The sequence below is a fragment of the Pholcus phalangioides genome, unplaced genomic scaffold (assembly GCF_987345545.1).
Source record: "Pholcus phalangioides strain wild (caught in Gottingen) unplaced genomic scaffold, Ppha-v1.0 ptg000015l_1, whole genome shotgun sequence".
In the NCBI taxonomy this organism is placed as follows: domain Eukaryota; kingdom Metazoa; phylum Arthropoda; class Arachnida; order Araneae; family Pholcidae; genus Pholcus; species Pholcus phalangioides.
This window is the reverse complement of record NW_028301608.1, coordinates 6,476,216-6,535,813: the sequence shown is the minus strand read 5'-3', so window position 1 is coordinate 6,535,813 and position 59,598 is coordinate 6,476,216. Positions and strand designations below refer to the sequence as shown.

The following is a 59,598-nucleotide window of genomic DNA, read 5'->3' as shown; positions in this document are numbered from 1 at the left end:
CGGCGTAGTCCATAAAAACTGTGAGGGATACATCAACACGTAGCATTTACACGCGGACAATTCTTAAGCCTTATAAGCCGAGACCGAGTTAACAACGGCTCATTAAGTAAATCTCTGTTTACGTAGTACGCGTAATAAGGCATTCTCAATTTTTACTCGTTTCACAATTAGTTACGTCTGGGGAATAAAACCGGTGATCATCTGAGCAGGTGTTGAATCAATGTAAAATTCGTGAACATAGTAGGGGTATGCAGGGACACGAATACAAATACATCCTCGGCGTAGTCCATGAAAACTGTGAGGGATACATCAACACGTAGCATTTACACGCGGACAATTCTTAAGCCTTATAAGCCGAGACCAAGTTAACAACGGCTCATTAAATAAATCTCTGGTTAGGTAGTTCGCGTAATAAGGCATTCTTAATTTTAACTCGTTTCAAAATAAGATAATCCGCGGAAATATAACCGGCGACCATCTGTACAGGTGTTAAATCAATGTAAAATTCTTGAATATAGTATTGGTATGCGGGGCAAAGAATACAATTACATCCTCGGCGTAGTCCATAAAAACTGTGAGGGATACATCAACACGTAGCATCTACACGCGGACATGTCTTAAGCCTTATAAGCCGAGACCGAGGTAAAATCGGCTCATTAAATAAATCTCTGGTTAGGCAGTTCGCGTAATGAGGCATTCTTAATTTTAACTGGTTTCAAAATAAGATAATCAGCGAAAATATAACCGGTGACCATCTGTGCAGCTGTTGAATCAATGTAAAATTCTAGAACATAGTAGGGGTATGCGGGGCAACCAATACAATTACATCCTCGGCGTAGTCCATAAAAACTGTGAGGGATACATCAGCACGTAGCATTCATTTACACGCGGACATGTCTTAAGCCTTATAAGCCGAGACCGAGGTAAAAACGGCTCATTAAATAAATCTCTGGTTAGGCAGTTCGCGTAATAAGACTATCAATTTTAACTGGTTTCAAAATAAGATAATCCGCGGAAAAATAACCGGCGACCATCTGTACATGTTTTAAATCAATGTAAAATTCTTGAATGTAGTATTGGTATGCGGGGCAACGAATAGAATTACATCGTCGGCGTAGTCCATAAAAACTGTGAGGGATACATCAACACGTAGCATTTACACGCGGACAATTCTTAAGCCTTATAAGCCGAGACCGAGTTAACAACGGCTCATTAAGTAAATCTCTGTTTACGTAGTACGCGTAATAAGGCATTCTCAATTTTTACTCGTTTCACAATTAGTTACGTCTGGGGAATAAAACCGGTGATCATCTGTACAGGTGTTGAATCAATGTAAAATTCTTGAATATAGTATTGGTATGCGGGGCAAAGAATACAATTACATCCTCGGCGTAGTCCATTAAAACTGTGAGGGATACATCAACACGTAGCATTTACACGCGGACAATTCTTAAGCCTTATAAGCCGAGACCGAATTAACAACGGCTCATTAAGTAAATCTCTGTTTACGTAGTACGCGTAATAAGGCATTCTCAATTTTTACTCGTTTCACAATTAGTTACGTCTGGGGAATAAATCCGGTGATCATCTGTACAGGTGTTAAATCAATGTAAAATTCGTGAACATAGTAGGGGTATGCAGGGACACGAATACAAATAAATCCTCGGCGTAGTCCATGAAAACTGTGAGGGATACATCAACACGTAGCATTTACACGCGGACAATTCTTAAGCCTTATAAGCCGAGACCGAGTTAACAACGGCTCATTAAATAAATCTTTGGTTAGGTAGTTCGCGTAATAAGGCATTCTTAATTTTAACTCGTTTCAAAATAAGATAATCCGCGGAAATATAACCGGCGACCATCTGTAGAGGTGTTAAATCAATGTAAAATTCTTGAATATAGTATTGGTATGCGGGGCAAAGAATACAATTACATCCTCGGCGTAGTCCATAAAAACTGTGAGGGATACATCAACACGTAGCATCTACACGCGGACATGTCTTAAGCCTTATAAGCCGAGACCGAGGTAAAAACGGCTCATTAAATAAATCTCTGGTTAGGTAGTTCGCGTAATGAGGCATTCTTAATTTTAACTGGTTTCAAAATAAGATAATCAGCGAAAATATAACCGGCGACCATCTGTACAGGTGTTAAATCAATGTAAAATTCTTGAATATAGTATTTTTATGCGGGGCAAAGAATACAATTACATCCTCTGCGTAGTCCATAAAAACTGTGAGGGATACATCAACACGTAGCATTTACACGCGGACAATTCCTAAGCCTTATAAGCCGAGACCGAGTTAACAACGGCTCATTAAATAAATCTCTGGTTAGGTAGTTCGCGTAATAAGGCATTCTTAATTTTAACTGGTTTCAAAATAAGATAATCCGCGGAAATATAACCGGCGACCATCTGTACAGGTGTTAAATCAATGTAAAATTCTTGAATATAGTATTTTTATGCGGGGCAAAGAATACAATTACAACCTCGGCGTAGTCCATAAAAACTGTGAGGGATACATCAACACGTAGCATCTACACGCGGACATGTCTTAAGCCTTATAAGCCAAGACCGAGGTAAAAACGGCTCATTAAATAAACTCTGGTTAGGTAGATCGCGTAATAAGACTTTCTCAATTTTAACTGGTTTCAAAATAAGATAATCCGCGGAAATATAACCGGCGACCATCTGTACATGTTTTAAATCAATGTAAAATTCTTGAATATAGTATTGGTATGCGGGGCAAAGAATACAATTACATCCTCGGCGTAGTCCATGAAAATTGTGAGGGATACATCAACACGTAGCATTTACACGCGGACAATTCTTAAGCCTTATAAGCCGAGACCGAATTAACAACGGCTCATTAAGTAAATCTCTGTTTACGTAGTACGCGTAATAAGGCATTCTCAATTTTTACTCGTTTCACAATTAGTTACGTCTGGGGAATAAATCCGGTGATCATCTGTACAGGTGTTAAATCAATGTAAAATTCGTGAACATAGTAGGGGTATGCAGGGACACGAATACAAATAAATCCTCGGCGTAGTCCATGAAAACTGTGAGGGATACATCAACACGTAGCATTTACACGCGGACAATTCTTAAGCCTTATAAGCCGAGACCGAGTTAACAACGGCTCATTAAATAAATCTTTGGTTAGGTAGTTCGCGTAATAAGGCATTCTTAATTTTAACTCGTTTCAAAATAAGATAATCCGCGGAAATATAACCGGCGACCATCTGTACAGGTGTTAAATCAATGTAAAATTCTTGAATATAGTATTGGTATGCGGGGCAAAGAATACAATTACATCCTCGGCGTAGTCCATAAAAACTGTGAGGGATACATCAACACGTAGCATTTACACGCGGACAATTCTTAAGCCTTATAAGCTGAGACCGAGTTAACAACGGCTCATTAAATAAATCTCTGGTTAGGTAGTTCACGTAATGAGGCATTCTTAATTTTAACTGGTTTCAAAATAAGATAATCAGTGGAAATATAACCGGCGACCATCTGTACAGGTGTTAAATCAATGTAAAATTCTTGAATATAGTATTTTTATTCGGGGCAAAGAATACAATTACATCCTCGGCGTAGTCCATAAAAACTGTGAGGGATACATCAACACGTAGCATCTACACGCGGACATGTCTTAAGCCTTATAAGCCGAGACCGAGGTAAAAACGGCTCATTAAATAAATCTCTGGTTAGGTAGTTCGCGTAATAAGACTTTCTCAATTTTAACTGGTTTCAAAATAAGATAATCAGTGGAAATATAACCGGCGACCATCTGTACATGTTTTAAATCAATTTAAAATTCTTGAATGTAGTATTGGTATGCGGGGCAAAGAATACAATTACATCCTCGGCGTAGTCCATAAAAACTGTGAGGGATACATCAACACGTAGCATTTACACGCGGACAATTCTTAAGCCTTATAAGCCGAGACCGAGTTAACAACGGCTCATTAAGTAAATCTCTGTTTACGTAGTACGCGTAATAAGGCATTCTCAATTTTTACTCGTTTCACAATTAGTTACGTCTGGGGAATAAAACCGGTGATCATCTGTGCAGGTGTTGAATCAATGTAAAATTCGTGAACATAGTAGGGGTATGCAGGGACACGAATACAAATACATCCTCGGCGTAGTCCATGAAAACTGTGAGGGATACATCAACACGTAGCATTTACACGCGGACAATTCTTAAGCCTTACAAGCCGGGACCGAGTTTACAACGGCTCATTAAGTAAATCTCTGGTTGGGTAGTTCGCGTAATAAGACTTTCTCAATTTTAACTCGTTTCACAATTAGTTACGTCTGAGGAATAAAACCGGTGATCATCTGTGCAGGTGTTGAATCAATGTAAATTTCTTGAATATAGTATTGGTATGCGGGGCAACGAATACAATTACATCCTCGACGTAGTCCATAAAAACTGTGAGGGATACATCAACACGTAGCTTTTACACGCGGACAATTCTTAAGCCTTATAAGCTGAGACCGAGTTAACAACGGCTCATTAAGTAAATCTCTGTTTACGTAGTACGCGTAATAAGGCATTCTCAATTTTTACTCGTTTCACAATTAGTTACGTCTGGGGAATAAAACCGGTGATCATCTGTGCAGGTGTTGAATCAATGTAAAATTCTTGAATATAGTATTGGTATGCGGGGCAAAGAATACAATTACATCCTCGGCGTAGTCCATAAAAACTGTGAGGGATACATCAACACGTAGCATCTACACGCCGACATGTCTTAAGCCTTATAAGCAGAGACCGAGGTAAAAACGGCTCATTAAATAAATCTCTGGTTAGGTAGTTCGCTTAAAAAGGCATTCACAATTTTAACTCGTTTCACAATTAGTTATGTCTGGGCAATAAAACCTGTCATCATCTGTGCAGGCGTTGAATCAATGTAAAATTCTGGAACATAGTAGGGGTATGCAGGGACACGAATACAAAGACATCCTCGGCGTAGTCCATGAAAATTGTGAGGCATACATACACGTAGCATTTACACGCGGACAATTCTTAAGCCTTATAAGCCGAGACCGAGTTAACAACGGCTCATTAAGTATATCTCTGGTTACGTAGTTCGCGTAATAAAGCATTGACAATTTTAACTCGTTTCACAATTAGTTATGTCTGGGGAATAAAACCGGTCATCATCTGTGCAGGTGTTGAATCAATGTAAAATTCTAGACATAGTAGGCGTATGCAGGGACACGAATACAAATACATCCTCGGCGTAGTCCATGAAAATTGTGAGGGATACATCAATACGTAGCATTTACACGTGGACAATTCTTAAGCCTTATAAGCCGAGACCAGTTAACAACGGCTCATTAAATAAATCTCTGGTTAGGTAGTTCGCGTAATGAGGCATTCTTAATTTTAACTGGTTTCAAAATAAGATAATAAGCGGAAATATAACCGGTGACCATCTGTGCAGCTGTTGAATCAATGTAAAATTCTAGAATATAGTAGGGGTATGCAGTGCAACGAATACAAATACATCCTCGGCGTAGTCCATGAAAACTGTGAGGGATACATCAACACGTAGCATTTACACGCGGACAATTCTTAAGCCTTATAAGCCGAGACCAAGTTAACAACGGCTCATTAAGTAAATCTCTGGTTAGGTAGTTCGCGCAATAAGGCATTCTTAATTTTAACTAGTTCCAAATAAGATAATCCGCGGAAATATAACCGGCGACCATCTGTACAGGTATTAAATCAATGTAAAATTCTTGAATATAATATTGGTATGCGGGGCAACGAATACAATTACATCCTCGGCGTAGTAGATAAAAACTGTGAGGGATACATCAACACGTAGCATTTACACGCGGACAATTCTTAAGCCTTACAAGCCGGGACCGAGTTTACAACGGCTCATTAAGTAAATCTCTGGTTGGGTAGTTCGCGTAATAAGACTTTCTCAATTTTAACTCGTTTCACAATTAGTTACGTCTGAGGAATAAAACCGGTGATCATCTGTGCAGGTGTTGAATCAATGTAAAATTCTTGAATATAGTATTGGTATGCGGGGCAACGAATACAATTACATCCTCGACGTAGTCCATAAAAACTGTGAGGGATACATCAACACGTAGCATTTACAAGCGGACAATTCTTAAGCCTTATAAGCCGAGACCGAGTTTACAACGGCTGATTGAGTAAATCTCTGGTTAGGTAGTTCGCGTAATAAGATTTTCTCAATTTTAACTCGTTCAACAAGTAGTTATTTCGTAGGAATGTAACCGATGACTAACTGTACAGGTGTTAAATCAATGTAAAATTCTTGAATATAGTATTGGTATGCGGGGCAACGAATACAATTACATCCTCGGCGTAGTCCATAAAAACTGTGAGGGATACATCAACACGTAGCATTTACACGCGGACAATTCTTAAGCCTTATAAGCCGAGACCAAGTTAACAACGGCTCATTAAGTAAATCTCTGGTTAGGTAGTTCGCGCAATAAGGCATTCTTAATTTTAACTAGTTCCAAATAAGATAATCCGCGGAAATATAACCGGCGACCATCTGTACAGGTATTAAATCAATGTAAAATTCTTGAATATAATATTTGTATGCGGGGCAACGAATACAATTACATCCTCGGCGTAGTAGATAAAAACTGTGAGGGATACATCAACACGTAGCATTTACACGCGGACAATTCTTAAGCCTTACAAGCCGAGACCGAGTTTACAACGGCTCGTTAAGTCAATCTCTGGTTAGGTAGTTCGCGTAATAAGTCTTTCTCAATTTTTACTCGTTTCACAATTAGTTACGTCTGGGGAATAAAATCGGTGATCATCTGTGCAGGTGTTGAATCAATGTAAAATTCGTGAACATAGTAGGGGTATGCAGGGACACGAATACAATTACATGCTCGGCGTACTCCATAAAGAACTAAGGGATACATCAACACGTGGCATCTACACGCGGACATGTCTTAAGCCTTGTAAGCCGAGACCGAGGTAAAAACGGCTCATTAAATAAATCTCTGTTTACGTAGTACGCGTAATAAGGCATTTTCAATTTTAACTCGTTTCACAATTAGTTATGTCTGGGGAATAAAACCGGTCATCATCTGTGCAAGTGTTGAATCAATGTAAAATTCTAGAACATAGTAGGGGTATGCAGGGACACGAATACAAATACATCCTCGGCGTAGTCCATGAAAATTGTGAGGGATACATCAACACGTAGCATTTACACGCGGACAATTCTTAAGGCTTATAAGCCGAGATCAAGTTAACAACGGCTCATTAAGTAAATCTCTGGTTAGGTAGTTCGCGCAATAAGGCATTCTTAATTTTAACTAGTTTCAAAATAAGATAATCCGCGGAAATATACTCGGCGACCATCTGTACAGGTGTTAAATCAATATAAAATTCTTGAATATAGTATTGGTATGCGGGGCAACGAATACAATTACATCCTCGGCGTAGTCCATAAAAACTGTGAGGGATACGTCAACACGTAGCATTTACACGCGAACAATTCTTAAGCCTTACAAGCCGAGACCGAGTTTACAACGGCTCATTAAGTAAATCTCTGGTTACGTAGTACGCGTAATAAGGCATTCTCAATTTTAACTGGTTTCACAATTAGTTATGTCTGGGGAATAATACCGGTCATCATCTGTGCAGGTGTTGAATCAATGTAAGATTCTGGAACATAGTAGGGGTATGCATGGACACGAATACAAATACATCCTCGCCGTAGTCCATGAAAATTGTGAGGGATACATCAACACGTAGCATTTACACGCAGACAATTCTTAAGCCTTATAAGCCGAGACCGAGTTAACAACGGCTCATTAAGTAAATCTCTGGTTACGTAGTTCGCGTAATGAGGCATTCTTAATTTTAACTGGTTTCAAAATAAGATAATCAGCGGAAATATAACCGGCGACCATCTGTACAGGTATTAAATCAATGTAAAATTCTTGAATATAGTATTGATATGCGGGGCAACAAATACAATTACATCCTCGGCGTAGTCCATAAAAACTGTGAGGGATACATCAACACGTAGCATTCACACGCGGACAATTCTTAAGCCATATAAGTCGAGACCGAGTTTACAACGGTTGATTAAGGAAATCTCTGGTTATGTAGTTCGTGTAATAAGAATTTCTCAACTTTAACTCGTTTAACAATTAGTTATTTCGGGGGAATGTAACCGATGACTAACTGTAAAGGTGTTAAATCGATGTTAACTCGTGAATAGAGTAGGGGTATACGGTGCAACGAATACAAATACATCCTCGGCGTAGTCCCTGAAAACTGTGAGAGATACATCAACACGTAGCATTTACACGCGGACAATTCTTAAGCCTCATAAGCCGAGACCGAGTTAAAAACGGCTCATTAAGAAATCTCTGGTTAGGTAGTTCGCGCAATAAGGCATTCTTAATTTTAACTGATTTCACAATTGGTTACTTTTGGGCAACATAACCGGTGATCATCTGTACAGGTGTTGAATCAATGTAAAATTCGTGAACAGAGTAGGGGTATACGGGGCAATGAATACAATTACATGCTCGGCGTGGTCCATAAAAACTGTGAGGGATAGATACATCAACACATAGCATTTACACGCGGACAGTTCTTAAGCCTGAGAAGCCGAGACCGAGTTAACAACGGCTGCTTAAGTAAATCTCTGGTTAGGTAATTCGCGTAATAAGACTTTCTCAAATTTAAGTGGTTTCAGAATTAGATACTTCGGGGGAATATAACTTGTGGTTATCTGTACAGGTGTTAAATCAATGTAAAATCCGCGAACACAGCAGGGGTATACGGGGCAATGAATACAAATACATCCTTGGTGTAATCCATGAAAATTGTGAGGGGTACATCAACACGTAGCATTTACACGCGGACAATTCTTAAACCTTATAAGCCGAGACGAGGTAACAACGGCTGATTAAGTAAATCTCTGGTTAGGTAGTTAGCATTATTTCACTTACTCAAATTTAATAGGTTTCTTAATTAATTGATTAATTCGGGGAAATGTACCCGTTGACCTTCTGTACAGGTCTTAATACGAACACGATATTGTGGATCGGATTTAGGTTAAACGGGGCAGCATATAAAAATACATCCTCGGCGTAGGTATTAGAAAGCGTGAGGTAACCATTCAACACGTAGTGCTCTCACGCAGACAGTTCTTAAGCCTTGTGTCCGAGTGGCATGGTGGTAAGATGCTCGTCTATCATCGTGAAGGTTGTTGTCAGGGTCCCGGGTTCGAACCCAAGGGAGGAACCTAACGAACTCAAGGCGACCACCGATAGACAGCGCCTTCGTTTCCAGCCCATCTGACTAATGGCAGTAAATTGCAATAGAGCGATATGGGCAGAGTTGGTGTTTGGTAAAGTAGTAGTTCTTAAGCCTTATATAAATAGGGACCGAGTTGACAGCGTGTGATTTAATAAATCTGTGGGTAGGTAGTTCGCGTAATACCACTTATTACTCAACTGTGACAGGTTTCAGAATTAATTAATTCTAAAGATTTTTCCTGGTCAGGGGTCATTCAAGTATGACGTGAGCATCGAGGGGGGAGGGGGTTTCGGATTTGCTGCCTTTTGGTGACAAGGGAGGAGGAGGGAGGGGGGTTTGAATGTTTCTTACTTCATCAACTTCGCTTTTTGAAGATAAGAAATATTCTAAGCTGCTGTCGAAATTTTGCTGGCAAGAGGGGGAGGGGGGTCAGTGTCTTGCTGACTTTTGCTGACGAGGGGTGGGGGGAGGATGTCAAAAATGGCTAAAAATCTGCTTACGTAATACTGGAATGGCCCCTTATCTTCTTTGCTGGTGTTAATCGAAATGTAGTAATTAATTACTTCTAAATTCGCTAGTTTTACTTTTATACGCGGTTATTTCTGAAGTCTATTCTGAGTTAACGGGATGTTAGAGTGAATCTTCTCTGGTTAGGTAGTTCGAGAAACTCGACATAATAAGCCTGTGCAGATTTCAGTCGTGCGGTTTTACACAAATTGTCCGAGACTTTTTTTTTAATTCCGAAACTCCTGTGAGGTGGTGGAAAGCGCGAGAGTAATGCAGGTCCTTTAATACTGCCCTTTTCAAAGAAGCTCGGCGTTACCGCTCGTATGATCTCAGATGTCAAACGAATAAATATTTAATGTGGCGTCACTGGAGAGATTAATTACTTGGTATCTCTTGCTCTCATCGAGTTCTCATCTTCGCGTCAACCGTTCTAAACAGGACTCTAGCGTTGAGCGGAGAAGGGCCCATCCGTATGTCCAAATTCAACGCAATTCTTCCATTCACTTTCTTGAGTCACTTTTTCAGGGTAATATACTGTATATGGGTGCAGTCTCGATGGAGCATATCTCTTTTGTCTAAATAATCTTTTTCTTACTTAGGAGATTAATTCAATCGTAAACCAAAATGTTAATTCGCGTATTGAAAATCGTTTTTATAATTTTTTGCTTTTTTACTGGTTCTGTAAAAGTCTCGGTATTAATTTCTGTTTTACTTTTTCTAACGTGTTTCTTCGTTGTTTTCATACTATCTTGACTCCGTCTGTCGCTGCACTCGATGGGTTTCTGGAGTGGTTGATTTCTGAATTTCAATCGATGTCGTTTCAAGTCCGGACCAAACCTGTATCTCTGAAGCAAGAAAAGATACTGCCCTCTCCCCCATCCTTCATCACTGGCACATTGTACGGAATCTGGAGGAAGGAAATTGTGATGCCGTATTATTTTTTACGTCACATGAATTTGTCATGAAGTTCATGTACATGCAATAAAGACATTTTTTTTAAATAGTTATAAGACTGACTCGTTTCCAGTTATTGAACAGCATATTAGAGGCATTTAATCGTAGTTAGGAAATGCTTTCACATTTAATTTCTTTTGCGTTTTAGAACTCTAGTAATTCATAAAACATATTTGTTTAAATCAAACATGACATTTGTGTAATTCGTATAATATAATACAAATACAAATACAAATACAACGCCACAACAGGCAAATTGCCCAACGAGTGGCTGACTTAAGAACATCATGGATCCCCGAGCCATTTTTTTGGAGGCCCTACCTACTACTGCTACACCACACATGTACCCCCCCCCAGCGGAACCCCCCAACGAACCGGTACATGCGGGAATGTGCGTTTACGTGTAGTGCAACCTGACGTAAAGTTTGTTTCAGTGTAATGCTTGTTATGTGTAGTGCTGTCATCTGCCCCCAGTTTTTCTAACTATGAGTGAAGTGTTATGGTTGAATGATTTACCGTTGTAGGACTGTTGCTCTCTGTGGCGAGACTTTTTAACGGGGAGATCGGCTCGCATTTGCGCCTTGAAGTTGGGAACCACAGAAAACCAACTTCAGCCGACCACAACCATAATGCTTGAATGTTTCTTATGACCCAGCATTGAACTAATTTCAAACAAAAATACCACAAAATCCTTATTTTTTTGGGGGAAATAGGGATAAAAACCAAATGTAGTGGTACTACCATAAGATTTCGCTTCACAAGAAACGCTTCCTCTGTAAAGAGGGTCTTCTTCGATGCGGTGGAAAAAAAAAAGAATTCTTTCCGGTTGGTAGTATACGCTATAGGCCTGTAATATTTTACGTAGATAAAACAATTCGAAATTACAGCAAATATATTTGCAATTAAGACATTAAAAAAACAAGTCTTTTAGATGAGTCGTCTTTGGTGGTGTCGAGTATGACTCCATACTGAAAGTACGAACTTGAAGGGTTAACAGCTATTCATTAAACTATTAACAATTAAACATTCTGCAATTAAATCTGGGCGGGGTGCATGTGTGGTGTAGCAGTAGTAGGTAGGGCCTCCAAAAAATGGCTCGGGGATCCATGATGTTCTTAAGTCAGCCACCTCGTTGGGCAATTTGCCTGTTGTGGCGTTGTATTTGTTGTATTTGTATTTGTATATATATATAATAAAATTATAAATAAAAAATTATTTTATCGGATATATATATATATATATATTAGGAGCATCCGGAAAAATCATGCACATTCTTATTTTTTGATAAAATAACTTTCCGATAAAATAATTTTTCTTAAAATAACAGTTTTACGTGGAAACAAATAATACCTTTAAAAAGATTATCGAATTTTAAAGATGTGGGGGTGGAAAAGTAATATTTGCCCCCTGGCGGCTAAAATTCTATTTACGGCCTTGGTCCATGCCAACACCTTCTAGAGCAAGCTTCTCTGCTTGGCCATGCCCACTGGAAGTACTCGTCGCTTCATTCGGTCCTCAGCGTCGAACTGTACCGGCTATGTACTTATGGCCGGGATTACACTATAAAACTTTAATGAAGAACCTTTTACAAAATTTGGGAAAACAACCAATAAGTCTATTGGTTCCGATACGCTTATTGGGTGCATTTTTCAAGTTTTATCAAAGAGCTTTTACAAATCGTTTATAGTGTAATCCGAGTCTATGAAAACGACATTCATTGGGTAGCCGTAATATGCCATAGGCCGGAATTACACTACAAAATTTTTAGAAATGTTCTTTTATAAAACTTTTAAAAACAACCAATAAGCCTATTCGGTTACATTTTCTCAAATATAAATAAAATTATAAAGATAAATTTATAATTTCAATTGTTTATAAAGGTGCTAATAGTTTTCCTGTTATCTGCAAAGTATGTTACAGAGAGCTTTCAATCAACTAATATTCTTACAACAATACTTATACTAAAATCGACTAGCCGATCAAAGAAATTTACAGAAGAAACTTGGCAAATTTAAAAAAATTTAAAATTGCCAATGACAATCTCAAATTTCCATACCTTATTACTACAGTTAAATTTCATAAAAATCTAATTAAATTCAGATTTGTCACATGTAATACTAATAGCTACAATCATAAAATTGGTCTGAAGTTTTTTAATTTGCTTAGTAGAATTCTTAAGAAAACTGATAAAAGCAAGGTTTGGTTTCATCATCGATAACAATTCTGAAGTTTTAGAACTTCTAAGTAATGAAGTTCTTGGGCCTTCCTGAAGTCAAGTGGTTAGAGAGAAAAAAAAATTTAAGAAATTTCTTTCAGGGTAATATTTTCAGCATCCAAGGAACCATCTCATTTTGAAAAATATGCTAATCCTTTGCAAAATTGTTTCACAAATATTCCTTTCCATCAACTTCATAACAATTGAAAAGGCATACCATAATCAGGTCAATTATAGATTCTACTAGAAGATTATCAATTGTGAATAAGGTAGGCAATGGTTTTTTGAATTTTGTGAGATAGTTTTAATTAAAAATCATTTGAAACTTTTTAATCATTTAAATATAATTTATTTTTTAATTGAATAATATTGTAAGCAACTAGCTGATACCTGGCGACGTTGCCCGCCCCGTAAAAATTTATATATGTATACTTATTAATTATTTCTTAATCAAAAAAATTTCTGCATCAAGTAAGAAGAAAAAATTACTTTTATTTTTAAATATTTTAATTAAAAACTTCAGGCAGTCGCTTGTGGATACACAATATTTTTTGTTTTTCCATCTGTACAAGTTTTTTGGGATTACCAACACGTGAACAGGCGACGAAAAGCTGTCCGTGTGGAAAACAGGGCTCAAGTATGTTGATACCCGGCACTGCTAACGACTGGCCTTGCGCTTTGTTGATTGTCATGGCAAAAGCTAAACGAATCGGGAACTGAAATCGCTTGAAAGTGAATGGCATTTCTTCAGTGATAATTGGGATACGTGCGATGAAGACGTCTCCTTCGGCACATCCAGTTAGAATCGTTGCTTCAATGTTGTTATTGTGCAATTTCTTCACGCAGAGTCTGGTGCCATTGCAGAGCCACGGTGTCTCCAAATTTCTTAAAAGCATTATATGTGCTCCGACTTTGAGGGTCAAGTTGTATGGTGACACACCCGGAATATCCAAAGAGTTCAGAAAATCTTCAGAATACAGAACTGTCTGCGCTGTATCTGTGACAGTCTCAACCGATTTGTAAGATGTTCAATCTCCTGGAATAATTTTTAGGATTTTTTCCTTGATCTTGCTTACACTGTCGTTTTTCGGTGCCAAAATCGCTCTCTCACAAAGCCACTCATGGTTTCGGTGATTTTGTTGAATGTTTGGGAAGACTTTGTCAGCAAGTTCTTGAACTGAGTTTAACAACTGGCAAAATTCATTTGGGAACGTAATCAGTCCCGTGCTTGAGTCTGGACCCGAGTGGCATGGTGGTAAGATGCTCGTCTACCATCATGAAGGTTGTTGTCAGGGTCCCGGGTTCGAACCCAAGGGAAGATATAGATACGATATTTTCCCTAACGAACTCGAGGCAACCACTGATAGACAGCGCCTTCCCTTCCAACCCATCTCACTAATGGCAATAAATTGCAATATAGCGATATGGCCAGAGTTGGTGTTTGGTGAAGTAGTGCTTGAGTCTACGGGAATTCTTCCATTGCAAAGTTTGACCAACTGACGTGAAAATGATCGCAGTGCTGAGTCATTTTTCAGTTGAACTCGCATGGTGGTAGATAATGATAATTTTTTAACTTCGTGCCAGAGTGTTGATGATTTGAGGCAAGCATTGAGTTCATCAGCTGGCGTTGAACATTTTCATTCTCAGTTTTGTCGTCGCAGTTGTTGTTCTCTGTTGTTAGTGACGTCATATGTTCAGCTTGTGCAGCGAATATTATTCAAACGCCTTTTAAGCATTTTTTAAATTGAAACTATACCTCTACGATGGGTGGTTGATGAGATAAAGGCCGCATTAGTACTTACAGGACACCCTGTATACAGGCTAGCAAAAATACCCGGTGCTTCCCGGGTTTTCTTCAATTTCTGGGAGGATTGGAAAAGGGACAAACCATTATAAAGGAATAAACTGTTATAATGGCAGCATTAAAGATATGATTGTAATGTGAAACCATTGTAAAGACATATACACGTTTAAAACGCATTGTTGGGAACCACGGTAACCAAAGTAAACGTTCCGGAAGTGATTATTGAGGCCCCAAAAACCATTGTTGCCCGACAGTCTTTCGCCCATTTCGGGCATTTTCCCAGCTCTGGCGAACTTTTAAAGTAGCCTATGGTTCATTCCCGGCAGACCCATCATTTAGGGGGGGGGAGGCGGTTGCCCCCCTTCCGGCTTTCGAAAATACACTAAAAATGGTATATATATATATATATATATATATCATGTGCTTTGCCCCCCCCCCGGGAAAAGTTGAAATGACGGCCCTGATTCCCGGTCCTATTTGGTATATATGCAAAATCTGGCAACGATCGGCCTAAAACTAGATTTCTATAAAGAACAGACATACATACATACATACATACTTTCACATTTATGTATAAGATAACTGAAAAAAAGCGATGCAATAATGAGGGAATTTGTAAGATCATATTTTCATATTTTAAGGTCATATTTCTCTTTTTTTTTGGGTCGTAAATACTTGCATACTTTTTGATTTTTATATTATAAAAACTCGAGCTGTGGTGATAATATTGATATTCATGACCGTTACAAATCAGAATTGATGCGTGACTTGAAACGGGATTCTAAAAATTAGAATAATAAGCTCTTAAAATGTAATTTGTTTTCAGAAAAGGGAATTTAAAAAAATAAACAAAAAATTATGTGTGAATCACTTCAATATATAGTACGATACTTACGTATAACATTTGTATTCTTCAGTTTCGGTGGGATTAAAGTATTTTACATGATACAAAACACCTTTTTTTCCCTGGTACTATTCATTTCCTTTCAAGGGGATTTGTGCTATTTATTTGACTACATACGTATCTCATCTTAAGCCAGAAGAATCGGCAGCTAATTGCATACATTTGGCGCATTTTTGTTATTCTCTTGAGAGCTTGTAGATGCGTCACATTTGCGAAGAGGGATAGCAAAATTGTATACATATAGAGTCGCGAATACCTCGAAATCGAATCAGAATCATCAAGTGGAACAAAAGTGAATTACGAATCATTCTAAGATACTCCGAAAGTGCCACGTTCTAATGAATATTCTCATTATCCCAAGTGACGACAAGCATCAAACATCATTAGATGGAAATTTGAAGAAAAAAAAATTAGATCGTGTCGCGATCCAATTAAAATATGTTTTTCGTCAATCCTTCCGAAAATTCCCTTCACGGGGGAATAAAATTTCCATTTCTGGCTCGAATATTTCATTTTTACCAAATTCACATTAATAGATGATGCATAACCAAATTTCACGAGTGCTCTTAGAAATTTCAGTACTGAAAAAGTGTCCCTTTTTTTAAGTACAGTTTATATATAAAGTCAAAAACAGATAAATTTCGATTTTTTTTTTTCTGTCAATTATGTAGAATAGTGAATTATAAAAAAAAAATAACTTAAATAAATGAGAGAAAGAGTAGTAGAAAAAATATACAGGGTTGATACTGTCGACCCCCAATAATTACACATGTGATTCCTCGTAAAAAACTAATACCGAAGAGTGTTTTCCGTTTTAAGATCGGGTTAATATTGAGGAAGTTATAACTTTTTTTTTAAATTTTGTGACGTGTCAGTTTTCTAACGGTCAGTTGCGCGCCAAACATCCAACTAAAAATTTAATTTCCCCATGCAGTGGAATTGCCGCTAATTGGAAATTAACTGAAATAGTCAATCCCGTTATTTTCTTTCAGTTATTTTCTTTCACGATTGGCACCCTTTCCTCTTCGCATAGAGTGATTTTTACTTTGTTATTACGTGTTACCTTCACCCCAATATATAAGTATAATGTTTTGTGCAAATTTTTCTGCCGCATACTCACCTAACATTTACCAAAGGGGCGAAATGTTGGGTTTGAAATGAGATATCCGGTCCAACTCACGTAATCACTCCCTTTATCACTCATACGGTCACTCACTTGATGATTCATGCGATCACTTACTTTGTCACTCACTTTGTTACTCCTGCGGTCATTTCTACGGTCACTCATACGGTCAGGGCAGGTGGAATGTCAGGAAGTATAAGTTCAACTCACTTGATCAATCATAGTGTCACTCACTTGGTCACTCAGGGCAGGCAAAGTGTCACAAGTAGATGTCAAACTCACTTTATCACTCATACAGTCACTTACGTGGTCATTCTCATCATCAATCATCTGTTCACACGCACGGTCATTCATACCATCGCTCATCCGGTCAGGGCAGGTGAAATGTGAAGGGAGCAAATTTCCAGTTCACTTGGTCACTCACACGGTCAGGGCACAAAATACCATCGGGGGCTAAATGTTCAACTTACTTTATCATTCATACGGTCACTCACACCATCATTTACATGTTTACTGTTACGGTCATTCCTAAGATTAGGGCAGTTTAATTGTCACGAATAAATTTCCAGCTCACTTGGTCACTTGTACATCATTCATATGTTCTTTCATACAGTCAGGTCAGGCGAAATATCAGGGGAAAAATGTCCAACTCACTAGATCACTAATAGGGTCACTCAATTGGTCACTCACCGGGTCGCTCATATGGTCAGGACAGGCGAAATGTCCTGGGTGAAATATCCGGGGCGAAATGTCAGGGGTGAAATATCCGGGGCGAAATGTCAGGGGTGAAATTTCCGGGGACCAAATATACCGGGGCTAAATGTCAGGGGTGAAATTTCCGGGGGCCAAATGTAACGGGGACGAAACGTGCTAGGGGCGAGATGTCGGAAGCGAAATGTCGGGGGCAAAGATTCCGTGAACCTTGCCCGAGACGTCTTCGCAACAAAGCTTCGCAGCAGAGTCTAGTAGCAATGAGCTACGTAATTGCTGCTAGCCCGAGTGGCGCCGTGGTAAGATGCTCTTCTTCTACCATGAAGGCTACCATCAAGGTCCATGGGTTCGAATCAGGTGTAAAAAGTTAGAAGCAAGTACTTTACCTACCAAGCCTGGGGAATAGGCTTGGTAGATGGATAGAGCCTTCATTTCCAACCCAACTCCTCTGGTTGGAAATTGCCGTATGATGATATATGACCGGTGTTGTTGCGCGGTAAAGTAGTAGCAATTAGCTACACATTCAGATTAATATAAGAATACGTACATTCTACATATATACAGTTAAAAAAGTGTAAATCCGTGAACAGTGTAGTTCAGAGACTATCACTGATTTATAGAAAAATGCTTAGTGAATTGTTTGGAATTTTTGTCACGTAAACTTTATACTTATATTCACAATTTATAGGGCAAAATTTAGTCACGCGTACACTTTTTTTTCTTGATTTTTTTTACCGTTCTCCTAAATGCACTCGTGACTAGATTCACTGGAAATTTTAGGTACATGCATAGGGTTTTTACGCGACCAAACTTTCAGAACAATTCATCAAGTACTTTTCTAGAAATTCCAATGTGTGATTTGTAACTTTCACAAAACATTTTACCTGCTGTTATCAATCTTTGTATGTATTTTCGTGAACACTACACGTCATCAACAATGATGACAACTGTAGGGTTCTGTATGCGCGTCTCTCAGTTAAAAACCTTCACGTACCAATACGGTATAAGTCTCCAGAGCACAAGAAGAAGAAAAGCCTCAGGAGACGGGAGATTGCAAAAACAAAAATTGGGCATTCGAAAATAAAAAGTGAAGGAGAAGGGTGTGTGAAAAAAGGATCGAGTAGGATCGTCGTCGTCTCAACTTTACATTCTTGTTCTATTTTTTTTTTATTAATAAATTCCTGTTTATGTTTGTCGCGATGAGTCCTCACTATTCGAAGAACATAAGGTCACTACTACAACAATTGAGTGTTTCTTGAAAATTCGTCTGTTGAAAGTCTTCGCTTATAGAACGGATTCCCACAACAATGGAGAAGATGCAGATTCTCGTGTATATAAGACTGGGAATCATTGGTCGGCCACATCGTCAGAAATCCGTTGGTGGGTTTCTGATGGCATAGAAATATGCCCCAAGTTGGTCCGATTCAATTTTGGTCGGCCAACTGCTAGGGTCTAAGGGCAAACATGTAGGCTCTGGTCACAACGAAATGTTGGATTTTCTAGCAGTGCTCAGTGGGAGAATGGTGAATGCTAAGTAACGACTAGAATGCCAACCTTTTCCAGGAGCAAGTAGTCTCGACCAAATTCTTTGGAATTTTGTTATTACACCCGCGAGTTCTAAGGAATCGGAAGATAGATCGAATCGACCTGTAGGAGGACAGTCGATTCGCTTTCCCGTGGACAATCTCGTTCTGGAAACCCATGGGAGATGGAAGTCGAAAGCTCAACGCTGGACGACTGTTATGGCAGACTGATCGTGGAAAATTCCAGAACAGTATAAGTGACAGAGTAACTACAGACTGGCATCGGTTTTGTTGCGTATGCTTTCTAAAGCATGGGTGATATGGCTGGTGGCCGTTAGTGGTCACTACCATCGACACTTAATGGCGTCCCTTGGCCCGAATATCACGGTTTGTTGTTTATTTAACGAGATATTTAACAAATTATTTTAACGAGAAAAGATGGGATGGACCATGAGTTATTAATGCACCTTCAATCGAGTGCTTTTACTAGGGGACACAATTTTTTAACATGGTTGTGAATAAATTTAATAGTTTACCTCACCTACCCGAGGTGTCGTGAATTTTACCATAATTGAAACGCTTCGAAAGAAATACGGAGTTTATAATGGGATGAATCTCCCGAGAAGCTATCCATTTGAAGACAATCATAATTTCTTTTGAGAGAGAGAGCAATGTTTTTGTATTTTTCTAATAGTTTTTAGTTTTTTCTCATGAAATATGCTTTTCTTTCTATTTCCTGAAGTTTTACATTTTATTTGACATCCACATTTTCAAGGCCATTTTTTTTCAGTCACCTCATTGGGCAGTGTGTCGGCTTTCGTATTTGTAGCATAAAGTGGTGAATGCATTTTCTTGTACAGATTTTATGTTAAATACAGAAATGATTACCGTTTTCCTCTGGCTATCCATCCACAATCATCAAAACCATCGAAGGTACAGCTAATAGCGTAGGGATGACATTTATCATACGATTCATCACTTTTATCACCACAATCATCAGTCAGATCACAGATAAAATCTTTGGGAATGCAGCGACCATTATTGCACCTGCAAGTCATTCAGAGAACACTTTTCTTTCTTTTCTGGAAGACCACAATTCTCACAAACTATGTCATCAATCACGACGAAAGTTTGTGCGTATGCGACTCGTATTCCGAAATCAACATAAAATGGTTCTTCCGTAGCGCCAGGCTCAGCTCCACCAAGTTACCAACCTTCAATCGTTTGATTATATTGTTCCCACACGGTGCCAATAGTTGAGTTGCCGAGAATCTTGCGAACGCGAAAAATTGCCGTTGCTAAACGCCTATGGTTATAGTAAAACTTTACGACACATGAAGCACATGATTTCTTGAACAGCTTTTCACCTCCTTCACTTTGTAAGGTTGATAGCTGGTTGAAGTTAAAGGTTATCTCTAATACTATGAAAGAACCGTGACTCTGGTTGAATGTGTGATCGTAACCTGGGCCTATTGTTGTACCGTTCTCTTCACCTTTAGCCCATTTCCACTGGTAGAATTTTGAGCCGGCATCTTTCAACCACAGTCTCCATGTTCAAAATCGCAAGATCCGCAGTCTATTTCATCTTCACTGTGAGGACAATCATTCTCGAAATCGCAAACTTTTGATTTTGCTACATGAGTGCCATTCGGACAATCAAATGTTTCATATTCATCATGGCATATTCTTGTAGTCACCTCGATGTCATCTATTGCTATAATATGTCTTGTTTTTCCAATAAATAAGATCTGGTACTCATCATTAATGGAACGATCATCGACATTGATAGTCAATTGACGTTTGAACCAGTTTGAATGTTGATTTCCCTAAAAATTCCACTTTGCATCGTTTAAAGTTTTTCTTTGATAACCCTCAAAATAGCTGATGTTAACGAACAACGATCCCATGTCATCGCCATACATGTGAGCCCAAAACATGAGACAACGACTCGATACTAGGCTGAAGTATTCTAATTCCAATATTCCAACGAGGTTTCTTTTTGATTCAGATCCTTGGAGATATGCATATGATCCTGCAAAAATTAAAAAAAAAAGTATTTTTATTTATAGGGCCTATACAGCAGGGTTACACAACCACCTTCTCAGTCGGTGGGTCAGACATGAAGTATTTCTGCAGCTCGCGGTTCCGGATACTAGTATATACTGTGTAGGGTGACTATCCGTATTTGCAGGATATCCTCGTAATTTTGGCAGTTTGGGTATTTTTCTAAAATGTACTGTTTTTACATATTTTCAACGAAGCATGAATAATTATTCTTTACTAAAATTAAGGATTGAGGTTATTTTCATCACATAAATTATATTATGGTAATTAATAATAATTATAATAAAAATAATCGTAGTCATATATCTGTACCTCAGAGCCATGCTATCGTATGTTCATTTTTGTCAATTTTGAGATATTACTGTATCCTTGTAATTCTCATTCTGTAGTTTAGGGCCATAGTATTGTATTTTCGCGAAAGTGATTTCTAAAATTTAAAAATTATTTTATCTAAAATACAATACTATGGCCCTAAACTACAGAATGAGAACTACAAGTATTAATGTCTCAAAATTGACAAAAATAGACATACGATAGTATGGTTCTATGTTCTTCAGTTATACATTCTATTAGCAAATTTATCACCAGATATATAAAGTGTTAGTCAAACGAGATCTATTGAAAAAAATTGTTTTCCCAAAATCAACATTTTTTCGCCAAAATGCGGTAACTTTCTTTCCTTCAATATTAAGTTAATTTTTTTGAGGGAAAGGATAAGAAAAAAAAATGTGGTTTGCACAGATTTAGCTTTCTTGATTATGCTCAGGATTATAGGTGTTAATTTTTTTCTATCAACGTAAAAATGCCATGTTATACGTTCTGTGAATTTGGCAGGATTCGAAAGTGACGTCATCAATTTTTGATGAGTTATAACTCCATAACTGATAAAATAAAAAAAATGAAAACACTTTTCCATATTAGTTTTCCACAGGGAATCTGGCGTTTAATTATTAGGCGGTCGATAGTATTCACCCTGTAAATAAAATGTGTGTATTAATATCAAAAAAAAAAAGTTTTCTACGAAATCACAATTTTTGCACTGAGCATTTTTTAAAACCAATTTCTGAACTACATTTTTTTTTAATTTACCATTCAAAAGCAAAGTAATGACACTCGAGTGTAACTAAAACAAACCATTGTTATACCTTAGGGGCCGTTCAAGTATTACGTCATCATCGATGGGGGGGGAGGGGGTTTCCGATTTGTTGACTTTTGATGACATGGGAGGAGGGGGGGGTTTGGATAATGCTTACGTCATCAACCACCCTTTATGCAAATATGAGTTGGATTCAGAGGGGCAGAGCTGATGACGAAATTTTGCTGACAGGGGGGGGGGGGGTCAAAAATGGCTAAAAATTTGCTTACGTAATACTTGAACGGCCCCTTACATAACGAAGAAAGAATGCCTTCACAATGGGACGGCAGATAGTGCTCTAGCTTCGGGGCCAAAAATGAATATATAGTCCAACCCGCTTATAATGAATTCGAAAAAACAGCGAAAATATTCGTTATTCGTTAACTTTGTTATATTCGTACCGACTTGATAACCATAGATAAGCAATACAAAATTCACGGAAATGTAAAAACTTCGTTACCGGTGTATGTGAAAATCGTAATATTTGTGTGCATTATAAGCGGGTCCGACTATATTTTATACATATGTTACGGTAAATGTAATTAACCGGTTATTATGCATACTTACCAACAAGGCCGTAGCGTGCCTTCTCGGGCAGACATTCTCTTAGGAGCGGAGGGGGGGGGGCCTTAAAAGGGAAGAAATTATGCAAAATAAATGTACATTATTTGTGAGGCCTCCATTCAGCTCGGGGCCCCGGTTGCCCCAGCCTAGTTACGGCCCTGCTTACCAGTTGTCTTGGAAAGTGTGATAGATACTACCCGAGCGTCGCTGGTAAATTTGATAAATACTTAAAATTTATTGCCTTTATCTGTGTTTATGAATAATACCCTGGTGTAATTGGTGAATTTGATAAACATGAAAAGTTTCAAATGAGTCTAGTATGTGTGATAAATATAGCCGGAACTCGATATGATGATAACAAATTTTACGATCATACCCCAATATAATGATGCAATACATATATGAATTATCGTGTTTACATTGGGTATTCTACATAATCGCCGGTAAAACGCATAATTTTAGTACTTATTAAATTTGCCAACGATGCTTGTATGTAATATGCATAACTGCCAGTAGAGGTAATTAATTTAGGGAAATTTATCAAATTTACCAACGACTTTTGGGTGCTACGCATAGTCATGCTCGGTGGTTATACATATTAACCGGATTTATCACGTTCACTGTAACATATATGGTCCTCGAACCACGAGATTGGCTACGTCCCATCCGACTATTCTATTATTTTTTTAGAAGCAAACCATATATATATGAAAGCTGAGTCGCTGACCAGTGATTCTCGATGCGCAATCGCTTTACCTAAAATAAAAGAATAAAATCGTCTGACATGACGTGGCCAAATCTTACTTCGTGCTTGGAAGACTATGCATATCATTTTATTTTTTTATTTTCTACAATGAAGTGTAATGGTTGAGTAATTGTACGTTGTGGGCCTGTTGCTCTCTGTGGCGTGATTTTTAAGGGGGGGGGGGAACAGCTCGTATTTGCGCCGCGTAATTGGGAACCTCAGAAAACCAACATCAGCTGACCGCCACTGTGGTGACGGTGGGGTCCCCACGATGCAAGTCCGTTAAGAGACCCACTGCAGGTTGTGAGCGAGCCATGGATCAAATGGCGTTGAAGCAGGGTGATGGCACATGGGGCTTAAGCCATGAAGAGAGACTTGATATTTTGAAAATGTTTACATTGTCGGGGGGATATGATTGAAGTATTTAAAATTTTCAACTAGATTGATTAAATGAACCATGAGTTAGTTATTAATACATCGTCAATCAAACTGCTTCAACAAAGGGACACCAGTATCGATTGGTAAGAGACAATTGTGGTGTCGCATAGGGTTGTGAATAAATAGAGAAGCTTACCTCCGAGGGGTCGTGAATCATAACTCAATTGACACGTTTAAAAAGAAATACAATAAATATATTGGGATAAATCGAGAAGCTATCCATACTTAGAATAAGACAACCATATTTCTTTAAGGGCAATATGTACATTTATATTTTATCACAATTATTAGTTTTTTAATGCTCTTATTGGGTTTCTGTATTTTTGATATAGTTGGTATATTTTGATAAATTCGTATCGACGGGGGAGAGCTTTAGTGGGCCAGGGTGGTGAGTTTGAAAAAAAGAGTGTAGGTCAAGAAAATTGGTAGAACGGGAAAAAGGTGCAAATCATGTGTAGCCCGCAAGCGACGGAAAAGCATAAATCCGCCTCTCATCGTTATGTTCATAGGACTTTATATTATAGTTCATGTTCGAAGTCTGGCATCTTCGCGAAATGACCGAGTAGTTACTGATCATTTCGCGAAGTTGCTTTCGAATCTGAAAAACACCCTGACATATCATAGACGGGAATTAACGATAATTATCATTTTAAGAAACAATTTCAGCAGACGTTTTTCACGTACCATAATTTATTTTATAATTGCTTGGTGTTTCGATACTTTTCATTAAAATGCAATGCATATTTCGTTTTTTCACAAATATATTTCTTCACTCCTCAAAGTCCAAGATATTCACAGTACTTTTTATTATTATTTTTTTCCTTGGTAGAATTGGTTATTGCTATTCATGAGCTTTCGTTGAAGAAAAATCGATAATAAAATTTTAAAAAAGCAAGTTCCCAGTGTGAAATCCGAGCCTTCCTCCAATTAACGGGAAAGTTTGTCTTTACAGAGGAAAACAAAACAAAAAGGAATTTTTACGAAACGTAAATCCCTAAAATTTTAGAAGAATCCGTTCGGTTTACTTTTTTTAAGATGGAGTAAAATTCAAATTTTTACAACAACAACAAAAAATTCCAAACTCTGAAGAAACAAAATTTATCTCTTTCTTTTTCTTCAAATTTACCGGTAAAAACGGCAAAAAAATCCATTTTTAATGGTTAAAAAAAAAAGTTTAAACGCAATTCTGATGTTATATCGCTGCGAAAATATTCATGAAAATCTTGTTATATGCATAAAGTAAAGGTAAGATTTTAACGAAAACAAGCTTCCTGCGGTTTGTTTCCTGTATCGAGTATAACCAATCAAATAAATTTATTCAAATAAATTCTGAAAAATATGCACGTTTTTTATAAGAACTGTTATTCTTTTTCCTTCATTGATAAATGTAATGTTTTTAATTAACTCTTTCTTCTAATTAATCAGGGTTACCAAATGTAAGGAATAATTAAATTTCTCTTTTTTTCACAAAAAAGAAATTTACATGTTAGGAATGCATAAAAGTTAATTAACTCCAACACAAACTGATAAGCTCAACTCTGATTAGAATAGCAGGCAAGCTTGAAATTTCTGTTAAATATGTTTCTTTTTATTTATTCATTTTTTCTTCAGGAATGAATAAATGAAATATGGTTACATCCTATCCATTTAATTTTTTTATTATAATTTACGCGCGTTATTTCTGAAATAAGGCATCTTGCTCACATTTATTTTTGCTCTTCCACCTGGGCTGAACTAATAAATCTATTGCCCGAGCATGCATTTTTTTCGACCACATTCCTGACGCGGGCGTATAAAAAAATTCAAAACTTTAATTATTTTTAATTATTTTAATTAAAAAAAGAATAAACTTCAGTTTTTTTTTTTTATTTACAATAATGCGAGTTTTCTTTCGTACATGCGTGAAATTCTACAGAAATGCTTTAATTCGCAGCCATAATGCACAGGGTCCGATTTCTGCATGGGTAGCGTGGACATTTTCCCAGTGCCCCATGTTTTAAGGAGATCCCTAAATTTATAGTGGTATATATTTTGCTCGAATTTTTATAAATTTTATTTGGTAAAATTTTGGAAAATCAAAGAGTTTTCCCTAAATCACATCATACTATTTTCAAAATACCCATTATTAGCATACCCTATTAAATATAAATTTTAATATTGTTACGAAAATTATGTAAATAGTCATTATTTATTAGATATTACGTCATTTTTCACCTGTAAATAACCATTAATGCATCACTCTGCAAATCTCGCCAAATTGACGACGAACTTGGCAAGTATGGTGACAGCTCCGTTGATTTAGCGATGTCATAGACCCAAAAGAAGTGTAAAGATATCGCGAGAATCGTCAAATATTGTTTTGGAAGGTTTGCTTTCCCCTACATAGTGGCGCCGCCACAGGATAACTATCAGCAGTTCGTTGAATTTTATTTGGGAGACGAGATCAGACGAGATCTCTTATTTGTCGTTTTTCGTCAAAATCGCTGCACGTGAATACGTGTACATAGATGTTCTGTAAAATACACACAGTCTTTTGTTCGATTACTCAATTTCACATCTTTTTGACCGTAAAATTATTCATGAAACGATGACAAGAATGTTTGCATGTTTGATCAACATGAGATCCTTAAATCTTCGTGAAAATTCTGTACATTTGCAATTTTTCTGATGAACTGCAACAATTTTCAAAATTGGTTCAGGTTTGTGACACAATGCTGCAAATCTTAAATAACGCTAGAGATTTAAAAGAGATGTTTCCAAATGTTAAGACAGTATTGAATCACCACTGACAATATCAAACTGCTCTAAAGGGAAGATAATTCTTCTTATTAAAAAGGATTAAAATCATCACTTCGTTTAAGTCTTTTACAAGAAAAATTATCATCTCTTTAGTTTTGTATTGAAGCTGAGACAACTCAAAAATTAGATTTTGATGACATTATCAATGATTTTGCTCATATGACAGAGTGTAGAAAAAAAACATTTATTTGTAAGATACAATTCTATGAAGAATTTTACATTACATTTCTCTTTAAAACAGTGCATATCCTTTTTTAATGTGTTTACAAACTACATGTACCGTATTTGCAGATGTATCAAATCTCTTCAACCACAGTCGAGGATAGGGGTGCTCCCAATACATCTTTTGCCCAGGGCCTCCATCAAATTAAAGTCGGACCCCGATTATGCATATGCGTATTTTAATCTATTTTTATGGTCCTAATATTTAACAACCCGTTGCTGTCATGAACCTTCATGTACTGTAACTGGGCTCCTAGGCTGGAATCTGTGGTCCTTTAGCTCGCTTGACTTTATTGATAACTTCAGACCAGCGAGGTCCGAAAAAAAATCGTTTTTAAAGATTACTACTAAACATTTGTGTATGTCAGAAGGATAAATTATGCTGCAGAGACAATACATGATTTATTACAGTCGAATCCCGTTTTAACGAATACCATTATAGCGAAAAATCTCGTTTCAACGAACACTTAAATGAATGCACATTGATGAATGAATACTTTAAAGAAGATAAATGCGTATAAATATTGCTTGAAATGGAAAAGCTTTGCATTAGGCATTTTGCTGCTATTTATCAAACGAAGGCAAAACTATCTGCTATAACTCTCGAAATAAAATTCTGGTTTGTTTCCCATTGATGTGCAGCATGAAAATGAACAACATGCAGTATGAAAATATAAATTTTCACTTTTGATGCTGCATATCGGAAAAAAGTTGTTTCTTTACACTACACATAACAAGCATTACACAGAAACAAAACTTTACGTCAGGTTGCACTACACGTACACGCACATTCCCGCATGTACCGATTCGTTGGGGGGTTCCGCGGGGGGGGGGTGTAGCAGTAGTAGGTAGGGGCTCGGGGATCCATGATGTTCTTAAGTCAGCCACCAAATTTTCGTCAATTATGAAATTATAAATTTTTTTTCAATAATTCCAAAACTATTTTTCATTAAGGTTTTTTTCAGCATTTTCTTTTTGTAAATTCTGTAATTATGCACACCTTATGGATACCGAATTTCGCCTCTCGAAATACTGTATATAAAATCATAGGTCTCAAAAAGTGTTTTGGCTCTGGATCCCTGGAATTAGTTACGACCAGTGGCGTATTTACAGGAGGGCTTAGCAGGAAGCAGGATACAGCCGAGGGTAACAAGTTTAGAGGGGTGGCAAATTTTATGAGAGGCCGAGAAGAGAAAATTAGTAGAATGGGAGAAAGCCGGCAAAATTTGTGTAGCCCACCATAGATTCGCTTCTGCCCAGGGAGTGGAAGGACTATGTCAGTGAGTGACCAAACGAGTGACCTAGAGTTTGAAAATACGATCATGGCAAAAGAGTGACCTAGAGCAGAGCGTGTGGAAATAGGAGTGATCAAAAGCGTGAACTAGGAAGTGTGCACCAGCATGGGACTAAACAAAAGAGGGACTTGGAGTGTGTGCAAGAATGTGAATAACCAAATGACTGACTTAGAGCGTGTGCAAGCATACAATTAATGATCCAAAAGAGTGACCTAGAAAGCGAGAGATCGGGTGAGCGATCCTAGTGAGCGACAAAGAGAGCCACCTACAGAGTGTGAGCATGGGACTGAACAAAAATGTGACTTAGAGTGCGCACAAACATGTGAATGACCAATACAGTGGCCTTTAAAAAAATCAAATTTACTGATTTTATTTTCCTGGAGCTGCCACGGACCTCCAAGAGCACCAGTTGAGAACTGCTGCTGATCTAGAGAAAAAGAAATCAGGTCAGAGAGCGACAAAAAAGAGTGACCTACAGAGTGTGAGAGCATGGGACTGAACAAAAGAGTAACTTTGAATGTGTTCAAGCATGGAGATGAATAGGGTCACAACAAGATGCTTGTCAGCCGGGACAAGCACGTATTTTGACAACCCCTTTTAATGTTGGAGAGGTTAAGGGTGGAAATTTGTGTCCTCTCTCTGGTTCGGTGGCTGGCAGGCCCGTAGCCAGAAATTTTGTTCTGGGATGGGGGGACCAAAGTGATAGAACAATAGATTTGGCCATCTTTTTTCCCCTTTTTCGGTAATTTTCTCACATTTCGAGGTGTTCAAGTTCCCCCCCCCTCGCTACAGCCTTGGTGGCCAGGACAGACCCCCCCCCCTGAGAGGCGGCCCTAGCAATGGCCAAAAGAGCGACCAAGCGTGTGTGAGCATGGTAGTGACCTAAAGAGCAAGGTCAACTAAAGCAGTGCTTTACCCCTGGCGAATTGGCCGGAGATCCCTGGCCAAAGTTCAATGTGCTGATGTAAGACGGCCTAGTGGGCGTCAAATCCATGTTTTTCATCGCCAATGCGTGTGATACATGACTATATAAAACAGTGCCGTCTTAAAACATGGGCCCACCCGGGCACGGCCCGGGGGCCTCAAGAGAAAAGGGGCCTCACAAAAATGAGATCCGGTTGAAATTTACGAGAATTTGCCTGGTAGGTCCTCAGAAAGATGACTTGGCCCGGGGGCCCATGATGCTCTTAAGAGGGCCCTGATATAAAGTAGTTGTATTGGATTAGCTCCATGTGACGAGAGGAAAAAAAGAAATTTTTGAGAGAAAAGCCATTTTAATAATAGAGAAAATTCTGAGAAAACAAAAATGACTACCACATTATGACTGCGGTTTGATGGGTTGCCATAGCTAACAAGAACATATTTATCACGAAAAAATGTGAGAACAAAATCACAAACTTCGCTATTACTTTGAATTATGTCTTTCGTTATCGGACCGTGGCCAGGGATCTTCAGCCACTTCGCGAACTCACTGTCCCACAAAGCCCAAAATTCTGACATTGGCCAATTCACGAACTGGCTGATTTCGGGCTTTGATGAATGCATTGACATAATCATCATCGCGTCCCCACCCCACCCCAGACCTTCAAGTCCATCTCTGTCTATGGCTTGATTTTCATCATTTGGCAATTTTTCAGAGGTGCCCAAAGTCACGGCCGTCTGAAGAAAATCTTGAACACCCTTTCCCTGGCAAAGTGAAATTTATGAGACCCCCTCCCCCTACCTGGTTAAAATGTGCACAAACCAATTTTCCTGCTTACTCTCGAAAATTTTTACCAGATCTCATTTTCATGACGCAACCTCAGCATTGGAGGCTTAAATTGCCCCTGGCGATAGACAAGAGTTGTGCTCGGTTTAAAAGAAAAAAAGGAAACGAAAAGCCCTTAGCCCCCCCCCCCCCCCTCCAGGCAGTGCTCTGGTGTGCCCATGAGTGAAGATAGTCATTGTCGAATGCAGGCTCGTCATTTAGGGGGGGGGGGCAGAGGGGCCGTTGGCCCCCCGGTTTTTGAAAATACACTACAAATGGTATACATAAATATGCGTACCTTTAGTACACGTGCTCTTTGCCCCTCCCCTTCCCCCGGAAAAACTTGAAATGACGGCCCTGGTCGAATGCGATAAATTCAACTCCTGGTACGAGTTAAAAACTTCCTCAACGGCTTAAAAAAACGGTTTTTCAAAGATATCTGCAGTAGTTAGAGGTTTTTTGTTTACCTTTGATATCATTTTTGGCGACAATTGGCTATTGACTGTGTTTTCCCGTATTTGAGATCCCAAACTCCCGAATGTTTCGTGAGAAATATGGTCAGCTTAGTGCTAATACGATTTGAAGTCCGTCCATGTCAAAATACTGTAGCTTTTGCTGCCATCTATCCAGAAATTTGAGAATTTCATTAATGAATCATAATAGGATAGAAAAAATAGGATTCGTGCTGTCATCTATTATTAGAAAAGCAAACGAAAATCTCTTATAACTAGTACCATTTCTAAACCATAGGTGGCAGCATATTCCAGATATTGGTTATTTCTTAACTCGTCAAAACCGTCCATTTTTTATACGTCAATAAACATGGCGGCCCACTTATTTTCTGTGCAGCCAGGCCCTGATGAATGTTCCTGACGGTATTGCTGATACCATCAGTGAAACAAACTCTCTAAAAAAGGACCAGATGTACTAATGGTTGTCCAGAGATAACCAACAAGTACAAAACATTACTGATGTCATAGGTGGAGATAGACTTGGAAGTCTGGGGGGGGGGGGGGGCACGATGATGATGATGTCAATTCATATATACATTAGATCAGTCGACTCCACCTTTCACGCTGGGGGCCGTATCTCCGCCCATGACTTATGTAAATATGATCTGACTTGACTTGCAGTAATTTCTCAAGAAAGCTGTACGGCTTTGACCAGAAAAAATTCATAGTGTGAAAAATATTCATTGATGAAGGGTTACTGCCATCTATTTTTCAAGGGTGGTACTAGATTAGTTTTTTCGTAAATATGGGATGGTAGCAGCTGTGTTCAATAATCAGTTTCATTTTTACTATGTTTTCCAGTCTGTTGATAGATTGCACCAGAAGTCTCAATGTTTAGGAGATAAATATTCAAGGACAGGATAAATAATTTGGTGCATGTCCCCATAAATTTATTCACGTCACATTTAACACTAGAAAGACGGACAGGGGTCATTATGACCATGCATGCTGTTTAAGCTTGCATATCTCTGTTAAGAATAAACCGAACCACCTGAAATTTCTCAACTTTTCCTGAATTAGCATGTTTTTATTGTATAGCAAAGTTTTTTTCATTACCTTCTTTAACAACGAAGATACGAGCGGATAATACCTAGAAAGACGGAAGGGGCCCTTCCTTATATCCTAGCACATTATGCAAATACTACTGTCATAGTCACAATTGATTTTTAAGTAGGTTATAATCCTTCTGCAAGTCTTTTTTTTTAATTTGACCTTCTGTGTGACCTTTCTTTCTTTTCCTCCCATTCTTATCTGCAAGTGTCCGTCAGCCGGTGTGTAATTTCTGGTTTTTGTCAAGCATTCTTTCCATATTATCCGATAAATTGTTTGTCCTTGGACGTAGAAAATTTGAGTGCAACTGACCATTTCAACCAGTTTGGAAATGGCGAGAAAATGTATATTTACTGAAGAAGAAATACTCCAGGAGTTGCAAAGATTAGATGAGAGAAACTCTATAAGCAGTGATGATGAAAGTGCAGACGAGCATGAGATCTACCCTATGCCGAACTGTGGAGAAGCAAATAGCAGTTCTGATGACAAAGATTTCAATCAAAATAAAATTATTTCTCCAATGGTGCATCCGTTGGTACAAAATAGAACGCCATTGAGAAATAAAAAACATAAAATTGTGAGAAATGATATCTTGTCGAAAAAAAGACCCCCACAGAAACAGTTGCCTATAATACCAAAACTAAATATGGAGTCGACATCGTAGATCAAATGGTGCAATTATACACGACCAAGACTGGAAGTCATCATTGGCCAATGCATGTATTTTCTAACATTTTGGATATGTCAGGGATCAATGCTTGGATTTTGTACAAACATGTCACAGGTAAAAAAATCACTAGGAGAATGTATATATATTGCAGTTATGTGAAGAACTCTGTGCTGAGTATTTCTACTTGAAAACTACAATTCAAAATGTGATAAAATGCAAAACACCTATTGATGGAGACAAAAAACCACAGAAATACCAAGTGAGAAGGAACTGCACACTCAATAAAACACTTCAATATTGTACACAATGCAAAAAAACAGTGTGCGGCAATTGTGCATCAAAAGGTGATTTGTACAGAATGCTTTGAATGTTAGATTAAAAACAAAATATATTAACAGGCCAGTGATTTCACCCTTTGTTTTTTGTTATAACTCTATTTGTGTTTTAAAAATTATATACCGTGATTTGAAACATTAAGGTATCCGAAAATTTCAAAAAAAAACTATGGGGGGGGGGGGTCACTTTGACCTCATCCCGTCTTTCTAATGTTAAATATATTCATCCCCATGCAATGGGGATTGCTTCCCCTTCTCCTCCCCCCCCCCCACAAGCATCAAAGATGTGTACCCTTTTGTACTTGGCCATGTTTTGTATAGATTCCCCCTTCAATTCTACTCCACCTATGGCTAAAATTACACTGCCATGCTACTTAGATGCACTACTTAACCGTACATAGGCTATTCCTTTGCAGAATTTCTGACGAATCGGCATATTGTCGCCTTATAGCCAAAACCTTGCACATATCAAAAAATTCCCAACTTCATAGGAAGACAAAAAAAAAAGGGATGTCCCATTGAATAACACTGAAAAGGAACTTGCTTTTTTTTTTTCTCTTTAGACGTCAAATTACTGCAGATTTTTTTTCTTTAAAAGCTATCATAGATGATTCTAGATTGGATATATTATAGATTCTATATTGGATAAACTCACTTCCAGATTCTATCACATACAAGAAAAAAAAAATTATTCTTTGATTGTTTATATGACTATTACGATTACGGACTGATTATCTGTGGATGATGCTATATGATCACAATTTGTATGATTATTTATTGTATATATGTATATCATTGTTATTTTCACATAAATTAATAAATTTCCGGATACACCCATCCCCCGGGAAAGCTTCGATATCTCTGAGATGGGAAGCAGGGTGTGTCCAGTCCTTCAATATCATAGATGAGATATGGTCTTAATCTAAAACTGTCATCACTTTCGGAAACAATTGATGAATGAGGTTTTCATTATAAGGTGACGATATGTCGGCGGAACTGGTTGTGTGTGAAAAGTATGACCCTGACAAATTTATGTTGTCAGAATTGTGCTTGTTTCATGTTCTAGCTGGTGCTGCCATCCATATTTTTTAATTAAAATTGCAAATATCTGAATTTTCATGTTATGTAAGTACTGTGTTAAAGGTCTGCAGGTAGAGACTTTTTCAAATGGGAGATTGACTGCCTCAAAGTTGGAAAACTTTAAAAAAAAAAACAAAAAAAAAATGTTTAGATTATCACCATGGTGCTACCGAAGGGGTTCAAACCTGAATCCTCACAATGCCCACACACACACACAACAGCTGCGCCATGTTAACTGTGGTTTTGAAGAATATTGGATCTGTGACATATTTAGCGCAGACAGAGACGAGACCTCACATGGGGCATTAGCATGGCTCCAGCCTAAGGGAGTGCTTGTATTAGAAAAGCTCTAAGCTGCTGCCGCCCCCCCCCCCCCGGATCAGAACTGAGGGTGGCTGGGGGACAACTGCTCTGGGGGGCAAATTTTTGAGAACACAATAACACTTAAACTACCGGAAATTTATAGCAGAAAGGTGTCAAAAAATCTTGTCTGCCCCCCTCCCCACAAAATTTTTTAAAGGGAGCTCAATGGCATGACAAAAATTATAATCCTGAACAAAAGCTGCAACAAGAAATAATCATGCAGCAAAATAATAATCCTGAGAGCATTGCGAACACCATATAACAGAAAGCCTCCATGCAAAGCTCATGACATCACAGAAAAGATCATCTCACCTACTACTACTTTAACATTACGTGCAAATCGTATACATTCAACAGAATTTCTTATGAATCAGCATATGCCAGAATGTGTATTCTGGCCACAATAGGTCATCTCACCAATAGCCATTGGATATAGCAGGCTGATGCATGCGCTATCTTTATCTTTTTTAAGATATATCCAACGGCTATAGGTAAGATAACCTTATTCATCACGAGCTTTGTGCAGAGACCTTATGCTATAGGTGTTGGCACTGCTGAGTCAACAATAGCTAAAACTTTGGTTGGCAATGACAATAAAAATGTACAGAAATCAAATTAAAAGCCAAGTTTATATATCAAGCTAGTTTTATCATATTTCTGAACAAAAATTATTAACCATTATAAATTTTGGCCCCCATTCATACAGAATCATCAACTGGATTAACGATAACAAGAGCAGTCAAATTACTTCGAACAACTTCAATCACGGGAATATATCTCCATGAGGTAGCCACACAACTTTGCTGGACATAGCGTGAAAAACAAATTCCCGTGATATGATATCGTCAGTGCTGTTCCATTCGTCATCAGAGTATGAATAGAAGTAGGTATGTTTCGATGTCTCAGACAGATCAAGTTTTATATTCTCTTCCGAACTCAAATAATTTGGGATCCAAACGCTATTTACTCCATTATTCTTGATCAGGCTTTGCACCATACTTTTGTCAGAGCTGTATACAACGTTTATAACTCCGGCCGGGATGTTACATAAACTGAAAACCTCGCAGACAAGGAAAGCGGGAGCGGGACAAGTGATGCATGGGAGCATCACAACAGAGTTACCAAGAGCAATCGCAGCTGCGAATAAAGAAACAAATGACAACAATGGATTATCTTCAGGACAGACAATGGCTATCACTCCAGAAGGTTCAAGATACTGTAAGATAGTCCCATTCTGTTGAGTTTGTTCCATATACCCATTAAGCTGAAGACAATAAGCTGCCCAATAGCGGATCTTCTGTACCGCTGACTGAATCTCAATTAAGCAGTCTTCGTAGTTTCTGTTTTTTATGCATTTCAAAGCATCCACAAAATCTTTTCTTTTACCTTCCAGCTTATCCGCAAGTTCAATCAGCCGCTGCGAACGGTCAAACACGCCTAGAGATTTCCATTTAGATTTAGCATTCCCAGCGGAAGAAATCGCATCGGCTACATCTTTCTCACATGCATCTGGCACACAAAAAATTGGTTTGTTCTCATGGTTTCGTATAAACTTGAATATGTCTGCTTTGGGATCGTTAAACACACCATTGTAGAAGAAAGTATATGTCTTTCCACATGCGACTTTATGTGAATGATTTTCCGTCGATACAGCACCAATTTGTGGACTGCATTCCCTCTGTACCATTTCCCGTTTCATAAAATAAAACATACTCAAGAAGTTGCTAGCGTTGATAGCTTTGCAGCAAAACGCAGCTGGGTTATATGCACCGATACCATTAATCCATATGACTCCAGCTTCCACCTTTCTGGTTAGTTCTATAGACAGAGATAATCTCTCACACCAAATAGATACAGCTTCATACTTTCCAGCATTACATAAATCGACAGCCTCTTTAGCCGAACGGAATTTTGTCAAAGGCACACATTGTGTGGAATCCCCAATGGTCAACTGAATTTCGGTTTGTGTACCAGAAAGGACAAGGTTCCCGTTCATTTCTAAATTATCAAAATAAAGTTCCAGTGAATCACAAAATGTTTTGCAAACACTTTCATGCACAAAAACACAAGCAACAGATTTGAACTTTCCGGATCTGATAGAATCTAAACACACATTTACGGCCGAGTCAACGTCAGAATCTTCAAAAACCACGATAGCTGGATTCGATACAGTCAGCAATGTCCAATCAACATCTAACGATTTACAGCTCTTCAACATGTCCGAGTACTGCTCCAACGGCCCATCAAGAAACACTTTAGTGTTCTTCGGGATGTTAAATTCAGAAAAGTTAACAATGCCAGGTGACCTATATGGTAGAACATTAAATACACCAGCGGGGACACCACACCGGCACATTACAACAGCCAACATCAATGGCAAGAGACATTCTTGAGCGGCAACTTCGAGAACGACCACATTTCCAAACGCCAAGGCAGCGCAGACATGCCAATACATCTGAAACACATCTTGGGAAGAGACTATAAACGTAACGCCAAACGGTTTCAACTTCTTCGCAGCTTCGTTAACAATGGAGAAACTAGAGAAATGGTTCAGGCACCGGATCAAGAATGAAACACATTCAGACGCTTCGAGACCGGACAGCTTTGTTGTGCTAGATAGCGCCGAGGCAAACAAACCTTTCATTTTCTCTATAATGACGACAATATCTAATAGATGGCGAGTCCTCTCACAGAAAGAAAGGTCTGACCATGCTTGAGCAGCTGCGGAGGCACTTTCAATCGCTTTCCTCGATATATCATTATCTGCGACATGTATATCAGTGATGACTCTCGATGTAATTGGTTCGAGTAAATTGTATACGTCCTGTGAATGCATCCAATTACCTCCTAAGAAGCTTCCGATGGGTCTGTCATCTTTACCGAGCAACTCCTCCTTGAAGCTTTTTATCGACACAGCGCCGACTTCATCGGTATCCATCTCTTTGAACGCCTCCTTGACGAACTCTTGCTTCACAGCTGAGATACCCGAGGATTTCGGCATTTGCCTCCACTATATATTATCGCGGATAAATGGTAAATAAATTCTCTCACGAAACGAAAATTACGCTATAATAACGATCTCGATGTCTCTTTGTGAAGCTAGAGATAAAAAGTACTTCGAAACCGTAGATAAGCGCTGATCCATACGCTTCGAGTTAATCGAGCTATACATGAACGGCCCTGACTAGACCCTTAAATAAAACTGAGTCGGAAATGGAGCAGAAGATGATACGCAAATTACATGACGTCATGTCTACGGTTTTCGGAAGAATAACGCGATTCGAGGAATCATAATCATAAACTTTCTTATTGAAATAGATTTGGTAGGGAAGTCCGTAGGGTTTTTGATGGGAGAATGTGTGTGTCATCCGTCACTCACCGCTTCTCAGTTTTTTGGTTGTTTATTTTTGGAGGCTTCGTATATACGGTCGTCTGGCTGTTGCATCAAGGCTGTATAAAGTGATTTATCGAAATTTATCTTTTTTTTTAATTTGTACTCACGAGTAATTGCGTGGCGATGAGCTCCGAAGCGAAACAGGTAAGAGAAACTCTCAATTATGAGAACTCATCAATTTCAACAACGACTTTTCTCGTCTACGTTATCTTGAGGATAAAAGTTTATTTCTCTACTGATATTGAAATTTAATGCACAATTTCAAGTTGTGATGAGCTTTATTTTTACTTATTCTTGCCTTGAATCTCTAAATTCCTTGTTGAACAATCTTGAGGTTTGCGGTGTATGAATATAATTTACGGCCACACCCGTAAAAGATGAGCTCGGACTCTGTGTATATCAGGGGGTCCAGAAGCGTATTTATAGAGGAAGGGGGGGGGGCCTTAGCGGGCTATAGCCCTGTGTGGGCGCCGGGACCGATCAGTGCCGCCTTTGGGCCTCAAGGTAAGAGGGACCTCACAAAAATGAGATGTGGTTGAAGTTTTCGGGAATGAGCCCTTTTCCAGGGAAGGCCTCAAAAAAAATCACTTGGCCCTTGATGTTCTTAAGACGGACCTGTGAGAAAGTGGCTTTGCAGCTCTCTACAACTGGTTTTTCCATTTCCCGGGTGCATGGGGCACCAGGTTGATGCTGACAGGGTCATATTAAGAGCATCAAGCCCCCCACCAACCCAGGCAAAGTGATATTTTTGGGGTCCTACTTGGCTAGAAAGGCTCTTGAAAATTTTAACCGGAACTGATTTTTTTATGATGCCTTGAGACAGCACTTTACACTGGAGAATGACTATCGAACTACTATTTCGTGGTAATGAGGAAGGCATTCGGCATAAAAAAAAAAATTTACAGTAGTTCCCGCTGCCCAGCAAAAATATTACAGGTGTGTCTCCAGGGCCATTGCTCTACAGCAGGGGTACTCAACTGGTGCTCCGCGACGACTCGAGAAAAATAATGGAAATCAGTAAATTTGGTAGATAAATAAAAGAGGGCTACAAGGTTCACAAAAAAGGGCTCCTCGGGTCAAACAGGGCTCCGCCATAGAAATAATATACTGGATAGGGCTCCGCGAGTCAAAAAAGGATGAGAACCGCTGCTCTACAGTATCTATGCAGGGTGCCATGGTGGAAGGACTGTCTGGGCTAAAGAACCGACCATCTACCCATGGCTGACCATCACTGTGCCCCGTGTGGGGTTTAAACCCAGGATCTTGCAATGGAAGTCTCACTATGATCACTTGACCACTACAACGGCCACCAAATACACCTACACTCACCCTCCAGGCATGTTGTTGGGGGAAGGTCAGTTGAAACCCTAGTCCCGCTGGTTTAGTGTCTGACTATTAAGCGTTTCCTGGGACAAAAATTTAAGCTATTACATATTTTGTTAAAAGTTTAAATTCAAACTGTAATTTAAACATTTTTGTCCTCTCATAAATTCAGTAACCCAATGCCACTGCACTCTTCACACCTGCTTAAGTCCAGCCCTGTCTGGGCAGCGAATTTGACAAACGAGTGGTCAAGAAAATTTATTTTTTTGGAAGAAAGATGGTGCAACCATAAATCTGCTGTCAGTTTTCTCTATGATTTCAAATTAATCGTGACACATTTAATATCTGAGGTTGAGCATGAAGACGGAATGGTACTTGAGATCGCTGTGATCGACATGTGTTGTTGTCTGAGAAAAACGCAATTTTCTCAGATTGCAGTTTTTGAGCTCATCCGCAACATCCGTAAAAACACCACTGCCCCAAAAATTCTGAATTTTTTCTGGAAAGTTTAGTTAACATTTGTTAGCAGAATAGATCTCGGACTTAGATATCTAACCATTTGTTAGAATTTTATGAATTTTTAAATTTTGAAAAAATATATAAATTTCAAAAATTAAATTCAACGTTTTTAAAAAATACTTCTCATTAGACGATTCTAAATCCTAAGTCTATTCTATTAACACATATCTGCTAAACTTTTCTGCAAAAATTCAGAATTTTTGGGGCAGTAGTTTTCTTTAAATCGTACGGAATGAGCTCAAAAACTGCAATCTGAGAAAATTGTGTTCAAAGTTTATTTCTTATATACGTTTACACTATAATTCATTATTTCTTTCTTTAATTATGAAAGAACAAATTAACCGGTTGACGTGAATTTTTACTATTTTATTTGTAATTGAACGAAATATATTTTTTTGTCATTTTTGAAAATTTGACCTTTTCAAGTCGAATGAGTAGCGAGACCCCTTAATTGATAGATGAATAAAGTGACCCATTGCAAAAAAAATATATATATATAATAATTTTTTTTTTTTTTAAATTGTAAGGTCAAAATTCGCCATGATTCCAGTTAGGCACAGAATTTATGTCAGACCCCGCCCCCAGAATTCATTAAGAAATCAAAATGTGTCATGTAAAGTTCAAGCCAAACACCCACAAGGGTGAAGTTTTGTAGTGTGCAAACGGTAGTTTTTGGTGAGCGAAAATGCTCTATAACCTGTCTGTAACAATATTTTTCTAGGTCCCTACAGTCAGTGTAGTCTTAATGCATGGGCCCGCCCTCAAGGAAGAGGGGTCTCACAAACATGGGAACTGGTTTAAATTTTCAAGAATTCACCAGGTAGGGCCTAAGAAAATTCACTTGGCCCCGGGGGCCCATAACACTCTTAAGACAGCCCTGCCTACAGTATCGTTATGTACATGTTTCACTTCATTGTATAACACTTCAGACACTGCTCAAGATATTCATCTATTGCATACTCACTGCGAGATGATTATCTAATGTAAAAACCATAAACTTAATAGTTGAATTATTTGTAGCACATTTTTCATTCTTTTCTAGTTTTCAAGTTCGGAAACCCCAGGATATGTGGGATTTGCAAATCTTCCTAATCAAGTTCATCGAAAGTCTGTGAAAAAAGGTTTTGAGTTCACATTGATGGTGGTTGGTATGTCATATCATTTTCTCACTAAGTACTAATATGTGTTATATGCGGACATATAATAAATCAATTTCGTTTTCAGATTTTTAGAAACAGCTTTCACATTGAAATATTTACCTGTGATTTGGTATTTCTTTTCATTCAAGGTGAAGCAGGTTTAGGAAAGTCTACTCTTATCAACAGTCTTTTCCTGACCGACCTATACCCTGACAGGATTGTTGCGGATGCTGCAGGTAAAACATAATTTCATTTTTCTGACTGTGTAGTTCGTAATTGGTTTGTGAATGGAACCAGACTTACAAAGAGGTATTTATTGAGGTCATCATTATGTTGAGGTCAGACCTCAATATAATAACACCCTAACTCCATAAGTGGGGGTGATTATAATAATGAGAAAGTCCAATTTGTAAATTTTTCTATCGGGGACCTTGAAAAACTGATGATGTAAATTTTAAAAGCGATCAGCATTATACCGAGGTCTTGCTGAAAGCTCATTATAATAATACTCAATGTAATGATAAACTTTTGTACAAGGATTTTTTTTTTCAAATCTTATTTGGATTACTTTTAGTTGGATCTCGTGTACATAAAATGATTGTTGTTTTAACCACTGTACAATCAAGGACGTAAAATCTAAACTCTAGTGGAATAAATTCAAACAAGTCTATCTGTTTTCTTTCCTCTATATTCACCACCACAAAACTTTGTTGCGACCTTATTTAAAAAGTAGTCCTTTTCACCTTGTCAAAAAGCTTCTACTAAAGGTTAAATAGGTTCTATATACATGTGCATAAGAGGGGAAAGAGAACAGGCAGGTGAGGGTGAAAAGAGAAACTTCATACCTACTCTCTGGTATCTGTAATACTTATGGATAAGAAATAGAGTATAGTATACTGCTTTCCTTTCATTTCCCCCTTTTTCTAACACGGCATTACGTTAGAAGTTAGAACAGCGGTTCAGTACCTTTTTCAGTCCATGTACCCCCAGCTGGCTTGGTTCCTTTTCGCATACCCCGACCCCAAATCCTGCAGACATCTCTCCTTTTCCCCAAACTGTTTCACCCGTTACTGATTCTGAAAACTTCCCTAAAAAAGTTTATGTTGAATTAAATTAAATGGTCTATTTTTTCATTATATAGTTTTATTTTTGAAGTAAGCAAACAAATTAACACAAAGATTTGAAAAATTAGGCTCAAAAGAAGATAAATACAAATTCCAATCCAGAGCTGCGTTCAATTTGCTTCAATATTTACTTTTTATCAGGGTTGGTAAAAAAACCAAAAAACCGGGTTTTTTTGGTTTAAACCAGTTTCTTTTGGTTTTAAATAGTACTAACATTAAAAACAATGAAATTTCTGAAAAATCATTCAAACTTCTAATAATTAACTAAAATTAAATGGTTATTAATGTAATTAACACTATTCCCATACTAGTTAATCAATAAATATTTCTTACATTTTAACAAAAACCAATTTTTGCAATTTAATTATTTTTTGCTTAACTCAATGGATTACTGTGTGCTTGAAAATTCTTTCAATGTTATTATTAATCATATAATATATAAAGGTTTTTCTCCAGTTACTTTCAGTATACTTAATTATGAAGCTATTTTGCAAAAAGTAATAAAAATTAGGTGAATATAATTCATTTAATGAAGCATAAATAATGCAGATTAATTAGCAATGATTTACGATATACAGGGTGATTATAACTAAGGTTCTGATTTCAAAACACTGTAAAAAAAGAATGATTGTCAAAATGACTTGAAAATTGACATGAATATTCCTGAAAAAATGCAATTTCATTTGGTAAAGGGGAAAAAATAATTAAAAATGTAAAATTAATGACATCATCCAACATGTGGGAAATTTGCTCGCAAAATGAAAACTATAGCCAGTCATGGCAAAATGATACCTTAATTATAGCATTGCATGATTTCATAATTCATGGAAACATCACAAAAAACGAAGTAATTGAACAAATAATTACAACTTACTTAAGAAATGTTAAATATGTTGTCCAACCTGAGGTTGAAAGCACAAAAATTGTTGTTCAACAACAGAATCGGAGTATGCCATGGTCGTGATGTGGATGTGCTTGCAATTCAGCTTCATTAAACCAAACGCGCCCCTATGTTAATATTCCTGAGGAACTTCTAACATATAGGGGATGTGCTGGAGATTGCAATTCACCAAATTTTGCAATCTGACCACTGTTTATGACATTTTGAGGTACCCCCCCACAGCCAGAAGTTAAAAGGGTTAAGGTGCATCCTGTCAAAATGGGTTTTCAGCAGCTGTTTTCTGGTATTGCAATGTGCATCTTGATAGAAGTTCTATCCACACACTGATGCTGTGGAAATGCCAAAACGATGTGGTTGCACAAAATAGATTATACTGCTGGCCAAGTACAGCATCATCTACCTGCACATTTTGCACTATTTGCATTTTTTTTTTCCTTTTGCGAAAGAAACTTCCATTGCTTCAGGAATATTCATGCAAATTTTCAAGTCATTCTGACCAGTAGTTCTTATTGAATAGTTATGGAATGAAAACTTTAATTATAATCACCCTGTATATAGCTGATTATTTTTCATACATCTGTTACTACTACTATACAGTAGAACCCTGATTAACTGGGCTTAACAGTGTGAAAGTATAAAAAAAACTACTATTGAATATTAAGACTGGGAGATATACAGTAGGAGACGTGCTACTTCTTATGGGAAAGAAAATGAAAATGTATGTGAGATAATGTAGCTACTAGTACACTGGTCTTTGTCCTTTAAGGACCGCTGATGTCTTTATTGGATTATAGGACCACCTGCCCCTAGCATGATGGTGTCACTACTGTTCCTGCTTCTTTGTGAAGGGAAAAAGAAACCTTGTGAGATAATACACCACTACATTTAGATGTGTGATGCAATCCTTATTCATGAATTTGCTAAAGATAGAGCATCAGAATGTAGCCAAAGGGTAGACAATGTTGTAAGAACGAGAAATTTTGGCTTTTGTATATAACTTTAAATAACTAAGATACTTCATATGAAAAATATATATATATTCTGGCCACTTTTATGAGACTTTTTGAAAAAAACCGCTTATAAAATATCGTGTGTCATTTAAAGATATACCATCAGAATGTACCCGAAGGATATAAAATGTGGTAAAAATGAAATATTTTGGCTAATAATGAACCAATATGATATTTTTCAAGGAAAAAAATTATATTTAGGCAACTTTTATTTGATTTTTTAAAAAAACCACTTGGTTGAAACCAAGGTTTAAACCAACGTGGTTTAAACCAAACAACCCTGCTTTTTATACATGTATATGAAGAAAAAGCACGTTCAACAAGCTCCGTGCTAACAAACGGCAACAAAACACTATGGCTTTACTAGAAAGTTTGCTGTATTTGTCACCACGACGAGCCCAAAAACTAAGTTCACCATTCCACCATTGAAGATCTTCAGAGTGGTATCTGATGCGAGCTCTAGCAATTTCTAATTCTCTGGAATCAACAATGAAGCCGGTTCAAAACACTCTTCTTTGAAAGTATTAGATATCTACCGATCACCCATTTCCAGCTCTGAAAAATATTTTTCAAACAAGGATTTTAGTCCTTCCAAGTGACTGACTTAAATTTAGCTTGACAGTGTGACAATTATCTTTTACTAAAACACACATTTGAAAAAAAAATATATAGAGAAATACATAACAAAAAAATTTTTCAATTATACATTAAATTTTTTGAATGCAATTTTCATGATTACAAAAAAAAGGGGGGGGGGCTACCTGTACTGAAGTTTGAACAGCTGCGTAAGGACTTAAGCCTGGGACGACCACCTAATTTGCTGTGCAAAGGGAAAGTGTTGTGAAGGCTGTCCATGTCTTCACACAATAATTTAAACAACCTGTAATTGGTAGGATTCACCTTGATGAAGTTGTCAACATTGACCACTTCATCTAGATTGTTTTGTAAATTAGGATACAAAGGTTTCGATGCAAGGGGGCTCTGTCTGTAAATAAGCAGTGAGTCCATTTCATTTTGAGACTTCTACCACGTGTGCATGAAGGCCTGAGTAGCAACCTTCCGTGGATTTTCGTCCATCTGTGGTGAGCCCAATGGCATTTTTACCATTGAATTCCTTTTTCAACAAATAATGATCAATTGCTTCAAATAAGTCTTTAACAGTTGTATATGATCCCTTCAATAGGTTGCAAATAAAGATTTTCTTCAAATTCTCTTTCAAGTACTTAGCAATTACAAGTAGCACAGACTATTGCTCAAAAAACGTTAGTACTTTCATCAACTTGGATTGGAAAAAAAACCTTTAAGACGTAACTTGTGACTGTGCTCTCGCCTCTTACTCTCAACATTGTCTGACATGTCCTGTATTCTTCGAGACACCATATTATTTGAAAGAGGTTATAAACTCATTACATGAACACTTTCCTCTGCATCTTTGATGCACAGTGAAATTAAATTTTCACCAATAGTGTGATTTTTTTTTTCCCCCTCATCTTGCAATACAGTAGCTAATGTTGTGGGGGCCTCTGTAGTTTTAACAGAATCACTTTTGGCAGATTCAAAATATTTTTTTCTCGTTTGCAGGTGCACAGTATTTCATTTTAGTGTTTCAATCCACTTCGGCACAGATCTAGTTTTTTACCACTGATACATATTGCAAATCACATGAGTAGTAGGTGCTTGGTAGAAAAATTTACTTGGAAAATTATGGGCATAACACGCCCACAACATAAGTTAAAAACATGAATTAATTCTTTGTTTCAATGCACAGTCGGGCATGTGTCAACAATCAAATCTAAAATGCTGAAGAAAAGTGAGTCGAAAGGAAGGAGTGCGCGATAATCCGGATCATAGGTTGGGCGCAGGCGGGAGGAGGGATTGCTGATCCCCTTCCAGTAGACCCAACCCCGCTGTTATAGAAAATTTTATTGATAGGGAAAAAAGTCTATATATTACAACTGAGACAGGTATCACTTGGCTTGTCAATAACGTGTAACTTTGAGCCCTAAAACAATGTTTTGCATTGTTCTGCAATGTGCTCTCTGTTGATTGGAAATGTTCTGCGGTTAAAATTTGCAAGTCCCTCCACAGAGCAACACGCCTGCAACAGTGCAATTAATCATTACCCTTCACTCAGAAAAATCGATGGCAGGTTGTAGTACTACAGACAACAAGCATTGCACAAAAGCAAAATTCATGTTAGGTTCACAACAAGTACATGCACATTCTGTTCTGGCATGTACCAATTCATTAGAAATTTCCTAGAAGAATGTGTACGAGGTACATGTACAGTTAAGTAGTAGTAAAAATTCTTGTAATAGTGTTTAATACACCGAAAAGATCTTTTCTTAAGATTCTTTCTGAGATTGTTCTGCAGCAGCTTTGATTCCTCTGTGACATGCATCACAATTTTTAGTACATTTAATTTTTTTTGGGCTTTTGAGTCATTCTGCTGGTGATTTTAGAACTTCATATAAAGCTCACAACTAAAAATTGAATGTTTAAGAAATATGTAGAAGCATCAATGTCGAAACAATGTCTTTACTTGAGAAATAGAAACTCATGCTTATTTTAAGCGCAACATTGTCAAATAAAGGGTTAAATCCAGTGCTTGACAATGACAAATTGAAAAAAAAAACTATTTGCCTGAACAGTTTTTAGGAGCCAAAAATTTTTTTTACTTGAGAAAAATTGGTCCAAGATAATGTTTCTTTTGACTTGTCCAGGGCATAGGATAGTGACCCTCTTTTGTGTTGGCAGATATGCTGATATAAATTTCAAACATTTTGTGCTTTTCTGAGATTTCAATTTAGTAACTCACAAAGGGAATTTATATATAGGCACCAATACCAATTTTTAAGTCGCCATGGTGACGCTCGTCAAGCCCCAGCTTAAATTAAAACATGAAAAATATGTTATCTACTTGGATTGAAACTCCTAAGAGTTTTCTTTTTTATCAAGGGTATGTATTATATTCTATGTACTTTGATGGGTACTTTCCTGATTTTCAGAAAAAATCAAGCAGACGGTGAAGCTCGATGCATCGACTGTAGAAATAGAAGAAAGGGGGGTTAAGCTCAGACTGACAGTAGTTGACACTCCTGGTTTTGGCGATGCGATTGACAACACAGACAGGTATTTTCTCTCTTAATCAAATTGTAATCTAGTGAGTTTAGTCACAGTCGAACTGTTAGGATGAAGTAAAAAAAAAACCACCAAAAATATTATTTATGTTTACAGACAAAACACACAATTTCATATTGGAAAGTAGCTATTAACCTTGGGAATAGTTAAAGATATACCTTTGCGTGTATGTACAAGATAAAAATATCTGCTTTTTTTCTTCCAGTAGTCTATTATAAATGCCAGACAAGCAACTTAGCTGACTATTGCCGTACATGCGAATAACTTGTTTCAAAAATTTAACTAATAAAAAATGTCTATACTTGAATAGTGGCAGCTTTAAACATCATTAAAAACCTAAGAAACTTCTTAATGAATAGGATAGGAAAGAAAGAGAAATTTAAGAGTAAAAAAATTAGTTCAGAAATTCATCACTAGTGGTTGTGTTCTATTCAAATTGTGGTGTATGTATATGTATATATAAATTTTACTGAAACATGTGTTCAAACTTCTCATGCTTCATAGCAGGCTACATTGAAACCAAGTTCAACATGTTCTTAACTGTTTTTCCAAAGTTATCAACAAAAAAAAAATTCAAGAAATAATTAGTTTTATAAGTTATGCTGAAAATCATCAGCTATTTCAGCATAGCCGAATGACTGCTTATAAGTGACTTGAAAATTCTTCCCATCACTTCATTGAAACTTTCCTGAAGTGTCATAATTCTTGGGTAGGCAGTTAAAGCTGCAGATAGCTTAGATATATTGAGATTTTTTTAACATTTTTCAAATAAAAATGGAAATGTGTAAAACCCGTGAATAATCGGGAATCTACTGTATTATGGTTCAAATATAATTATACTATGCTTTCTTTAAAAAAATTATTTCACTTTTTTGAATTTTTTTTTCTTTTAAGCTTCAAGTCGATTATACAGTATATAGATGATCAGTTTGAGAGGTTTTTACGAGATGAGAGTGGACTCAATCGTCGGAACATCAATGACAGCAGAGTTCACTGCTGCTTCTATTTCATCTCGCCATTTGGACATGGCTTAAAGCCATTGGATATAGAGTTCATGCGACAGCTCCATGGCAAAGTCAACATAGTGCCAGTAGTTGCCAAAGCTGATGTCCTCACAAAAAAAGAAGTCGCAGCTCTGAAAAAAAGGGTAATGACCATTGATTTTTTTTAGTTTTCATGAAATTTTTTTTTTTATCCTGGAACAAGATATAAACTCTTCTTGAAACATTTTCATGCATGGTTGTTTCAGATAATGCAAGAAATAGAAGAGAATGAGATTAGAATTTACCCGCTGCCGGACTGTGATTCTGATGAAGATGAGGATTACAAAGAGCAAGTTAAACAATTGAAGGTAGGAGTAATGCCTAATGAGAAACCTATTGCACTTTCTGGATTAGAATGCTTGAGAAATAGCTGTTCTTCCCCCCCCCCTTTTTTTTCTCAAATTTTGTGCAAATTTAGGTTTTCCTTTGATAACACTGATGTTAATCTCGTGAAGCTATTATCAATTTTTTTAGATTTGCAGTGAATTTTCTCTTTTGGCAATACTTGCATGTCTCAAAAACACAGATATCCACCATTTTCATTTTAAAATGTAGGAGACATGTACAGATGGCAGTACCAGTATAACATGGAAACATTCATATAACTCTGATAATGTAAATACTTGAACCTACCTTGCATACCCACACTCAGAACACACATTCGTTTGTGTACAGATTTGTTAGAAATTCAGCAGAGGGATGTATCAAAGGTACATGTACAGTTAAATAGTAATACTCTTTGGGCCCACAGATAGCAGGCAGACTTTCAACTCAGTACTTGCATATTATGAAAAATCGGACACCTATTTTTTTCACTTCTATTGAAGACAGATGGCAGCACAAGTAGAACCACTAATCACACCTAATTCTGGAAATATAAATGACTTATATATAATGTATAAGGATCTCATTTTAGGTGGGAACAAAAGAACACTATCAAAATGATCAAATTTTGAAGTTGTGAGAGTGGCAAAATAATGTTTGTCCCGGGTGGCAAAAATCCTAGTTACGGCTCTGATGTATGGTAAGTAGTTAGTGTTCTTGGGATATTTACGTGGGTGACCAACATACCTCCATCATAAATATGTTAGGCATTCACAAACTTTCCTGCATCCACCGATTCATGATAACTTCCTCAGAAGAATGTGAGGAATGTGCACGTGCTGTTCAGTGTTAGTAGCACTATTGAAAATGAAATAAGAATTTTAGATGTCTTTTGACACATCTGCAGCTTGCCAAGAACTTCAACAGCACCCTAAAAATCCATGGCATATTTGGCCAACGTCCCAACCCTATTCCAACTTGCACTATAATTTTATCCTCAAAATATCAGCACCATTCCCTGACTGATCTTGTTGCACAGAAACAAGATCAGTCTTCCTATTTCTCAGGGTAATCACTGATCTAGCAGAAATTGCTACTTATTTATACTGAAATAAATAGAATTTAAATTCTTTTTGGCTGTCCATTTATAAATTTTACAACTAGCATTCATAATGCAAAAAAAGACTACCTAAATCTGGTATAGTGATTTGATTGAACACTTTTAACGTAAACTAAAAAAGACAGTGCAGTCACTTCATGTCATTTGTTTTATGTTATCCATTCAAAATTTTAAAACTTGTTTTTCGGATGGGCCAAAAAACATTTCACATAAAGCAACATTTGGTATTCTGCATCATATTAACAAAGTTTGACTTAGTTATGTAACAAGTGCTCCAGTTAATTATCGTTATCTTGAACTTTGAATAGATTTTAAAATTATGCAGAAATATAAATTTTTATATTATTTTACAAACTGCTCCAAATGTGTGTAGAAAATTTGGCAGAAAGTTGTCATACAGTTTATATTACGAGATGGCTATATTGCGATATTTTACACCTGTATAAATTCAAAGAGTCGTAGCATAAAATCATATCATATTATCAATAGTAAAACGTCATCAGGCATTTAAAAAAAATGTCAATATTCATCTTAAAAATTTTCTTCTAGCACACATATAAACACTCACATAATCTTTCTTTATTTCTTTTTTTCATTTCAAACGTCAACTTTCAGCTAGCACATACCAAGAGTAGCTAGAGTCACAGTAGGCTCAGTACACCATAAGATAAGGCTTTTTTAGTCAATATGTATCTGTTGTCCATACAAATTATTCATATTGGAAATGACTCGAAGCTCTTGATAAAATCGGAAATCATTTTATCAAGATAATTCTGTTTGTTTCTGTTGCATTATTGTTATTATTACCAGTGTTCTCTTTGCTCTCTCCAAGAAAATACAATAGCATTTGAAATATTTTTGCACCCTATTGATGTACCCGTGATGTGAGAGGTGTAAAATTAGAATAGAGAGAGAGAATGTTGAATTGAAGGGTAAATTGAAAAAATAAAATAAAATGATTGCTAAGATTTTTTTTTATTCTACGAGCAAACTGAATATAAAATGTTATCGTCCAGGTTTAATAAGTAAAATTTTTCTAAAGGAAGCTGTGCCTTTTGCTGTTGCTGCTGCAATCCCAACTATCGAGGTCAAGGGACGCAAAGTACGAGGAAGATTGTACCCTTGGGGTGTGGTGGAGATTGAGAATCCGGATCATTGTGATTTCATCAAACTTCGCACAATGCTTGTGTATGTATTTAATTAATCTTTATGTAATCAATAAAATTAATTTTATTATTATTTAATATTATTATTTATATAATATATATATATATATATATATATATATATATATATAATTTTTTTTTTTGCTGACACATTTTTCTTCAAAATCTTATACATAACTAATTGTGGTAGTGTACCATGTACAATTTCTGGAAGTGCCAAAATTGTGTTTTTGGTTATGTCAGTTATATAATACTTTCTATTTTTCCTATTCCAATGGGTGTTTTTAAAGGGAATGAGTGGTAAAGTGAGTAAACATAGGTTTTACAAAACTTCATAAAGACGAGACTAAGCGGCACGAACACAGAATGAGATATCAAAAAAAAAATTTTAATTACATCAAAAACAATTTTTACTTGTATAAAAATCATTTTCAATGTAAATTGACAAAAATTTACGTGTTTTTGTAGAAATTTTATGAAACAAAAATTCTTTGTACTGAATAAAAGTTTATTTGGAAGTTTTTTTAGATGCTACTGTGTGTTCAAAATATTTCATCACGGCCAACAGTCTATATAGTTTGATTAATTTTTGTATGATTTATTTTAACATTGATGTAATTAAACTTTTTCCTGCAAAAGTTAATCTGCAATTATTTATTAGTATTTACCAGCCCAGTCATTGGAAAATTGGAAATTTGCCTGTCATCTGATCGGAACTGGTTTATATGATTATGCCTTTTAAATTTGAACAATTCCTTGCCTACTCTGAAAATATTTATTTTAAACTAGCTTGCGAATATAATAATATTGTTTCATAGTGTTGATTTAAAATACGAAAACTGACTCAAGTGTGCATTTATGAAAACACCCTTTTTGTATTCTGTTCAACTCTTTATTTTCTGTTCGTGTATCTTGCTGTTTCTGACGTTAATGAAACATCTCAAAAGATGTTTTCTGAGTGACTAATGATTTGAATAAAATGACAAATGTGGATTTTTTTTTAATATTGTATTGTTTTTATCACACAAAATAGTATCATTGGCCAGAAGCTTTTCGATGTACTGAAGTTTGAATGCATATCATGCTGCTATATTGTGACAAAGCATCTTGTACAGGCTTAGTTTTGTAATCTTAATTTTTATTACAGAACACACATGCAAGATTTGCAAGAAGTCACTCAAGAATTGCATTATGAAAATTATCGTTCTGCAAGACTGGCTGGTAAAACTCCAATCAGAAAGGCTACTGTGTAAGTAATTTCTTTTTATTTTCTTGTGCTTTTATCTCTTTATATGACTTTAATTATGCTTATCTGATTTTTTATTACTGTAGAAAGATTTTTTTTTTTTTCAAATTGCTTCACTTACGCTTAGTGATATGCATCCAGGAAACTATCTTACAAACATTCACACTTATTCTATAGAAATTTTTTTTCACCTCTGATTCTGAATCTTAATATGTCTAGAAACTTGAACTACAAAATTCAGTTGAGTTGCCACTTTTATACAGTTTGGAGTTCATTAGATATGACTTCACAAATTTTTTCTTACCTATTTGTTACCAGGGCAACACCAGACGAGAAGCTCTCTGAGAAGGACAGGATTCTCCAAGAAAAAGAAGCAGAGCTACGTCGCATGCAGGAAATGTTGCAAAAAATGCAAATGCAGATGCAACAGCATAGTGAGGATTCAAGACAAGCTACACCTTCTCCTACAAATCAGTCGCCAAAACCTGACCGCAAATAAGGAGGAGAAAAAAGAAAGTGCCACTTACTACTGTACAAACATGTTTTTTAAATTTTCAACTATGTATTGAATGAGCTGCAAGTTGCTTTTTTTCAGTGAAATCAATCTTATTTACTCTGAATGTCTTATGTTTGTCTTGTGCTAGTCAAACTGCAATGCCTTTTGTTTTATTGTAAGCTTTTTGTTCAATGTTTGTCTGGTTTATAGTATTTTGATATTAATATGGCGAAAATGCTATGTTAATGTGAAGGCTGGTTCTGTCAACTTTTGCTCAATCAGTCTAGAAACTTGAACTACCAAATTCAGTTGAGTTGCCACTTTTATACAGCTTGGAGTTCATTAGATATGACTTCACAAATTTTTATCATATATATTAAGAGTCCTGTTATGCTCTGATTTTTTTTCTTAATATTTCTCGCTAACAAGTATTTCTATTTTGTCTAGACAAATTTTAAAATAGCATTGTTTTTTTCATCCTGCAATCATGAGTTTACATTATGTGTGAAGGTACTTTTTTATCAGTATAAAAGTGTGATTACCATAAAACTGTAATCATTGTTTTTTACAAAGTATTATGTTATTTATGAAAAAAAAATTAGGGTCTTTTCGCATTTTTCTACTTTATGTGTCAATGCATTTGTTTTCTTGCAGCCATATTTAGATTCCCACCATTATCTTACATTTTTTTCATGTAAAGAGTGTCCCTTCAGTGAAACATCTATAATAGGGCCGCACAGCCTCCAGCTCATTAAAAGTGTTCCTAAAAATGGATTTATGTGTCGGATACGATCAGTACACCAGTTTGTCCTGTGAGTTCTAACCATCATGCATATCTGGCCTAAAGACTGAAAAGGTTGTGCATCCCTTGGTCTATGAAGTGTGGGTCTGTTTTCTTTAGAACGGGTTCTTTACACTAAGCCCACAGAACCCCCTCCCCCCCCCCCATAGTTCCTTGGAGATAATTTCAGGGAAATATGAGATTGTGTGTGAAAACAATTAACTCGTTGCTATACACTGAATATTGTATTTTAAAATGGTCAGTGGCCTTTATTTTTATCAGCAAAAGGGTCTGGAGACTTTATTTTATTGGCACAGGATCTGTGTAACTCAAAAGGATAAAAACTTGCTTTAGAAGGTCCCCAAACTGATGCCTATTCAACAAGTATGTTATTGAGATAATGGCTCAAATTTTCTATACATTTTCTTTTACAGATGCAGTACGAGACTTGTTCTCATTGTTGATTCTAGTTGTGATCCTCTTTGACATCTAAGCACACTTGGATACATTTCTAATTATTTCATATAATTTTTTTTGAAGTGACAAAACCATTGAATCTTTCACCATATAGCATCTTTTGGTCGTGTTTTGACTGTATTTGCCCTTCAATAAGCTGTAGAGAAATTGTATGATGTTAGATCAGTTCACAACCAAGAAATTCCAAAATTCATGGAAATGTATGTGTGCATTTGAATTGTAATAAATATTTGAAAATTAATTTGTGGAAGATAATTTTTTTAAATTTATAGATGGTATATAAATATGAGTAGAAAAATTGGCATTTGTACAACTGAAATTTGACTGCCTTGTCTTTAAGATTTCAGTTATTGATGAATGGTATTTTCACATGTGGACTACGCAATATTTTTTCATCAAAGTTGCTACATGCACAGAAAATTATGGTAGTTTATATACCATTGAAGGTATATATGAAATGTGTGCATAAATTTTAGTCATTATCTCTATAACATAACTTTTTATAATGTATAATTCTCCATAGCAAAAGGAATTGCCTTGTATAGAAGTATCAACTGTTCATAGAAAAAAATGTATATAAATATATAACACTTATGCTGGGTTCACACTGGACTGATATGATAATTGATACAACCGTGACATGGATTGGTTTAAAACTTGAATTTCAGGTTTTTTAACCAATCAACATGTCTATATCACTCATTGTAGTATTGGTACAGTGTGAACATGGCCTAATAATGAATATGCTTGTGTCAACTACTGAATTTATGAACTATGTATATCAATAGTTCTATTAAAATTTATGGATTCATGCAATCCAAGTTTTAAAATCATTAAGATAAATGTTGATATTTTTTACCAATCATAAATTTCATTCAACCATGCCTAAAAAAAAAATCAATGAGCAATTTGGGTAATTTGAAAAATACAGCATTGTGCGGTTATATTTGCACTTGAAGAATAACAAGAATTCTCATATTTTCAGTTCTAATGCTTGTAGTCAGTTGCAAGAATTTTTAGGTTTATATACGATGTAAAGAATTCTTGTATAGCTTGCAATACATGAAATGGCTAGTCCGCAACGTGTTGAAGATAGTTATGGGAAAATCAGTTAAGTGTAAAGAAATGTGATATGATTAAAACTTGTTGCTTCTCAATAAGATGTCTCAATTCCCCTTTATATTTTTAGTGTTTCATTGGCATCTTTAAAAGCATTTATTCTCGCTTGCGTAAGTACTGTGCTATCGAAAGATATTTTTTTAATGCTCAAGTTTTATATTGTATCAAAGAATGAATTTATTCCCCATAGCCTTGAGGTTTTTGACGAATTTTATATTTTGTACTGAAATATGTATAAATTAGTGTACTAATTTGGACCTTGCTACAATGATACTCTGTGGGCCAAGAAAAATTGTTTTAGAGGGGTTATCATTTTATCGAGAGATGGCATTATCATAATCAGGCGCCAGCAAATTTATGCTTTATGCTGTTATTGGAGGCATCTCTCTTAGCGTTGTTGCCACATAAAATGTATTTGTGAGCAACAAAAAATTCTAATTGATTAGTTGAATACAATTCAGTTAGTGGTTTCACCCTGTAAAGTAGTTTCCTTCACATTATTTTTGTGTAGTAGACGGAAAGTAGCTTCATGGCAACTTCATTAACACTTTCAGAGGGTATATAGTGAGAAATACCCATGTTGCTAAACATTCTCAAAAGAACAAAAACAGAACTAAAGAAATAATTATATATACATATAATAAATATTAAAAAATATTTTTGTAGCATTTCACAATATCTTCAAAAAATATTTTCCTTTACTAAGATAAATCCTCCTATATTGTATCAAGTGGATTTAAACATTTGACTATAGGCAATTTCAAACAAGATTTGAAAAAATGTTGTAGAGAGATTTATCATTATATCCAGTATCGTTGTAGCAAAATTCCACCGTATTAATAAACTATGATAATTATGAATCTATGTATTAATATGCATGAACTTTTACTGTTTGATAAGAAATATCACATTGCCTGTAAAAAAAATCTAATTTTCTTTTTTTTTAATTCAAATAGTGCCTTAGAGAATAGTTCCTATAGTAGGGTTTTCAACTCTTTTTTTCCCCCATATGGTTCAACTATTTTGGTGAAATAATGAAAATCTTTGATGCCAATAGATTCACCCTGTAAAATTTTATTACATGCGACTCATCGTGATTAGAATTGCAGTGTGGTCACAGTAACATGTGCGAAAGACATATCAGGGAAATGGTTATCGTGAGCAAATGGATAAAAGTGCGTGTTTCTGGTTTTCTAGTTCAGCCATGAAGTGATATTATAGCCGGAAAAAAAAGATAATGTGTATGTATATGAAAAGTGCTGTATTTTTCTGGAAATTATTTTGGTACAGATATCCAAAATTTATATTTTTTGTCATATTCTATCAATTTTTCTCAGTGTGCAGATAGTTGCAAATTCCAATTTTATTGATCTTTGAGATGAAAATATAGTGCTGTTGAAATATTTATTTGCTCTTTGGAGTAACGATCAGATTAATTTGGTATATGTGAAATTTATCAGAATTCCTCATCCCACGAATTAATTCGTGCTCCCCTCATGTGTGCTCGCAGCTTAGATGGAACGTTGCTTGTAATAACTTTTTTTAATAGAAGATTTCAGAGATGGGACAAATATTCAGCCACTATTTGGTATTCGGCCCTTTTGCCGAACAGTGAGTTCGGCCGAATATCTGGGTAAATCCAAGCACATACAAACTAATTTTAAAAACTATAACTGAAATTTTTCACATAAATTAAAAATTTGCTGATTATATTTTATTTTGTGGTGTAAAAAATGAATTTGTATACCCCTTTATGTAAGAGGCTATGTCAGGATGAATTTCTAGGATTAAAAAAAAACCTGAAACAAAGTATAATCCTACTGTAATAAGGTGAAAGTGAGCATGAATTACACAAGTTCATTAACTGAAGAATGTATCTAGACAAGAAACATATTTATCTACTGAAGGAAAAAGAACATTTAAAGAGGGAAAATAAGTCTTAAATTTTATGATGCATTATTGAGAGTAAATAATGGTTTACATTTTTTTGCTTAGATGCAAAATTGTGACAAGTGTTGAAGAATCAATTTTTTCAAGTAATATTAAAATGCAATATAGTATAACTTGGTTAATTCGAATGAACTCCCCTGGAATGTTAATATTTCTTGTTTAATTCAAATGTTTTGCATAATTCAAAGTTGGAGGGAAAAAATTGTGATTTTTGTATCAACAAGTTTAATTTGGAAAAATTCTAAAAATTCACAGACTTTATTTGACAAGTTTTATTTGACCAAGTTAAACAACAAATTTTTGAAACAAAAGTTTTGAACATTTTGTTTTTCTCTACTCTCTTTGATAATTTAATGCCCATTTTGATATTAATCAGCTGGAGTGCATCGAGAACTTGTACCACTCTATATTAATTATTTTTAATCGAGTTGAACCTATGGATGTACCATTAATAAACCAAGGTGTACCATTCAAAATATGAATCTTTTTATAGTCAAAGTACAAATTATAATGCGTTAATGAAAGTATATTGCATTGAGATAGCATAAGAATATGTGTGTGAGACTAGGAAAATTTGGAAAATAGTTTTGTAACCGATAATCATGAATTGTTGGCTTTAAGCATGGTCAAGAAATTCTGCAGTAATGTTGATTCCAGAACAGTAGCTAAGATCAATTACAGTCGCCCCCCCCCCCCCCCCCCCGTATTCGCGGGGGTTACATTCCGGGAGTGTCCGCGAATAACAGAAACCATAGGTTTTTTATTGTATATCTCGTTTATTGAATATCATGAGAAAGAGCAGGGTGACGCAGAGGTAGAATGTAGGTAGGGAATGTAAAATGCAGTGATTGTTGGCGATGTTTTCTGAGAGAATGTTGTGATTTTTCTGTTTGCCATGTCTTCTTCATATCATTAAGTATGTTGACAAGGCTTCCTCTACTAATTTTTCTACATGTGAAGAACGTAAAATAGAGGGATTTATGTTATGAAAATAATCTATTGCTGATTTCAGCTTGCGAATCCCTTCCACTATGTTACTTGTGGTAAACTACTTCTTTAACTCGATCTTCTTCATCTGGTACTACTTCAGTTTCAGGACCAGTTAGATGCATTAACTCCTCCTCGGTCAACCCAATATCAAAAGAACTTTGAGAATAGTATGTATTCACTCTCAAGGTACCTCCTGACTTCCGAAACGAAAAACCGTTTAAACCAATCCAGGAAAAGTATTTTCATAGTCCAAGCCTTTTTATTGTTCGTCCAAAATACTGGGAGCTTTGGCTTATCCTTCCCTTCAACGCTCGCGGATTTGAAAATGATGGTGGGCTTTATCATGTACTCATACGAATTTGCGCAAAACAACATAGTAAATCTATCTCTACTTGAATTAAAACCAGGAGCTCGCTTTCTTCCTCTTGCTTAACTTCTTTGCAGCATTTTCTTCCAAAATAGTGTAGTTTCGTCAGCGTTAAACACCTGGTAAGATGCATGACATTTCTTTTCAATAATTTTCTATAAAGTCTTTCGAAATTTTCTAGCTGCCTCCTGGTCGACAGCGGCTTGATCGCCAGTGCTTTTTACATTGCGCTATTCGAATCGTTTCTTAAACCTATGAAACAACCTTTACTTGCATAAGATTCTGATGAAATAGACGTTTCATCAGCCCTTTCCTTATGGAATAGTAAAATTTTTCGCATTTTCTGTTATAATATTACAATCAATTGAAACACCTTGTTGTGTTAGTCTTGTACCCACAAAAAACAGCATTTTCTGTACGTTAAACACATGGATCTCATAGGCGATGCAAAGTTTTGACAGCCGCAGCTACAGCTGCAGCTGAACAAATTTCAGATTTCATTTTCTTGATATATCTCACCGAAAATTCGATGATTCCATAATGGAGGACCACAGAAGGTATTGACTTCGCCAAGCAGTCAATATATCAAATTTTTCTTGTCAAGTTTTCACTTTTATTTACCTTTTCAAAGCATTATTAGTAGCATTAGAAGAATGAGCCATCCTATACAAGCACAACTCAAATTTTGTAAACAAAACACATGAATGACGATTGCTGAGTATTTTAAAGGAAAATTCCAATAAAGGAAAAAAATCCGCGAATACGGGGGGCCGACTGTATTATAATTATAAATTAAAATTTTTATATTGTTACAGATAAAATTTTAATAATTTATAACTATTATCCTTTTTTTTTTCTTTATCTCTTTCTCTCCCCCCCCCCCCCCCCCGATGTGAATGTGTATTGAAATTTGTGGCTTTTCTGCAGGTCCAGGATAGATTAATTGGATAAATCAAGCTTTTCTCCAGTGACTTTGAATTGACTAAGTTCGACCGTATAGCATCGTTAAATTTGATTGTCAGTATCATGATAATAAAAAATCTTTCAATTACCACAGTTTTTAATATTTTACTTTAATGATGAATTGCATAATTTAAATTAAATATCATTTACAATTACCAATAATTTCATTTTCAATTAAAACACCAATTTTATTTCCAATTTTGATGAATTTTAAGAAAATTAATGTTCGGTATTTGGCCAAACCATCAGCTGAATATTTGGTATTTGGCTATTCAGCCCAATCACTATTCGTCCCATCCCTAATGAACTTATATATATATAATTTGCTCCATGTGAAATTTATTAGAATTCCTCATCCCATGAATTAATGGTCCGCACTTAGATGGAACGTTGTTTATAATAACTTTTTGTTATGGTTATGTATCTCATTTTTGTATACTGTGCTTGAGAATTATTTACATTTCAGCGATTTGGGTTAAGACATAATCAGGGATACTAGAACCTTATTTGCTGATGCTGCTCAAGCATCACCAATGATTTATATCATTTTCTGTAATTTTTCCATTCAGATACAGTGACCCCCAATTGTCCAAGCTAATGTGTAGACTTGACCTTACAGAATTTTGGTGTCAAAAATGAAATAAATGCGTAAATGGTGGAAATTGCATGAATTGCTGTAAATGCCTGTCCCATACATCAAAACATGTGCTGGGACTTGAATGTATTTGCAGTATTTTGAAGATTACTTACAATGCATTGTGTCGAAAAATAGCTTCTCTGAGCATCATGGTGCTCACAAATAGTAACAGATTTAAGATGTTTGTTTGGAACAAGGTCTTTCAAACTAATTTTTCCCTCATCTGTTATTTTCTTTAAAAAAAATTCTTTTCATCCTTTGGTTAAACCAACCCATCAGATCTCATGTTGCATC

At 36.5% G+C, this 59,598-nt stretch overlaps 2 protein-coding genes across 2 annotated transcripts; one reads left to right on the top strand and one right to left on the bottom strand.

Moving 5' to 3' along the window:
- Positions 1-34,684: 34,684 nt before the first annotated feature.
- Positions 34,685-37,251, bottom strand: LOC149075411 (aldehyde dehydrogenase family 16 member A1-like). Its single transcript, XM_089242700.1, has one exon. It carries the CDS (start codon positions 37,073-37,075, stop codon positions 34,838-34,840), a length of 2,238 nt encoding a protein of 745 aa, XP_089098826.1. The 5' UTR covers positions 37,076-37,251; the 3' UTR covers positions 34,685-34,837.
- Positions 37,252-37,399: 148 nt separating this feature from the next.
- On the top strand, positions 37,400-54,992 carry Septin1 (Septin 1). Its single transcript, XM_089242699.1, has 9 exons — positions 37,400-37,612; positions 40,353-40,458; positions 40,599-40,685; positions 46,493-46,616; positions 47,520-47,772; positions 47,875-47,976; positions 50,155-50,300; positions 51,426-51,527; positions 51,843-54,992. The coding sequence occupies exons 1-9, from the start codon at positions 37,592-37,594 to the stop codon at positions 52,021-52,023; spliced, it is 1,122 nt and encodes a 373-aa protein (XP_089098825.1). The 5' UTR covers positions 37,400-37,591; the 3' UTR covers positions 52,024-54,992.
- Positions 54,993-59,598: the final 4,606 nt, after the last annotated feature.

Bases quoted from the DNA above. Each gene is read 5' to 3' on its own strand.
- LOC149075411 (XM_089242700.1), bottom strand. From the start codon at position 37,075: ATGCCGAAATCCTCGGGTATCTCAGCTGTGAAGCAAGAGTTCGTCAAG.
- Septin1 (XM_089242699.1), top strand. From the start codon at position 37,592: ATGAGCTCCGAAGCGAAACAG. The intron at 40,686-46,492 runs GTAAAACATAAT...CCTGATTTTCAG, and splicing joins GATTGTTGCGGATGCTGCAG to AAAAAATCAAGCAGACGGTG. The intron at 46,617-47,519 runs GTATTTTCTCTC...TTTTCTTTTAAG, and splicing joins GCGATTGACAACACAGACAG to CTTCAAGTCGATTATACAGT.